The 72089-nt window shown below is 31.3% G+C and overlaps 2 protein-coding genes across 4 annotated transcripts; both read left to right on the forward strand.

Moving 5' to 3' along the window:
• The first annotated feature begins 7463 nt into the window (after nucleotides 1-7463).
• Nucleotides 7464-35486, forward strand: LOC127073075 (uncharacterized). Of its 3 annotated transcripts, none has more exons than XM_051014118.1 (20): nucleotides 7464-8034; nucleotides 8330-8643; nucleotides 17684-17748; nucleotides 20782-20899; nucleotides 21197-21741; nucleotides 22972-23271; nucleotides 23356-23726; nucleotides 23858-23985; nucleotides 24771-24891; nucleotides 25646-25806; nucleotides 27704-27902; nucleotides 28430-28582; nucleotides 31489-31782; nucleotides 31961-32102; nucleotides 32578-32756; nucleotides 32849-33038; nucleotides 33117-33285; nucleotides 33385-33508; nucleotides 33751-33899; nucleotides 34133-35486. In XM_051014118.1, exons 3-20 carry the CDS (start codon nucleotides 17696-17698, stop codon nucleotides 34319-34321), a joined length of 3585 nt encoding a protein of 1194 aa, XP_050870075.1. In that variant the 5' UTR covers nucleotides 7464-8034; nucleotides 8330-8643; nucleotides 17684-17695; the 3' UTR covers nucleotides 34322-35486. The 3 variants fall into 3 exon arrangements, with proteins under 3 accessions (XP_050870075.1, XP_050870077.1, XP_050870076.1); XM_051014120.1 differs by having other exon boundaries at nucleotides 33132-33285; XM_051014119.1 differs by lacking the exons at nucleotides 7464-8034; nucleotides 8330-8643 and adding an exon at nucleotides 17224-17362.
• Nucleotides 35487-42209: 6723 nt separating this feature from the next.
• LOC127072551 (puff-specific protein Bx42) lies at nucleotides 42210-45591 on the forward strand. Its single transcript, XM_051013035.1, has 7 exons — nucleotides 42210-42350; nucleotides 42540-42693; nucleotides 42778-43253; nucleotides 43332-43467; nucleotides 43534-43792; nucleotides 43911-44292; nucleotides 44365-45591. The coding sequence occupies exons 1-7, from the start codon at nucleotides 42337-42339 to the stop codon at nucleotides 44573-44575; spliced, it is 1632 nt and encodes a 543-aa protein (XP_050868992.1). The 5' UTR covers nucleotides 42210-42336; the 3' UTR covers nucleotides 44576-45591.
• The last annotated feature ends 26498 nt before the right edge of the window (nucleotides 45592-72089 follow it).

Genomic DNA, 72089 nt, shown 5'->3' on the forward strand with positions numbered 1-72089 from the left:
TCAATAACACGAATAGCAGGTACTAATGAACTGGCTCGCACGTGCACAAATATACGAGCTGTCTATCTACCGACGATATACTGCTGCCACAGATTAAAGATAAAACTGATTCCTAGGTTTTATATTAAATCCCTAATGATTCGTTAGATGTTCAAGTAGTAGACACTAGTATATCGACGTTTCTTTTCTTTTCATTTTTCTTTTTTTTTTTTTCATATTTTCGTATGATATTTAATTTAAATGACTTATTTCATAGTTTAATCATGAAAATGATTGAAGCAATCGTGAAAGTGAATCATCGAAATAAATTAACCAAAAAAAAAAAAAAAAGATTGTAAAAAGTGATTAAAAAAGTGATCTAACGTGAATGAAAACAAATTCGACAAAATTAATTCATTGTAATTCCGTGCAATTATGTTACATTGCCATATTAAGCGATAAATTAATTTTTTTTCTTTCTTTTTTTGCCAATTTTTACTCGTAATTGCCGTCTTCATATTATCGTGATCGATAATTTCACACTAAATTAATCTTTTAGGAACGTGTTTGGTTTAAAATGCTCCATCCCTCTGTCAAAAAAAGCAGAATATACGAAAGAAGAAAAAATATGTGAGAAATCTTATCTTAACGACGTAGGTTGTCCGGTTCTAGTTGGATAAATACGAAACTGGTCCCAGTTTTCCCTGTTAGGGATTGTATTTTATATCCACCAGTACAAACGTTCCCGTCGTTCGCCTTTTTCTCTTAACCGACCGACCAAGCAAGTTTTTCTTCTTTTTTTTTTCTTTTGCTTTTTTTCTCTCTTTTTTCCTTCCCATGAGAAAAGAAGAAACGAGAGAAAATCGAGGACAGAGCTGCACGCGGGCTAGGGAAAGAAAGAGTTGGATATATATATATATATATATATATATATATATATATATATTTGTATCGTTAGAGGAGAAGGAAATACGACCTAAATTAAGCTGAGGTTTGTGCGCGAGCGATGTCCCTTTTGCAGTTCGACCCTTCATCGTCTTGAAGACGGAAACTGCACGTGTTAAAGGGACACTTTGCTTGTAGAATACGCTACGTATACTCTGGCTCTCTAGCTCTCTGTTACATCTTCTAATGTATATATGCACTTACACACCCCTATATATACACACAAATATATATATATATATATACACGTGTGTGTAGCGTAAACGTGATCGTGTGAGTAAAGCTTTCGATTGTTTTCCGATATCATCGCTAACCGACCTCAAACTCATCCCCCTGATCGTACAAAGCGAAAAATAACGAGTAGCCAATTAACGTTTTTCTCGTATATACCAGTTCGTATAAAAAGTATTCGTTACGCTCTTTCAAATCGAATAAGTTTTTATTACAGCAAACAAAGTGTTCTGAAATTGTTGAAAATTTACAACAACAACAATAACAAAAAAAGGAGAAAAAACAAGAAAAATAAAGTTGGAAATTAGCGTATCGTGTCTAAATCGTTACGTTTGATTGGATAAGTATTTGTTCAATCACTATCATTGAGATTAGATTAGATGATATGTAAGAACGATAATTATTAGATTAATTAATTCGTTTAATCTTCTCTCAAGTTACATGCAAACGTACTTACTTCATTTCGATAGTCGAAAGACCGAAGGAACGTTCATTGTAGTCGTAAAACGTTTGCCTACAACATAACTCTGAGCTTGTTATATATTGCAGAGTTGCAAGCAAGCAAGCAGACTCTCTCGAAGTCGTCCACGCAGTCTGTGTTGATCCCATCGAGCGTGCTATCCACTTAAATTTACATCTCAAGTCGGAGACTCCTTATCCCAAGTACCAGACTGCAACCTGATGAAATGAATGGCTGTTCTACAGCTACTGTACCACTGTACATAACACCTTCGTACTTCTGAATCCAGTCTGTGTGTCTGCATCTAACATGATATCACCACGTGTTCACGAAGGTATGCGAATTACGATATGGAAGATGGACGATACTGAAATTACAGTTATTCAATTATAATACATAACATTCCGTTTGTTATCTATTAATAGATATTTCAAGCGATATGATTCAATGCTTTAAAAAAAAAAAACGCTTCGAACGTATTAAAAGAAAATTAATCTCTTCGTTAAGAGAATTTTTATTAACACGACTTCGATAAAACTTTTTTTTTTTTTTGGGAAAAGATTCGAAGAAATCTATGGATACGTGAGAAAGATAAAAGTAACTTTCTAATATATTGATTTAAGAAACTTTTTATTTTTAGGGATAGGATTTTTTGTTTTTTTTTTGTGTTTTTTTTGTTTGGTGAGAATTAAATTATAATGTGAACGTGTCAGGAAAGATATACAATAATGTATTTTCAAATAGCTGATACCACGACAAAAGAAATAGCATTAAAAATAAAACGTGAACCATTAAACATGATATTTTATATGAAATGTTACATATCAAGTTTTTTTCATATACTCACAGAAATGTGGAATTTCTATTTTCTTTTATTTTCTTTTCTTTTCTTTTATTTTAATGATATTAAAATATAGAAGAGAAAAATAGTCGAAGGATTATTTTTCTTATAGGACTTTGCAGGAATGCAAAATGTTATTTTTAGATCGATACAAACGATAGTCATTAGAGAAAAATGTAAATGTTATCAGCTTTCGCTATGCAAATAAAAACGTGAATATCTAAACCGATAAAATTACATTTAAATATAACATAGAGAGTAACGACAAAAGCTATTTGCCGAGGTGAAGGTTATATCCTTAAGACGTTCTTCTTTTTTTTTACTATTTTTCTATTTTTCTATTTTTAACAATTATTATTATTATTATTATTTCCTTTTCTTCTTTTTTTTTTCATTTAGAATATAAACGAGATTAGAGATCGGGATCAATTAAATTTTCGTTTACCGGATTTATAAAGGAGAAAGAATAGCATGTTATCGATATTGACCATCGTAGTTTAATATCAATAGAATTCTATTCTAGAGAGTTTGGGGATCCTAGACACATAGATAACAAACAATGACGGACATACATGGAACGAGTAGGACAATAGAGAGTGGAAATTAGAAGAAAAAGGAGAATTTTTGAGCGTACTTTCTCTCTTTCTCTCTCTTTTTCTCTCTGTCTATCTGTCTATCTTTCTTTCCTCCTTCTTCTCTCTTTTGTCATTTCACCAAAACGAATTTCCAGAATTCAGTCTAGCGGAATGAGGAGGACGCGCTTTCCGATAGGATATCTCAATTTATAGCTATTCCGCGAGGACAAAAGCATCCTACCCGAATTATCTCCTTTATTAGGATTGTCCTTAAACTTGCTATGGAATCCGTTTTATCAATATATCTACTCCATTCGTTGATATTTTCTTTAGATCATTGATAGAATATACATAGAGATTTGTGATAAATCTTATGCCTGAAAATTGTTTTATTACTTTGATATGATTAATTTATTTATAATTCTCTCTCTCTCTCTCTATCTCTCTATCTATCTATTTCTCTATTTCTCTCTATCTCTCTATCTCCATTTCTCTCTCATATAGATGTTTATACCTGCAATACCTAAATAAGTCCTCGTAAACGTTTGAAGGGTTTTACTATGGAAGTCGCACGTGATGTCTCTGATGTTTCTTACTAGGCATACAATTTCTGCAAGATGATGTGCGTGCATTGCTGTTACCTGCCGAGTTCTAGACACGTCACATCTGTCAAGGCACTTTATTACTTTCTACGTATCTCATCGTATGAATAGATACATATATATGTATGTACGTACGTACATACATATTATATACATACTTAGGTATATATTATGTACAATGCACAGGAGCAATATATATATACTATACTACTTACATACATTAATAATTTCGATTAAATCTTTCCTCAAATGTATTTCAGGTAAACTAGAATTCTATTCCGTAGAAACTCTATGGACGATGATCATTAGCGTGGCAGATACATTTGGGTAAACGGAAACTTTATCACCAAGAGTGAATAATTCTATCGTCCTAGGATGCAATTCACGACGGCTCATTCCTGTTATGCAACGTAACGAGATACAATCGATAGATATGGACATGAAATGGGTCCATGTATCTATTTGCGACGGTAGCAAGGATTTGAATGGATCGATATCTCCTTCGTCTCTCTCTCTCTCTCTTTCTTTCTCATGTGTACACACATTTTGCTTCTCTTTTGCACTTTCTCTATCTCTATCATTCTCTCTCCACTCCCTCTTTCTCTTTCTCTATCTCTCTCTCTCTCTCTCTCTCTCTCTCTCTCTCTCTCTCTTTGTCTCTCTCTCTCTCTCTCTCTCTCTCTTTGTCTCTCTCTCTCTCTCTTTCTCTCTTTCTCTCTTTCTCTCTTTCTCTCTCGCTTTCGTTTTGCCCTAACACACAAGAGCGATTCATCCTCCTCTTCTCTTCTCAGTGTATCTCCCTTTCACAGTAATGGCCAGATTATCGGAGCCGAGGCGCCATCCAGTCTAGCCAAATAAAAGTTGGTAGTCGTCTCGTCGACATGAATTACGTGGTCGTTCGCGTTTCTGTTTTGAGGGAGAAGAGGATAGGATGAAGAGAGAAGAGGAGAGAGAAGAGAGAGAGAGAGAGAGAGAGAGAGAGATGTTGAAAATGGCTGACAATGAGATCATTCTCTTTCTTTGTTACTCTCCCCAAAGGTCTGTGACATGAAACTTGGACGTTCACAATTGAGGCATTTTCCTTCCCGAACTTTACGACTCCTTACGGGACATCTACCGCTTGAGTATCATTAATGTTAAATCGTGGAGGAAAGCTGAGGGATTCGAAAAACGACGATAAGAAGATACGTTCCTTTTGTAAGTCCCTTAAATGACGATCTTACTTTCTTATTGTTTCTTTTTTTTATTGTATTTTATTTTATTTTTTTTTTAAATTCTTTTATTTACTTCTTTTACGGCCTTCATTCGAACCCTCTGTAGAAACGGATTTTTGTTTCGTGTTTAGAAGTATAAAATAACGTGAAAGTTTTAATATATTTTTTATTATTAATAATATTAGTATGGTATGATTATATCTATCAAGTAATTGTTATAATAAATTATACTGAAAGTAATAATATAGTTATATTTAGTAATTTTCATATTATAATATACTAATAATGATTATACCGTACTAATAACACTTATACTATTTAAATAACATGACACACACACACATACAAATTTATAGATATATAAATGTGTATAATTTCAAAGTTATGTTATAGAGAGTAAAGAGGCGTATACGTCCTTGTCTGTAGTTTACTACAAGTAATCTTTATTTAGTAGATAAACTGTAGAGAAGAATGAATAGATCAAAGAAAATTTAGTTAGAAGATTTAATTATCCATTGATAATTACGCTCCTTTCGTATAAAACAACTTTTATTAACGAGCTCTGTTTACTCTCTCTCTCTCTCTCTCTCTATTTCTCTCTACTTCACCTTCTCTCTCTCTCTCTCTCTCTCTCTCTCTCTCTTAAAGATGTAAAGTGACGACAAGAAAGATATATATCTCTTGCTAAACCACGTACTACGACTACTCGTCGTTCTCTCGCCGTCGCGACGCGTGCGAACCGTAAATTTCGTCTACGAATTCGCACGAACAAGATCGCGGACGAGAACGACACGAAGTGTCGTGCGAAACGTTTATTTTCTTTCTCGGCTTTGTAAATCTCACTCGAGTAAAGTAGACGGTTGCTTTTAGTACTTTCTCTCTCTCTCTCTCTCTCTCTTTCTTTCTTTCTTTCCCTCTCCCCTCTTCCTTCCTTCTTTCCTTTCCTTAACCATTTATCTTGACAATTTTTTCTCAACTTTCCCATACTATAAGATATACGCACTCAACGGGATTTATTACTCGTAATAAGTTATGTGCAATGAGATAGCATACTCCCTTTCCAACTCCCACCCTCACCTCATAGATTCAATTACGAGCGAGTTATTCGCATATGCAATTTGCTTTTATCGGTCCTTGAGAGAACCTAAAAGAGCTTTGGTTCAATTACAACGATTTATTACTACTGCTACAAGAGAGAGAGAGAGAGAGAGAGAGAGGGGAGGGGAGGGTAGGAGGGTGAGATACGAGATATTTTATTTATACTTATTATGTTTAATGATTACAACGTTCCGACTAAACATACAGATACATATTCTTTACTTTCTCGTGTTAGTATTATACACAATATACACAATAACAATTTATTTCTTTTATGAGACTATGGAAAAATGTAAGAGGAATCTTTTTCTAACGTTATAACGATCAACTTGGTATATCGTTTATAAGATTAGAAGAGAGAAATGTTTTCTATAGTAATAGAAAATAGAGAGAGAGAGAGAGAGAGAGAGAGAGAGAGAGAGAGAGAGAGAGAGAGAGAGAGAGAGAGAGAGAGAGAGATCTAAAGTATAAATACAATGATTTAATAGATCTATCTATCAGCTAGCCACAAATCCCTTTTGTTACATTCGTGTCTGAGTAAATCTTACCGCAGCTTGGACTTTACAAACGTGTTGCGGTCTAGATAAGTATGTGTGTGTGTGAAAATTCTCTTATAATCCTAGACATTTGTCACGACCTTACTACTCCGTAGTATCTATAACTATCATAAAACGAATCACCCCGTTAGCTATATTACAATTCTATTATATTACACTGATTGTAGAAAAAAAACGAATGACGTTTTAAATAAGAAAAAGATTAGAGGTAAACAAAAATTTGTAACAAGTGATATTTTCTTTTCTTTTCTTTTCTTTTCTTTGTAAATACAGAGTTTTACGTTACCAGTTTAAATGAGTAGAAGAAAACGAAAGAAGAAGAGTCGTTTGGAAGTTCTTAGAGGAAAGTAGAGAGGTGTCCCTTCAATCCCTGGAGGATTATTGCTTCTTGTCGGCGAGAGTCCGTAAGTGGCCCGTCTATCAAGTACGTCAGGATACCTCGATGAAAGATTCGTTGTGATTTTTCTTTCTCTGAGGCTACCGAGAAGAGTAACGCACAACTTCTACACACGATATTCTACTAGATGATATAATCGATCGTTCGACGATGGATCGGATTTCTTAAGAAATGGGAGATAAATTTCCTTGTGAAAAATTTATCTGGCAAGTACTTGTATCGATTACGAAAAATAATGTTTAGCTTTAATTTTCTATATGTATATATATATATATATATATATATATATATATATATATGTAGTTTTAGATTTGAGTATGTTTATATTCGGTCGTAGTATACACGTCGTATGTAACTAAATGTATACATGTTTAACTTAAAATTGTATACAAAATTAATGTTGTTATATAACCTTTATATAACCTTACAGTATCGCATTTAACATTATAACATTATATATATTATATATATATATATTGATTTATTATAATATAATAATAAAATATAAAGATAAAATATAGATGTGTCTCCTCGATCTAACCGAAATAATATTTCGTTTCAGAAAATGAATAGACGAATAAACGAAAAGAATGAGATATCGAGTAAGCTTGTCGTTCGGCTATCAAGGAGAGAAAGAAACAGAACGGCGTTCGAGGACGAAGTACGAACTTTGGCAGGGGCGCAAACTCGTTTTGAGGAGAGGACTCGCAGAGGGCGGCGGAGTTGTTGGGAGGGAGAAAGAAGCAGAGCCGGCTGGAAGGGCAGGCAGAGATACGGTGGGGTGGGGAGATCGTCAGGATTGGCTTTTCAGGAACGTGAAACTCAGTAGTACGCTACCACCCACGCACGTAGTACGCACGTAGTTCGTTCCACGTGTTTCTCTTCCATCGAAAGATCATAGTCATAGGTGTATCGACGTGTTGTCGATCCGTTGACATTGTGTATTCTCGACAGTGTCAAGGACACGTGAAAGAAAGACAAAAAGAGAAAGAGAGAGAGAGAGAGAGAGAGAGAGAGAGAGAGAGAGAGAGAGAGAGAGAGATATCACAGAGAGAAGAGGGAGAAATCAGTCGGAGAAACATCGATCTACGAAGAAGAAGGAATAGGAAGCTCTGATCTTAATAGAAAAATCAAAGTAAGATTAACAATTAAATAAGAAAGATCGTTCGAATTGAAAATAGTAGATTCGATTAGTTTAATAAATTGTTACTTGGGATGTATTAATGGGATTAGATTTATGAATGTCTTAGATATTTATTTTATCTGTAAATATTCATTATTAATGTCGGTCGATAATTCAGTGACTTAACGAAAGAAAGATAAGACAATTCGATTTGGTCAATCGCGTAAATGTCTTTGATAAGAGATCGAGGGAACTTGCGAAAATAGTTTTTCTTTTCCTTTTTTCTTTCTTTCTTTCTTTTTAATAGAGATTGTGTCGAGGAACGGGGGAAAAAGGTACACACTAGGAAAGCCGGCGGTATGTATCTTAAATCGTTCGGAGATGGTGCGTCTCGATAGGATCGAGATAAAGGAGATGAATCGGGGTACTTCTGGATCCCGATACGAGTCCGAAGTATTCGTTTGTCATGCCGAAGTTTAAGATGAAGATACTACGTTGGATTGTTGACTTGAAGAACGGCAGCTACGATCGTCGACCTAAAAGAAAAAACGTTTGTCGATCTTAGAAGATCTTTCGAGGACATCGTGGGAACGAACTTCATACGTGTTGCTATTATCGATCGTGAGTATTTAAGAAAATGAAATATAACTCATTCTTTTTTTAATATATTTTTATATTTAATTCATATTGTTGTATATACGCATATATGTGTTCGAACATTTTCTAACATTTACATAGGATATAATTAATCAATATTTTTAATATAAATAATTCATATTTTTAATAATATATAATTTCTAACGTTATAATCATTTCTAATATTATACGTACGTAATAATAATTTCTAATTATTATACGTACAATATCTAGCTATATGAAATTATAAATATTTTCGATCGTTTCAAAAGTATATAACTATTATATAGCTAAACGTTATAGATCACAATGACGCGTTTAACTCGTAAGGTTTCGAGTTTGATAGCAATTGGGTAGTTGAAACAATAGGAAGCTTTCTAAGCGTTACTCACGATTTATGGAATGAATCGTTTAACCATTGAGTACGTAGAAAAGTTGTTACTCGAAGAGTAGATATTATAAACGACGGAACGTATAATCGTAGTATATTCTAAAAATATTGTCAACATTTTTAATACGGACTGGCCGAATAGTCTCTAGGTAATTTTGAAAATTAATTGCACACTTCTTCGATATTTTTTTTAGGCTAATTTTTTTTTACACCCTGTGAAAAAGTTCCAAGGCTCGTAGTTTTACGTTTCGAAAAAAAAGAGAGAAAAAATGAAAAAAAAAAAAAAAAGAAATTAGTCCGAAGAGTCTCGATAAAGAGTAATTGATTTTTAAAAATCACCTAGGGACTTTTGGACCAACGTATATTATAAAACTTTTGATGGTTCTGACGTATTAAACGCCAAGAAACTTTTAGACGTTAAAATACTTCAGACGTTTGTTCATGAATGTTAAAAATACTTGGCTTTTGACATTTTGTTTATAACATTAAAAATATTTTATCGAAACATTCACATGCATTCAGTTTTTATTGCACGATTGAAAACGATTATTTATTTATTTATTTTTTTTTTTTCATTGCGATATTATCTAATAATAAAATTAACGGAAAATAAGAGTATCGGTGAAATGATATTCTTCCTCGCTCTCTCCCTCTTTATCTCTGTATATTTCTCTCTCGTCAGATCGATTTTCACTTATTCATAATACGATTAACGCTATTTATTAATTTGCTAAAGTACGAGATTTAATTAAATTATTTGATGGTTGTGTGTGTATGTGTGTGTATATGTGCAAGCGAATTGGAGAATAAAATCGAAAGAATTTAAAATCGAAAGAATTTAAGAACGTGCAACTTGAAGAAGAAAAAAAAGAAGAAAAAGAAGAGACAAGTAAGTTCGTTAAAAACTTATAAACGGAAATTTATCGATAAATAAAAAGAAAGAAAGAGAGAGAGAGAGAGAGAGAGAAACTTATTTTTTCTTTTTTACAATAAAAACCTCTGACTACGATAATGAATAACAAAATTAAACTAGGAAAGTTAATCCCGACGAAAACACGTTTTCTTCAGTTGCATTTATACAGTTAAATAGTAAACGGACTTTGTAGAAAGAGAATCAACTATCCTCGACTAGAATTTACAAATACATAGAGAGAAAGACAGAGAGAGAGAGAGAGAGAGAAAGAGAATAGATAGATGGATAGATAGATAGATAGATAGATAGATAGATAGAGTGAGAAAGAAAAAGAGATAGAGAAGGTTCTTCGTATTTTATTTCCTTTTACGGACTATGTCGATCGCATTCTCAAGCATGCTTGCAATTTCTATGCGTTTGTGGTTGTTCGGTATCCACGAATATTACCCGAAGGTTTTTCGTCGTCTAAGAACTCCGAAGAGAGTGAAGAAAATGAAGGAAAGAAAGAACGAAAGAAAAAGAGACAGAGAAAGAGAAATAGAGGGAGAGAAAAAGAAAAAGAGAGAGAGAGAGAGAAAGAGAAAGAGAAAGATAGAGATAGAGATAGAGATAGGGGTGGGTTGCTCTTTCTCGCACTTTAGAGAAACGATTCTTTGGTATGGAACGAGGAGAATGTCAGGAGCAGAATTCAATCGCGGCGAACGACGCGGACGCGACGGCACAAATTTGTGAAGATGACGAGCCGATTTTCCCGTTCGACATTCTTTCCCAATGTTCACCCTTCAAATAGAGGAGAAGAATCTCTGAACGATAATGGCGGGATAAAAGGAAGTCTGTGCTAGCTTTTTGGATATGGGTGTTTGTGTAAGAAAGAGAAAGAGAGAGGAAGAAAGAAAGAGAAAAAGAGAGAAAGATAGAAAGAGTACGACGTTCCATCTTCCTTTTTCCTTTTATTCTTTCTTCTTTTTTTTTTCCTGTTAGGGAGAGCTTTAGTGGAAAAATATACAAACGCCCTAATAAAAATTCCATGGGGCTAGCTTTCTTCCTTTTTTCTTATTTTTTAAAGCTATATCGATGATATGGCAGCTCTTCGATTACGCGATAATCATAAAAAAAAAGAAAAAAAAAAAGAAAGAAAAGGAAAGAAGGAAGAATGTGTCGTTGGTATTCGTTGAAAGTCATGTTAACTATATATATATGTGTGTGCGTGTATATGTATGTGTTCTTTTTTATATCAGAGAAAAGGAACAGGTCGAATATAAAGAAGAACGATTTTCTGTGGTAGTGAAATAGCGATTGGGTTATGAGAAAAGTGCGAAAAAGGAGAATGTTGTGTGAGGTCTTGGAGGATGGGATGAGTATGGACCTTTTTCCTACGACCTCCGTACAACATATTATATATATATGTGTATATACTTATTATATATATATATATATATGTATATATATATGCATGTATATCGAAAGGTCGTGTTCGACAGATTTTCGTCGTCGAAGATGCGCGGGAGGATCGTTAAACACAGAACATAAACTGTCTTTGGCCAAACTGTATCTTTTCTCTTGAATGAACTTCTTCTATGGGGTAAAAAGAAAGAATGGGGAAAAAAAGAAGAGAGAGAGAGAGAGAGAAGATAAAAAAAGAAGGAAAATAACGCTTTAGCTTATCTCTTTGCTATCAAGAATTTTCTTTGATGTTCAAAATGATCTTCTTCACAATTGATTTTCTTGATAATCGTTCTCCGTTTACTTTAAATCATGCTTATGACGATTAATTCGTTCTTCTTATTCCTTCTTTATATTTTCTCTCTTTTTTTTTCTTTTTCTTTTTTTCCCTCTTTTCCTTTTCTCTTTCCAGTTTGCTTTTGCTTTTACTTTTTTACAGATCAGCATTTCTTAGCTTCTATTTTATTCGCATTGATATTCAACGAAGATGTAGTATTTTTCTTTATCCTCTATCTTTTCTTATTCTCTTTACTCTTCTCTATTTTCTCTTTTCTTTTTTCTTTCCTTTCCTTTCCTTAGAATAAAATGCGAGATCGAGGAACTAGACTCTGTCGTCCTGCTTTTAGAAAATCAATGTTGTCGGAGGACGTGGACCGTAGGAGTTTGTCGATGGAGCATCGTTTTTGGGATGAAACAATACCACTGGAATGACGGATATGTGTAAAAAAAATATTCGTGTGTGCGTACATGCGTTCGCTTATATGTAGTTGTATTTGTATCATCATGAAGATTCATCGTTCTCTCGAATGCTTGTCAAATCGATATTGTCCCTTTCGATAGTTTATAATAACGATCGAAGTCTTTTCTTATATATAAGTTGAATCAATTGCCAAGTAAAATATCGTCTCGTTCATAGATTTAATTCAAAATTTTTAATGAAATTGTTTTTAGGAATTTTTTTTATTATATAACAATTGACATGTGTACATGTGTATGTTTCAGGAAATGTTGAAAAAGAAGTAAATATTTTGAACAAATCTTCATATGATAGAAATATTCGATCCGTAAATAAATAAATCGTTATCAATGATATTAATCTTTATATATATATATATATATATATATATATATATATATATATATATATATATATACACATATTGGAAACAATTCGAATAGATTTAGAATAAGATTGATCCAGATTTTATAGTTTGGTTTCATCGCACGCGTAGGATCTTTTCTGAAGTTTTTCCGAATTGGAATAGAGAGATTTGTTGTGTATGTAAAGATGTGTGGCGAAGGGCGTTCTTTATATACACGTCAAAAGTATATCCACACATGACGGATGGCGAAACGCTCAATCGTACATAGAAGAAACAAACACTGATTTATAGCTACAAAATTCTTCTTTGATTTATAGCTATATATGTATCAGTAGCATCAGCAGCAACAGCAATAACAACAACAACAACAACAACAACGATGAGACCAACTTACGTATTCTCATACTACATATCTATCCCGTAGCTAACTTTATATTTTGTAAAACTTTGCAAAACTTTTTATTCGTTCTTTCTTTTCTGATAACGTGTCAATCATTGAATGTCGTTTGCATTCATATTCGATTCGAACTCGATATTCACAGGGACCTTTGCCAGCCATATAAATTTTTCCATGCCCTTCGAACTTATATCATGTATCTTCCAATCGAGTGATATATCCTATCATAAATTTATCTTATTTTATTTTATTTTATTTTATTTTATTCTATTCTATTTTATTTTGTTTTATTTTACTTTTTCATATTTCTCTTCTCTTCTTTTTCTTTTTTTTTCTTCCTTTTCATTTATTCTAACGCGTTACAGTTCATATAGAGATCGCTAGGATATACTTTTGATGTACATAAGTAGGTCATCAATTTATGTATCGTGGATAGTATCGTATCGATAAAAGTATAGTCTTTTATACCAAAGATCTTTTGATGTCTCTTGTTAGTGTAGAGGAAACGTAAGGGATCTACTAACGTTCGTATTTTTTACTTGACTGCTCCTTTGAGAAATCGAACCTAACACGATACGTATTTTCCTTTTTTCTTTTTCTTTTTATTTTTCTTTCTCTCTCTTTCTGTCGAAGTACGATTAATTTATGGATATAATATATATATATTATATATCTTTTATCAAGAGATTTTTGTTCGAACGTTATAATATTATTATAAAAAGTAATAAATCTCAAAATTGACCTACTTATACGTATGTACTGATTCTATGTATGAAACACTTTTTTTTTTCTTTTTTCTAATTTTATAAAAAGTTACATTCGCGACAGGTTGCGCGTAATCTTTTTAACGTATCGCGATCGAACATTCAACGACCATTTACGAGGCTCAATTTGAGAGAGTATCAAGACCATTAGCCGTATTTTACGTGTACGACGATTTAATATAGTCTCTTTATTCTCTCGTACAATCGATAGGGTTATAGTCATTAAAAAATTTTTTTTTCTTCTCTCTCTGTTCTCCTCTTCGACTGTGCTCTAGATTTTTTCCTTGGGACGATAAAATAGGAGAAAACTTGTGTTATTGAAGGAGAATTGAAAAATAAGAATAATTAAAGCATATACAATTTATGCATTATGCCTTGTATGTTTGTGTTTGTGTGCGTGTCATTCAAGAAACTCTAAAAGAAAATATATTTCATTATGTAAAATATAATTATTATTTTTTATTAGAAAAATATTTGCCAATAGTGTTTCGAAACATTTTTTTTTTTCAAAAGGATGAGAGGTAGTGGAAATATTAAAAAAAAAAAAAATTGACAGGTGTATGTTTCAGGAAATGTTGAAAAAGAAGTAAATATTTTGAAAAAATCTTCATATGATAAAAATATTCGTTAATCAAAATTAATTTTTTTACGACATTTTTTTAAGACAAGAACAAAATATTTGAATGTTATTATATTTATAGGACACGTAATTATAGATTTGGATTTATCTAAAAGAATCATTATCATTTTATTTGTTAAAATTTCAGATATCAAATTTAATGATCGATAAATTTAGCGTATCGAGAATACGTCTCTGTTCGAAATTTTGGAAATTCGTAAAAAATTCTTTGGTTCAATAGAAATGAATTATTAGAATTTAATATCATCGGTATCATAATCGTTTTCACGATTCGAAAGAATACATTTGCATTTTCCATTCTTCAAAAGGGTTGCTTTGAAAAATAGAACGTTGAGTAAGAGCTTTAAGAATAAGAATAAGAATAATAAGGAAAAGAAGGAGTAGAAGAAGAAGAAGAAGAAGAAGATGAAGAAGAGCAAATTAAATCAGATTTGAGAAAATCTAAAGAAGATTCCAATTAGGTAGAGTTTCTCATTAAAAATCAAAATTAAAGATCTATTATTTATATCCACCTGAATATTATAATTATATTACACATTTTATCATTTATTTATATTCATTTATTTATATATAATTTAAAAAATTAATTATTCTTTTTTTTTTTTTTAAATACTTTGTAGGCTCATTCTTGTTTAATTACTATATACCATAATTCTAGAAACTTTTGGCCTACCCTGTATAATTATATATATGTATATAACACCCTAATGAAAGAATTGTTGAAAATGGACGTTTTTTTACGTCGTCAGGTTATCGCGACGCGTTATCGATTTCGTTGAAGGTCATTTTACGAATGCATGTGGTCTTATAAAGAGTATACTTAAATCGTAGTCATATAAAAAAAAAAGAAGAAAAAAAGGTTTTTAATATTTCTTAAATGAAACTTCTTTTAAAAACGGCTATTTTATCTAGGATATTATTATATAGTATAGTAACATTTTAGTTCTATTAGCGATATTAAATAGTTAGGTTTGAAAAATAGAAAGAAGCTGCGTTGAAATATCAGTCTTGTAATTAGCGCAATTAGAGCAGTTTCAACAGTTTCTATCGAAAATGTATAATTAGTCTCTAAAAGATATACATTCTGTATTATATATATATGTGTGTGTGTGTGTGTGTGTGTGTGTATGTATATATATTACTAATACTATTGCTGTTACTATTACTGTTAGTATATATGTTAATCGGCTCTAATATATAGGAATTAATCGCATTTACTTCTAGATACAATGAATGTTTTAATGTACTTTCTAATAATTATTCACGTGAATATTTTGATTGAATTTGGTAAAAGAGAATTTTTATTATAATTAGTATATATATATCTTTATTTATTTATTTAATATAATAGATGCATTCAACAACGAACATTCTTTTCCGATTGCAATTAAAAAGGATAAAAGTGTTGTTATTTATAATTTGTTTTTAATTTGATTTCTTTTATTAAAAGGAATGTTGTTTTTTTTTTCTTCTTAAGAAATACTCTCTAAAAACATTTGTTAATGTAAATGGATTAAAAAGTCGTCGTAGTGATAAAAAGTAACTAGTTGTTGAAAACATTTGATTCATTAAATAGAGTATACCAAGCACGGAGAACTGTTTTGACGGTTTAAAGTACTTTGTCGGGATTCTTTTGTTCGGAAAATAAAGGAACAAATACAAAAGCTGGAAGCAAGAGGAAAGAATAAAGAAACGAAGACCTGACGGATAACGGGTGAGGGAAAGAGAAATTTAAAAGGGAAACTACTTGTAATCATCAGACCGAAGAATAATATAATGAAATAATCAAAAATGTAGAAACAATTTTTGCGCTTTACGATGATATATTTTTATTTATACATACATACATAGGATTAGCTAAAAGTTTTAAAAGAGGTGATTTGAAAAATCAATTATAATTTTTTCCAACTTCTTTTTAAGCTTCAAGTTGAACATGTAGTCTTACAAGTCAAATCTGTAATTTTATAATTCGAAAAAACAAAAAATGTTAATCCAAAACATTTCAAAGAAGAGCAATTGATTTTTAAAATCACTTTTTGGATTAGTCTCTCTTTGACAAAGAAAGCATTCTTAAGAACAATCGTTATTCTCTCTTTACGTTTAAAGCGTTTTACAATGAATTTTCAAGAGTAAACTATGTGCAAAGTTTAGATTGGACTAAAAGAAGAAGTAGTAATAGTGTTTACTCGTCGTGAAAGGATTTTTAAATCTTTTGGATTAGGCTAAAACGATTACGTTAAGGCTATCGTTTAGAACAGAAAATTGTATTCTCTCTCTCTCTCTCTCTCTCTCTCTCTCTCTCTCTCTCTCTGTCTCTCTCTTTCATTATTCTACTTAAAGTGTACAAATTCTATTAGTGATCGTAATAAAATAATAATAAGAATAATAATAATTACAAAAAATGAACATTATACAGATAAAAGTGACAAGAAAAATAATATTGATAATTTTTCAAATATACATAAAAAAAAAAAAATAAAGAAAAAGAAAAAAGAAATCAAGTATAAAATTTACAAAACAGAACGTTCATTAAAAAATTCCAAAATTAATTCTAAACCTTTTTTCTTATACTTAAATAAATTTTCCTTTTTATGTAAACCTTTTTTTTTTTTTTTTCTTATCATCGACAACGAAGTGCGAAAATTCGTTCGAAGATCTGGAATAAAATGAGAACTTAGGATTGTTAAATATGTACATATGTATGTATGTATGTATGTATGTATGTATGTATGTATGTATGTATGTATGTATGTATATATGTGCATTCTCACGAGTAGAGCCGTACGAAAGCAGCATCTCATCTCGTTGCTGCTGATGCTGCTACTACTACTGCTACTACTGCTGCTGCTGCTGCTACTGCTGCTGCTGCTGCTGCTGCTGCTGCTGCTTGTTGGTGATGATGGTCGTAGTGGTGGCAATAGTAGTGGTAGTAGTGTTCGCGGATACGAATGGAGAGGAAGCACATCGATCCCGAAGAACGAAATGTTAGAACGGACCTTCCATACTGTCTGCTGCTAGTAGTAGACGATGCGGAAGCGGTTGGAAATTGAATAGTATGTTCCTATTTCGTGGAGAGTTGCAAAACCATTGTGCATAAAGTATTATCCTCACAGATATGATATATATGCATATCATATAAATATGTGTGTGTATGTATGTATATATATATATTCTTTGACAAATGAAACAAACGAATGACGTCCTGAAAATTATTCAATTATTATAAATAGTAATTTTATCGAAAGAGAATATGTTCGAACATTTAAAGATACGAACAATTTCAAGATACATTTAAGATTTTGTTAATTAATCGTTCTTATTAGATATTCATGAAAGAATATTAAAAGATAAAAAATATGATTGATATGTTACAGCACACAACAACCATGTCTATGACGAACACTCATGGTGGCGAATTGAGTCCAACTCGACAGCCGAGGTATGTAAATCAAAATTGATTGACGTCCATTTATTTCTACGAATAGATGTAGAAATGTATAAGTAAGAAATATGAAAGATGTTTAATCTTAACGTAAGTTTAAAAAGGACGCGAAAATAATTGTATACTTGAGCTCTTTTATGGTTGCATTTACGGTGATTCGTTCGTAAAATATTTTTTATTATTTCATCTCTCTTTCTCTCTCTCTTTTTTTTTAATTATTGATAAGAAAGTTCGTTAATGACGTTTTATAGTTAAAATGTTAAGTTATTAAAGGGAACGTGATATGTTTGCCGACTCAAAGATAACTATCAAGCTTGTTTCGAAGAATGATGACACGAGTGTACATCGTAAAACGATCAAGAAATCGACGAATTGTATTAACTTTGTACTTAATTTTCAAACGGAGGATTTATTTTTATTTGTTGAGTATTTAATTTTCAAGTTTTAATAAACATAGGATTGAATTTAATTCGTTACAATGTTATATAAGCGAGGATATTTCATTTCGTCGAAGTAATCTCATCTCTTCGTAAGGAAAAAATATTATCTCTCCAAGTTTGATATCAATATAAGGATCATTATTTTTTAACGAATTTGTTCTCCATTGTGAACAGTAAAACATTTTTTATTATATTTCTTATGATCATCCTTATGGCGAATGTTATGATAGTTCAAATCGAATTTACTTCATCCAGCAGCATCTGTTTCTTTCGTTTGTTATGCACCTGAGTCACCCGTTATATTACCGTTTTAATCGTTTTAAGTTTGAGAAATTTAGAAAAGGTGTTTTGGATTTTTTTCGAAGACGAATAAATAAGGAATATATTTTAAGAAAAAATTGAACTTCTTTAAATTTACGTTATAATAAATGAATACAATATATTTCGATTATATGACTCATTATAAAATTGTTGAACTTGTCAGTACTTTTTTTATTACGATTTTTTGTTGAATACAATGTTAGAATTTCTTTGTCTAATTGTATTTTTCGATTCGTATTATTATTCGTATCATAGATAATTCGACGTTCTCGTTCTTAACAATATCTACTCTTGCTAATGAAGGAAAATGAGCAATTTAGAACAATAGACTGGTTCTGTTTCTATTAACTCTGTAGCATGATATATACCATAGATCAAACTCAATGATTCACGAACAATATGTTACATTTTTTCGAAAATAACAAACAAAAGTTGAACGATTTTTTATTGAAATTATATCTTTAAAATATATAAACGAAATCTTTATATTTACGTGTTAGATATTAAAAAGAAATTTTATTATTAAATTTATAAATATATCTAGTTTAAATATTTATAAATTTAATAAGAAAAAGATATATATATATATGTATATATTAAATTTTATTATCTAATTTATAATTAGATATTTTTTTTTAGATATACATAAATCTTTATTTTTGCAATTTATAATAATTAAATTTTCAAATCGATCCTTTTCCAGTCATGGAATAGAATAACGAATGAATTTCGATTACCTTGCAAAGCATTCATGGGCTTCCAAGAGTTGAAGTTTGTCGGTTGAGTAAACACTCTTCGAATTAAGATGCAACGAACAGTAAGGCGAGCAAGAAGGAAAGACGATGCTGATGCATATGAAATAGATATTCAGAATATGTAGACTCTATTCGCATGAATTTACGCATCGTTTTAAGTGCGCTTGTGTGTTCTCTTAATCTAAGCTTATTCATCCATCAAAATGTGCAAATATTTACTAATTTTGATTATTATTCTTTTCTTTTCCTTTCTTTTTATCTTTGTTTTACTTTTTCGTTAAAATACAACAAACATTATCGGACATTTTATATTGGACATTATGATTTTTGTTTTGTCATGCTAGACACGAAATAAAGTGCTGCGTCAAATTTTGACTCCTTTTCTTTTTTTTTTTTTTAATCATGTAAATATTACACTAATTGCAAGTAAAATATTACTTCGTTGATAATTTTCCAAATTATAAGGATTTTAATTATTTCAATTGGATCTCGTTTACGTTTCATGTGCATTTGTCTGTTCTCTTCAATCTAAACTTATTCGATCATTAAAATGTACGAATGTAATTTTCTTATTATAGTTTCCATTTTCTTTTTTCCATTGAATCATTTTTTCTTTTGTTTTATTGAGATATATTAAAAACGAGCGTACATTACATTAAACGTAATTTTCATTTAATGCTAGTAACATAGGTATTATACTAAGCGGTCGTGTTCAATAATTTGTCAATTACAAGGATTTCAATTATTTTCATTGGACTTGGTCTGCTTCTTCTTCTCAATTTCAACGATTCTCCCGATTCTTAATGTCGATACCAGCAGTTCTCGAAACTTTGGTCTGCTTCTAACACTTTTGCTGAATCTTGAACAAATCCGACGTTAATACGAACTCTTTAGCTTTTGCAGATCCTACAGCGGCATTACGTTATAAGCCTTGAGATAAGGAAAGTAAGTAAAATTAGCAAGAAGCTTGTTAAGAAGCTTAAGGTTATAACTACGAAAAGTAGAAAAGGGGTCAAATTGATGAAAAAAAGTAGGGAAAAAAGAAGAAAAAATAAATAAATAATTTTTTGCATTCGTTCGCGAAAAAGAAATCGTAAATATGTATTTGATTTACTGTTAGATGGATTGCATGTTTGATGTCATCATTTTTAGAGGATCATAGAAGCTAAAAGAAAAGACAACCAAGCAAAGGCTCGTTTATGTTAATTTTTTTTACACATGCACGTTATAAAACTACAGATCTTAGTTTATTAAACTATATAATGTCAAGTTTAAATTACAAGCTTAAAGAATCTTGAAAAGAAATAATTCCTTTTTAGAATCGTTTTGAAATTTTTGGTCCATCCAATATAAAGAATTTGTATATACATATATATCTAATATACGTAATTATATATCAGTAAATGATAACTATATTTTTTCATTCGTACAACTGATTTATTTATGTAATAGCGTACTAATGGAATGGAAAGGATGAACCATTTGTAAAGAGGAGATCTTTTCTTCTGTTGCAGACAGAGTAGAATTCATAGCGTCGGATTACCAACACGAGCATCTCTACTTCCGGAGCCACCACCCAACGAAAATAATGTGCCACCACCTATTCCACGTCGCCATTCAGCCACACCGACGGTAAATATATTTCTTTGAAGGATATCGAAAAATGGAAGAATATTTTTAAATTTCGATTGAAAATAAGTCAAACGTGAGACTTAATCATTTTATATATATATTTTTTTTTCGATAAAAATGATCTTTACGAGATCATTATTATTACATATATAATTACAAGCATACACATATTATACTCTTCAATGTACAATCAACAAGTATACGATTGAACTGTCATTTATTTTAAGATTATTTTTTTTTACGTTCGGTTTTTTTTTTTAATGTTAACAAAATATGTTTATTATTTATGTAATATAGGTAGCACCACCACCAATACCATTACGTCCACCAGCAATACCAAAAAGATCCAAAAATGAGAAACCTATCCCAATTAAAAAAAATAATAGTAACAGGCAACAAGAGGATTCATCAACGAATCAACGTATGAATAATGATCCAACATCCTCGTCATCTTTATCATCGTCACCAACAGCGGCTTGTCATCTTACCACTTCTACTTGGAATCAGACTGTGTCGATCGATGAGAAATTGATAAACCTTGGACCATTTAGAACCCATAGACAACCGTCCACCGAGGATTTCTCTTTGGCTTTTGAATCGAAGGACGTGGTCAGCACCAACGAGAACGGCTTCATTGCGAACTTCGGCAAAGTCAATTTCCCGGATGAGGAAAAGCTCGAGAATCGAAAATCAAGCCTTGATGAACTTCGAAAGGCTTCGCGAGATCTTGAGAAGAACCTTCACGAAAGGACTCTCAAGAATAACGAAACTAAGTTCGATGATATATTAGGAGGTAGAGGAGAGAATAGACAACGACAAAATATCGCTTCTCAAAATGCCAGGTAAATACGTGCGAGTGTTATTATATCTATTTAAAAATCGTTTCTTAGAAGGATTAAAAAATTTATATATATATATATATATATATATATATATATATTATATACATATATTTTGTTTTAAATATAATTTTCATAATCGAAAGTTTAAATTATCCTCTTAAAATTGTTGAAATTAATTCTAATTATTTCACAAATTATTTCGATATTTTCTAAAGAAATTAAATTAGTTCATTAAATGAGACTTGAAAGTTATTACGAAATTAACATTATAAGATGAATCTAGTCAAGTTCGTCAAGTTGATAATACTCGCGAAGTTTGAAAATTTTTTAAATAGAACTATCTCAATTTTTTAAATGTACAAGTAATGACTTATCTCAACAACGTCGAGTTCACTCGATTCAACAGTAAATACGCTTTTCATGGAAGATACTACGTTCGAATTTGACCTAAATGATTCAGACGGTTGCACGTAGAAGAGGTTCGTCAAACTAAGCGTAAATTCGAAGCTTCATATTAGTAAAGTATTTGATTATCTTGCCATACGAGTGGAACTCAACGTTAACAGTTTTAATCACCAATTAGTCTGCTTATACAACTTATCTCGTTTCAGCTCGACCAGCTATATTTACTTAATGATAGGAAATTGTTTTTTAATCCTTTAATTAGATATCATGCGTTACTATAATGACTTCCTTCGATTCGATATATTCTTTTTTTTTTAACAAAGAACCAATATATTCATTCACTTTTTTTCTATTAAAAAAAAAAAAAAAAGAATTAACGCTATGCAGTAATTTTTTAATAAAAACATTTTAATATATCATACGTTTATCAAATAACGTTATAGATTATTTTGTATTGCAAACTTTTAGCATTTTATATCGTAATAAATAACCGTAGGTTATTTTTCTTTTCTTTTTTAGATCACAAATATTGACATTTCTTGTTGGTCATATTCGATATTATAACTTAAACCAATATTAATTTATATCAATCCATGATATATCAATTCATGATTATATCAATTCAGATCTGTGCTAAATACATATTTTGAAAGCAATGTAACGCGTTTACATGCATTTCGCGAAAGAGTAATTCGTACAAACGATATAGCTATACGGTCAGTTTGTTTCATCATAGTTGAAGGGTGAAAATATACCATGAGAATATATATATATATATAAAATTCTTTTATATCAGTTTAAAACCATTGAACATTTCTCACTCAGACAACACCCAGGAGGAAAGTTCAGAAAAGACGAGAAAAGCATTGAGGGTAGCGTTGAGGAGGAAGCATTGGAGGAAATATCCGAAGAAGAAATGTCTGAGTCTCCTAGAGACACTTTTCAGGAGGAACGAAAGTTCGTCGGACTGGTTAGATCGTATAGAGAAGAAGAGAAAAGATCTAAGTTTGAGGAACTTCAAGCAGCTTCGAAGAATCTCGAACGACGTCTTCAGAGTAAAAACGAAGAGGATGATCAGCGTCGTTATAGGGACATGGAGAGACGTTTGAACAAATCAATATCTAGGTAAAATTTTTTTATTTTGTTTTTCTTTTTTATTTAAACAAACACGTGAGTTTTTTCAATATCAAAAATGAAATGGTCCAATAGATACGAAGATCTTCCAAGGGTACCACAAGAATTAGAAAGACGAATATTGTCTGATCAAAGATCCATCATCGATCAATCGACACGTGTCAAATATGAGACCGATATGGAAAAGGCTAGGAACATGTTGCAACATAATTCGAGAAAGGAAAGATCTGGTATCGAGAAATTAGAAAAATTACCTAAGGCTACGCAAACGAATCTACCTCCGCCACTTAGTAGTACGATTTGTCAAAGTTACGTGCCAAAACCAATCAGTGTCAGACAGGATAGCAATGTTTCATCCGATAGTTTTAGTCAAACCAGTTCACCCAGTTACACCAACAAAACTATGGAAGCACCCTTGCTTCCACATAAATATGGAAAATTGCCAGGTAATGTATCTCAAGTGAACATTATACGATTATAACATAACAGACGTATCGATCAATTTTTTAATGATAACAATTAATTTTGTTTATATATTTGTTTTTATAATTAGTGATATATTAGAACTATTTTATAGATAGAGCTTTGGTCCATGAACCAGAAAATTCATCGGGTAGGCCAATAACAAAATCAACAAGCACACCAGCAAGTTTACAAACGATCGTTAGAACTCATGGTAGCAACAGTACATCTTTGCATCATAAAGTAAGTTTGAGAAAAATCTAATTTAAAAAAACTTATCATAAGAATCAAGAAAAGCATCAAGTTTTCACGTTTCAGTGAAAATTCACTGCAGGAGGGAGATGTAATCCTTTTCTACGGGAGGAAATGATCTTTATATCTTTATAAGTTATTATCTCATTTTAAATCGTATCTTTTTTATTTCGAAATTTCAATTACAAATTTATGTTTTATTATTATTTAATATAGATGAAAATTATGGAGAAATTAATTTTTTGGTACTAATATATTTATTGCATGTAATACATCTTATTCATTGCGTTTATTATCTTTTTGAGAGGAAATAAATTAATTAATAGATTTACAAAAATTACAAATTATCATGAGATGTAGTTATATCTTCTCATGAGAACAAAGCAAACGTTCGTGACATTTAACACTCATTTGTCTCCTTTCTATCTCTCACTGTCTCATTCTATTTAGAATTTTGAATAAAAGCTTGGCATTGTGATTCGCGTGGACACTTGTGTGGCTTAGTTAATGCTCATCGTTAAATACTTGATACCATTGTGAGCTATTCAACGTATTATCACGAACAGAAGCTTGAAATATTTGAACGCAACACTGTTAACCGTCGATGTTACAACGATGTCCGTCTCGTTAATGCAACCGCAATCGTTGTTAACGTTGCTTAAACAGTTTGAATTATAGTATCGAGTATCACGCGTGAGATTTGCATTATAGTGATATATTACAGACATTTATCACGTTTACTTATGTCTTTCTTTTCATTCTATTTTTTGTTTTAGATAATCAAGGATATGGCTAATCGTCATTACGTAACAAGAGGAAGATTCAAATACGTGCAATTATTGGCCAACATTGTTGCTCTTTTAGCTATTGTTGCTGGATTGAATGCGTATTATAAAAGTAAGCTTAATAATCTCAAACATAGAAAAGAAAATATCATATAAATTTGATTTTTATTTTATGACATTTAATACTTTGTTTTATATATATATATATATATATATATATATATGTATGTATGTGTATATATGTATATGTATATATAAACAAAGGAATGGTTAACGATATATCAAGAATTTTTATCTCTTATTTCTCTTATAAGATAACAGAAGAAATTTCTTGTATTAGTACAATCGATCGAGCAATGTCAATGTAGGACGTATGATCTGCTTTGTGGTACTAAAAGATCAATAATACTCTCTCTCTCTCTCTCTCTCTCTCTCTCTCCCTCCCTCTTCTTCTTCCTCTTCCTCTCTTTCTCCCTCCCTGTCTCCTCTCCGTGTTCGTTTCTCTCCTATCTCTCACGTGCTTATTTCAAATACGAGTATCAAGTTTACAGCAAACATAGGATTGCACACGATGTGTCTACAGTAAAATAGAGAATTCTCTTATGTCACGATCCGAACTTGTTATTACAATAATAATAATAATTTAATCCTATAATGAAAGAAAAATTATATACCTCGATCTACCCAAATGTATTTGGATTATTTAAAAAAATCTTAATTTTACACTTTTTCATGTTACATTTTTTTTAGATTGTAAAATTGCATAATCCAATTCAGATTATAAAATTGTATAATCCATAACTTTTCGTTCAATCCTCGTATAATTAATACAATTAATTTTGATTTAATCTGTTCATTTAACACAGCGTATCCTGAAACTGCCATAAGATTCGAGAATAGAACGGAATATACGAGAGCCATTACAGTGACCGAACCAACGCGTTCGATAATACCGCAAGACGAAGAGAAAAATCCTGCACCGGGTGTCTGTTTACCAGTGATAGTCCACTTTTGTCAATATCACAAGGTAATTAAGAAATATTGGTGTGTTATCTACAGGATTAACTTAGTTAAATAGTAATCATTTTAAATAAATATCCGTCTTATTCGTTGCTATATTTAAAAGAATTTGTTTTTCCATTTTTTTTCTTCCTTTTTTTCTTTCCTTTTTTCAAACTCGAATCGTCTTGATCTTCATCTTGATCCTGAAATCCCGTAATAAATGATCATAAGAAGAAAAAAAAAAAACAAAAAGCAAAGCTCTTTGCCCCGTTACACGTGCTCTCTTGAAATAATTCAATTTTGTTCTTGGAGCAAAATTGAAATTTGCTTCCGTTTCTTTTTTGCTTTTTTGGTCATTTAACTAACAATAAAATAAGACAGATACTTCCGAGAGGATTATTGCTATTTAGCTTGATGTCCATTATGTATAAGAAGAAATTCGTATTTCGTTTTACTATGGTACGACGTGCATTCGCATAATCAAGGATGACGTGGAGGAAGAAAGAGAGAGAGAGAGACGTGTAAGAACTTTCAACAACTAATTCCTTGGATTATCTCGGTACCGTGAAAGGAAATTAATTGACGTTGGCTAAACGAGGGAAAAACGGCTCACGTGACGGCCCTTTTTTCTCTCTCCTTTTCCTTTCTTTTTTTTTCGTGTTTTTTTTTCTTTTTTTCGTTTCTTCCATCCTTCTTAAGACGAAATAAAATGGTCTTAATTAAGACACGAAGAAACAGCAATGGTGGAAAGCAATTCGAGGTTGATCTTAAACGTAATTATACGAAAATAATCTTTTATCGAGCGTAATTTAAAGTGGCCGATGTGTCGAGTTCTAAACGGAACCGTGTAGCCATCCTCTTTAATCGATCGCAAGCAACGTCTTCCGACGGAATTCATTCGCGAGATTCCAGGGTTTCACGCGACGTGGCGACGATATTACACACCAAATTAAATACGCCTCGAGAGAAATATGTTTCGGAATATTCGAAACTTCTTTATATAATGTAGATAAATTTATTTTTACGTATTATGGCAATTCCTCGATTAATTGTTTTACAAATTGTTTTTTTTTTTTTTCGTTTATAACATTATTCTCTTTCTCTTTCTCTCTTTTTATTAAAAAAAAAAATTTTTTTTTTAAATCGTTTTCAAAATATAGATTTGTGTGTGTGCACGTGTGCGCGTGTGACGTCTTGAACGATATTCTTCAACGATAATTTCACATTTCCGTTGTTGAAATAAAATTTTCATGTTCCTCTATCCTCTTTTTTCTCCTCCTCCTCCTCCTCCTCCTCCTCCTCCTCTTTTTCTTCCTCCTTCTTTCTCTTTTTTCTTTTTTCTTTTTTTGTCGACCCTTTTTCAAGTGTCACCTTTTGCCTAGTCCTCTCTCTCTTCTCTCTCTCTCTCTCTCTCTCTCTCTCTCTTTCGCGAAAAGCCTTCCCATTAAAAATTCATAAAACGACTCTCGCGTCATCCCTGTGCTACGTGAACGAGCAACTCAGCCGAATAATCGGCGTACTCGGCGAAAAAAACGACTGGTTTTAGGAACGATATTTACGCGGTACGTTTCGAAAGAGCTGGGAATTACAACGGAATGTATGAGTATATATATATATATACGTTATCTATACATATGTATGTATGTATGTATGTCGATTGTGTAGGATCGAATAAATCCCTGCTAGTGTAGTACTCTTTATTTTTTTTTTTAAATATTATTTTATTTTCTTTTTCTTTTTTTTTATTACTTTCTTTTTGTTACTTTTTTGTTTATTTATTTATTGTTTGATTTTTATCTTTTCCGTTTATTTGATTCGAACATGAATGATCAAACGAATCAACGAACAATTATTTGCTCTTTGTAAACTTTGTCATTGATAAACTACAAGAGAATTTCACATTGGGATTTTATATTTTACAGATACCTTACAACTTCACGATCTTTCCAAATTACATGGGAAATTTCGGCCAACGAGACGCTCAGCAAGAATTGCAATTATACAAATCTGTCGTAGACGTTAGATGTTACGAATTGGCAGCTCTATTTTTATGCAGCATCTTTGTACCGAAATGTGGATCTCGTGGCCACTTGGTTCGACCTTGTCGTAGTCTCTGTTCTGGTAAGTTTATTTTTGTTTTATTTATTTATTTATTTTTTCACATTGATGTTAAATCGAATGTAGAATTTCAAAAGAAAAAAAAAACGTTTGGAATTATTTTGATCGATTGATTTATTTTTTTGTTCATACGTGTATACAAATTGAATAAATCCGATTTCAAAAATATTAAAAAATAAATTTCATTGGAATAATTTTTGAATTATTTTTCACATGAAATACGTATATGATATTTTTGAAAGATATATTGCAAGATTGATATCGATGGATTTTTTTTATAAGTAAACAAATAAATTATCTCCTATGTATGTTTGTTTGTTTTTTTTTTCTTCATACGAATTAGATAAATAAATTTCAAAACGAAGAAGCAAATAAATTTAATTCAAATAATTTTTAATTACTTTTCATATGTCCATGTGAAATTAATATATGAATGAAAAATAATACAAATGATTTATTTAGATCGATGAACTTTTTTAAACGAATAAATTATTCCCTACGTATTTATTTTGTTTTCTTTTATTTTACAGAAACTAAAAGGCGGTGTGGTTTCTTTCTCGAAGTCTTTAGCTTGTCACTTCCCGATTATCTCGAATGTGATCTATTTCCGGAAAACGATAATCCAGATGTATGCGTGGGCCATTTTGAAGTGATAGAAACAAACGCGAGAGCTATGAAACCGGGTAAGTGTTACGATAAATCTAATAAGCTTGATCGAAGTTCGAAAGAGGACAATCGTTTCGATCAAACGATCAAAATTGTACAATTTTTCTTTATCGGTCATTAAATCTTTGCTTTTATAATATTTGGATTTTCCATTCTTTCGAAAAATTTTGTGCGAAAATATTTGAACCTTACGCTCTCGATAAGATTAGTTTGGAGAAAGAGCAAAGAATCCTCGATTAAGAGTTGGATAAGCGGAGGATTAAAATAATCTTGACGGAGCAGTCAGTCAGCATACGAGATTATAACAGCTCCGAGTTTAAGGGCTTTAATAAAATGGAGGAGTATCATCTCTGGCAATTAGATTTCCCTAGAAGAGAATTTCACGATGACAATGGCGTGAAAATTGAGTTTTTCAAAATAAATACAAACATTCTTAAAATCTCTGACAATCAAATTTGATTATTTACAAAAGGAAGTTTAACGATCCGTGAAAATTACATAGCATGAATCTATGAAAATTACAAATTGTTATACATTTTTGCAATGTTAACAATTATATAAATCTGATGAATGAAACGTGATTACATTCACATTTATTTTTCAACTTAACAATTGTTAAACGTGTCTGTAGTAATCTCAAAAATGACAAAATTTTTGACATTTGTATCGTTAAAAATCCTATGAATGTAATCACTTGTATTAAAGATTAGATTCGTTAGAACGAATAATATTCGATTTGTTGAATCAATTGAAAGTAATCGAAAATTCATATATCTTTTTGAATTAACGTATCTATATTTCTCTATAAAAAGATAACGTATAGAATTCGTACGCATACTTAACGTAGTTAATGCAACAGGTGTGCCGAACGAGATCAATAACGCTTATACAACGTTTTCATCTTAAAACCACGGCTTGTAACTGTTTAATGAATTCTACTTGGTAACGCTTTCGCAGGGACCAAAATTGCTTCGCTATAGCGTGTACTTGCTCACCACAAACAAAACCGATACCAACTGAGATTACACTTTCCTTAATATAAATGGACAACGGTAACGTTTCGTAATTACTTTCCAGAGAACCTCTGAGCTTCTAAAGAGAATTTACATTGAAATATATTATGCATCCAATATACATTAATTTTACTTAAAAAAATAAATAGATATATATATTTTTTTATATATATTTTACATGATCAATAGATATATGTATTTATACATATATAAATTTAAATACATTATTATAGACATTATTATGCACACTTACGCATAAAACAATATTCTATATATTTAAATTACAATATATATGTATGGAATTTATTTGTTTATATAAATTAACAATACATGAAGTAGTAGATAATAAAAAGTACCTATTTGAAAATCGTTTAAAAATACGCTGGCCTCACTCTATTACGGGAGAAAATAGGTAGAAAATATGAAACGGTGGAGAACGTTCGAGTAGTGCTGCACGAGTTGCAATTGCTAAAGCAAACATTGCCGGGATTGAGAGGGTAGGTATTGATCGAGAATAGCAGGATGGTCTTTCGCGTCGAATAATCGGCCGATCGGTGTTCTAGATCGACTCGCAACGATAAATCGAGTCATTTGCGTCTACGCTTAATTAAGGCTTTAAAGTGTGCAGGGACTATCGAAGGTTTGCCTATCAGAGAGTTTCAGTAATTTCAATGTCTACTCTCTCTCTCTCTCTCTCTCTCTTTCTCTTCCTTTCCCTCTTTGCAATTAATCCTTGCCTTCTCTTTCTTCGTTTATCTCCTTTTCACCATCGTTTGATCAACATTTTCTCTCTCTCTCTCTCTTTCTTTTATTAATTCTCAACGCAATCTAGATCCTTCCGTTTTTTACTTTTTACTTTTTTATTTATTTATTAATTTTTTTTTAAGAGCATGAAAACCACGACGGCTTTTGGGGAAGAAAAAAAATCCAAAAAAAAAAAAGAAAAAAGAAAAACAATAATTATAAGCGACTTCATTAAAAATTTATCTTTGTAAGAAAAAAATATCTACGTAGAGGATATTTTTAGTAAGCTTCTCATAGCTGTGTTTACAAAAATATATGCACGTATACATACATACATACATACATATATATATGTATATATATGTACATAGATAAGTATATGGACGATGGCTTTTGCAAACACATGTTGTTTCCTTGCACACAAATATATAGAGAAATACATTGCTGTTAGAGTATAGCTAGTATAGCATGAGAAGGTAGATTTTAAATTCATATTAAACTATCGCACAGTGGATTATATTCGCTAGGCAACGTTACCGCAGTTAGAAGTGGTGGTTTTGCTATGTTTCCACTCTTCCTCCTAACCCTCCTTTCGTGAATATGCAAATCGACTCACGGCAACATTTCAACTAATTACATCGTTATGATTTGCGAAACATAAGTCTATTTGATATCATTTTACTAATTTTTTTTGTTCGCTGTTTTTTCAGGATATTTTTTTTTTCTTTTTTTTTATATTATCAAATAAAGTGAAACGAAATGAAATATAATAAAGAGGAAAAATAGAGAGAGAGAGAGAGAGAAAGAAAAAAAGAGAAGTGAATCAAACAAAATTGTTAAAAGAATTTCAAAGATTAGTGGAATGTTTTGTGTGAATGTGGTCGAGATTAAAATCGATAAATACTATTATACATACATATACTCTCTCTCTCTCTCTCTCTCTCTCTCTCTTTTTTCTTTTAATATTTTTCAAAATGATACTCATCGTATTTTATTTTATTTTTTTTTACAAAGCATAGAAAATCTATGCTTTAAAGAATTATTGAGTGTCTGCTTTTTTTTTCTTGTTGTTGTTTTTATTTTTATATTGGTTCGTTTTTTGTTCGCTTTTTTCTATTTTCTCTTTTTTTTCCCTTTTTTTTAGAATTGCACTTGTGTGTTTACAGTATGCACCAGTGGTTTTCAATGCGACAACAACCGATGTATCCCGGTTGATTGGCTCTGCGACGGTCATTTAGATTGCGCCGATCACAGCGACGAGATCGGATGTGGCGAGTGTGGCTCGATCTTTCTGCCAAAGTTTAATAATAGCAACAAAGGAGATAAAAGGAAATTTACTTTGTCGAAGAATACTCAAACAAAGGCTACTTTACATTGCGGCGAAAGGAGATGCATGTCGGCTAGTCATATTTGCGACGGAGTTATGGATTGTCCTTGGGGACAGGACGAACGTTATTGTCGTAAGATCATTTTGAAGATCTCTTGTTTATTTATTTATTCTTATTTTTTCGTATTTTTAATCTTAAAATTTAAGATGAAATAAAGAAGATTTCGAACATCTACGTACATTATTTTAAAAATTAACATTCAAATACCATAGGGGTTTTTTTTTCTATATAAATATTTTTTGTTGTTCAGTGAAATTGAGCCAAAAAAATGGCGACATCGGTAAAGGACTTCTCGAAGTTTACCACGCAGAAATGGGCAAATTTATGCCAGCTTGTATACCACCAAAGGCGCACGTCACCGCCCAAGCTATTTGTTCCCTTCTAGGCTACACGTAAGACTTATCGACCTTCCATCCTCTCTATATCAACGTTTTTCCACACCTTCTCGCTCTTCTCTCGTTCTATTATAAGAAATATTTTTACATTACTATACGTCGTGGAAGAGACGATGCGGTTGAATTATTTACTTGTTTATTTTTTCTTTCTTTCTTTCTTCTTCTCTTTTTTTTTTTTTTTATTTTTTTATCACGTAAACCAGATCAATTAGGCTTTAACTTACTTGTTAATTATCAATTTTTATTATATAAATGATATTTTTATAAATATGATTTATTATATTACACCAACTTTTACTATACTTCATGAAAATAATGTTTATTTACTTTTTTCTTTTGTTATCGTTGAAAACGTATTGATTAGACTTTAACGAATTAGCCAAAGCTAGACTTTTATTAAATAATACTTTTATAATTATAGTTTGTCGTTATTTACAATCCATTGTATATATCAGTATTTGATATTTTTTAGTGTCGCACTTTCATCGACTTTTTCTACCAAAGATGGTAACCTAACAACGATTCAAGCCTTCAATGAATCGAACCAGTATCGGAGATTAACACCAAAGCGAAGTTTACTGAAAAAATTTCAAGCGTGCGTAAAGGAGGATGGGGATTATCCGACAGTAAAACTCACTTGTTCCGAATACGGTGAATTTCAAAATATTTATTGTAACATTTTATTTCAATGATCGGATATATGTGTAAAATAATGGTTTGCCTTGTAAAAATTCTGTTTTTAGCATGTGGCAGGAGATATCCGCTTTATGGTAATTCAAACGTTAAAACTAGAATCGTTGGTGGCGTAGAATCCTCCCCAGGTGATTGGCCCTTTTTAGCAGCACTTTTGGGTGGACCCGAACAAATTTTTTACTGTGCTGGCGTACTCATTTCCGATCAATGGGTTTTAACGGCATCGCATTGCGTTGGAAAGTAAGAGACCCCTTTTCTAATACAATTGTTATATCTCGTCCGACGAATTGACTTGTAATTAAAAATTTGTGAAAAAAGAAAAAATATTTACAGTCTCTCGGATGTATCTGGTTGGACTATTCAATTAGGTATTACCAGAAGACACAGTCACACTTATCTTGGTCAAAAATTAAAGATCAAGAGAGTTATTCGTCATCCTGATTACAGTTTAGGTGTCGTTCATGATAACGACGTTGCCTTGTGTCAGGTATATCTCGAATCGTCGTTTATTAAATTTACATTTTTTAATTATTATTGAATGTTTAAAAATTAAAATGATCAAAACGATATTTTTGTCTATTATCAGCTCGAAAAACGTGTTCAATTTCATGAACATTTGAGACCAGTATGTCTACCAAACGCTACAACCAATCTTGCTCCTGCGACACTGTGCACAGTAATTGGTTGGGGTAAGAAGAACGACACACAGGGTAAGTACTCTAACAAATCAACTTGCAGCGTTCTAGAAAAAGTAAATCGATTGAGAGTCGGCTTTAAAAATGCAAAGTGTTTCTCGTAGCGAATAATCGAGTAAATAAGATTGAATGCTTCGGTAAATATACAAATTGAATCGAATCGATATACATCTTTCGTTATATATCTGTATAAAGCGATGTTAAAAAAAATTTCTATTTTTGGATCAACTTCGGAATGATAAGACGATTAATTATAGAAGCTGAATACGAACCGGCTGTAAATGAGGTACAAGTTCCTGTTTTAAACAGAGATGTTTGTAATATGTGGTTGGCTTACAAGGAATTGAATGTAACAGACGGTATGATATGCGCTGGTTATCCAAATGGTGGGAAGGATGCTTGTCAGGTAAATTTAAAAAAAAAGGCAAACACAAAACATAAACAAAGACAAATAAAAAAATGAATTCTTTTTTTCTTTTTTGTTTCTTTCTTTTTCTTCTTTTCGCATAAGCCATCGATTATTTCAAACAAGCGCTTTTTATTGTGCTATTCATTACATGTATATACAATCTAAAGAGTATATTTTATATGCGATTGAAATATAATTAAAACAGTAAAACAGTGTATATTTGATTGAAGGGCGATTCTGGAGGGCCTCTGTTATGTCAAGACAAAGATGACAAAGAGAAATGGTTCGTGGGTGGCATTGTAAGTTGGGGTATAGATTGTGCCCGGCCAAAATTACCCGGTGTTTATGCCTATGTACCGAAATACGTCCCATGGATTCGTAATGAAATGGCCAAGTATTCTGAAAAGGACGAGTCATAATGAAAGCGTTTCTTTCAAACGTAATTGTAGTATTATTCAAAGGGAACAATTCCCTTTGAAGAATATATCTTACAATTGATTCTTAAAACAACAGAAAAAAAACAATTGGCGAAAGATGAGATATATATCTTGGAGTAGAAAAATGACAATGAGACAATAATCGTGAAAATATAATATATATAACGAGATTAAATTCTAGACAAATATTTTTTGCAAATTTTAACGACATTCTAATTAATACATGCTCGTTAATTAATTTTAACGTTAATTAATTCTGGATAAAATTACGGGACGTTTTTTTTTCTTTTTTTTTTTTTTTATTAAAAGTACGCCTAAAAAGATTTTCAGAAATCCAAAATGAATATATTTTACATGTTATATCAAGATTAGAATACTCTTTTTTTTTTTTCTATGTTTCCAAGCATTATAAACCTATACGACAATCGTTTTCGAGCTTCTTTCCTACAGGATATTTTCATAAACTATATTAAAGGAACTGTGGACTATGTTTTAATAGAAAATCCTGTTCAATTTGTAGATTTCTCTCTTTTTGGAGTCACAGTGTATCCATTTTTTACAGACGTTTTAAGATTGTTATACGAGATATTGTCCGTAATTTAAGGGGGGTATGAAAGTTATGGGAAATAGAAATTAGAATCGTGTAAATGAATATGTTCGATTCAACTGGATGCTGGTGATGATGATGATGATGATGATGATGATGATGACGACGACGATGATGACGATGAGAAGACTATGATTATTGAAAATTGAAGAATGTTCATCGAAACGAGAATGTCCTTTAAGAGAGAAAAAAAAAAGGAAAAAATGACAATTTTAGATTACAGAAAGAAAAAAGAAAAAAAAAACAGAAAAAAGAGAAAAAAGAAAAAAAAATCAAACGTTTCAATTAGAACGAAGAAAAATGAAATAATTGGAAACATAGTAGTGTTTATAGATTTTCTTGTATAGTGAAACATATTAAGCTTAATGCGTGAATGCGATTGACCCTTCTCCTATAAAGTTAAAGTTCAGATAATGAGAGTAAAACGTGTTGCCATTTTTTTAGAAAAAAAAAAAAAAAAGATCAACTTGATATATAAAAGTTTAATCGATGCGTAACAACGTAATTTTTGGTATCGAGAAATGAAATTAGTAAAATTAATGAAGAAAATGAAAATATATTCGCGCATCTAATGCGCATAAAAACATTTTTTAACGCTACCATCAATTTCTAACGTGCCAGGTGTATCGACCACCAAGTGGTCAAAATCAATCCTTTATAGAATGCATATGTCTCGAAAAGGACATCGATATTTATTTGATATTTTTTCTATTTTTTTTTCTTTTTTATTATTATATAGGTATACATATATTTTTTTGTTATTAAGTCATTACCAATGCTCATTCTTTCCAACGAAGATTGACAAACGTAATCGATTATTAAAGAAGAACGATTGGAAAAAATTGATAATGACTACCTGTGTGTTACCATGCATTAACATAAAAGAGAAAAAGAAAAAAAAACTGTACTTTTATATAAAGGTATTTTTAATGGCTAACACAATGCAAGTAGAGTATCTATCGTATAATTGCATAAAATGCAGCATAGTATTATAAAAAAAAAAAGAAAAAAAAAGAAAGCATAATATTAAATAATGAATTTAGGATTTAATTGGCACGAATGGACGTTCTGTGTAAAAATAAGAAATCAACGAGGAATGTATGAAAGCATATATATGTACATACTCATAGATATTTATTAAGTGTGCAGTAATATCATATATAATATAGATTTCTTGATAAGGAAGATATTTCCAAAATTTCTATTTGTTCTATTCGACATGTATAAGAGATACGAAAGCAAAAATTTCATTTGAATTTATATATTAAGAATTTTTTTTAGATATTTATACAAATACTCACAACATCGAAACTTGCATCACATTTTTATTCATACATTTATTGATCATATATTTATTTCTCTGAAATATATTAAGGAGAGAGGGAGGTGGAGAGAGAGAGAGAGACAGAGTTTTTCTTATAATTGTTTAAAGAAACGAATTTTGAAAACAATAGGTATTTGCTATAAATTTTATTCCAAAGTTTTCTTGCAAGTTAGAGTCACATTATATGTATGATACATTAACAATACTAATAACATTATACATATATATTTCTATAATGTTGTGTACAACACAACAATTGAAATATCCTTCTGAAAAAATGGATTAGTCGATAATAATTAGGAAATAATAGTTAAATATATATTACTCAACTTTTCAAATCGTACAATACGTTATATGTAGTTATTTAGTATAGGATAAGAATAATGTTGACTGAATTCTAGGGACAATAATGTGCACCCAGCACTTTTTTGATCTGCACCATAAAGAAAATAGTTTCTAAACGAATATACTTTATAATATATTGCTTATTGAAAGTAGAGCATAATGGATTATGAGACTTAGGTTTTTTCTAAGTATATAAAAAACAAAGAAAAATAATAGTATTGTTGGTTGCCATATAATGATTGTTATTTTATAACACTTTATTATAATTCGTATTTTTTTTTTAATTTACATATTACTTACAATTGTTGACAAATTTTGAATAATGTTATTACAATAAAATTTTTATAGCAACAGAAGCTTTCTCTTTTATAATATTTTTCATTCGATACTAATTTGAATGAAAGAATTTGCTGACAATAATAGAAAACATTTGACAATAATGATCTTCCTTAGTATCCAGACAACGCTTAGTGTTAACATAAGAAATGAATATAATAATAATAACCGACAATACTGTGTGAACAGACAATAAATACAATTAGGGATGTTCTTATATGGACAATAAATTATTAATTAAGATTAATATATAATGTTAAATATAAGATTTGCATGTGATCAGTAAGTAGTCATTGTCATTACTGCTATAATAGGTATATTCGTTAAAACTATTAGTATAAAAGCATTCTTTAAGTGCATCAGATAAACTTAATGTCTGTTATTGAATAAGCTTTAGCTTGTTATTAAATATAGGGAAAAAAATTCTTTTTCTAATGTCACGTTAATTAAAAGAAATATTTTTCCATACTTTTGTGTGGATTAAGTTATATTTTTAAATTTTATTTGCTTTAGAGTTATCATACATAGAATTTATTTAAAAAATTTTTGTATTAACAGTTGTTCATTAATATTAGTAAATATTTAATTTCGATTAGATGCGGTATTACTTTTGCATATAGGCTGATAAATGAATATGGTAGACTATATATTTAAAAAATAATAATAAGATATTGGATAATTTATATAGATATGCTTAATCGAATATAATATAAAATGATAATAATTATATTACAATATTACGGTAAATGTTACTGCAAACATGTATTATATCATAAAAAAAATGTAAATTATTTATATAAAAAAATTTTATTTCTTTTATATTTCCAAATTGGAATAGACGAGACATGCAATTATAAAATTTTTGTTAATCTTTTTGTAATTAGACTCGATATATTTTTTTACATAATGCCTTGAAAGAAAAAAGATGATTCTAGTGACATTAAAAAAAAAAAAAAAGACATTATAGTGCCATGAATAGAAATTGTCAAAGATACTGAAAAATTTTAAAGTAAACATCATTATAACCAAGGCAAATTACTAAAAGAAACTTTATCGCATATTTAATTAAACAATAATATATTTTTGCAAAAGGGATAGGTCAAATAATATTCAAATTAACAATATTATTCCTTATAATCCACTTTATATTATTGAAATGATTTTGAGAAAACAATTTTTCTACTCCAAAAATACAGAAGTCAATGCCTGTAGTCAATATACTATTTAAAAAAGCTACAGCTGTGAATAAGTAAATTCTAATAGTAGTAAATATAATATTAACAGATATAGCTTATATAAGTTGGATAAATAAATTTTGGACTCAACATTGCACTTAATTAATAAATGTAGAGTATTTTTCTCTACTTTCTTTTTTTTTTAATATCTTTAGAAAGTATCAAAAGATATATATATATATATATATATATATATATATATATATATATATATATATGTTTATATATATATGTTTATATGTCATATATATCTTTATATATATATATATATATATATATATATATATATATATATATGATCTTGCTAACTGTCATATAATATGCACATCCTTGTTATTGTATTAGAAGATAATAATTATAAATATGTATAAGAGTTTATATAAGTGTTACAAAAAATTACTTTAAAGAATGTGAAACAATGGCGCGCACAAAAGTACAGGTATTTCTATAGGAAGAAGTTCTTCTCAAAGAATACAATTAAAAATGCGTAACTACTCCTGTGAAGTCAATGTTAAATAGAATTATATACATACATACATACATACATATATGCATACATACATACATACATACATACATATATATATATATATATTATATATACATATATATATATTTAATTGTATCTTAATTATAGATTAAAACATATAAATAAGATATAATCTATATACCTATATTTTACCTTTAGAAATGTTCTCAGATAAAAGCTGATGTCTTTACAGAATCCACTTTTACAAAGAGATTTAATCATATCTTTCTTTTTTTTGGAATGCTTTTAATGCTTCCAAAACTTATACTACATTTTTCAAAAAAACAATTCTTATATCCCTTTCTTGTTAGATTATTGGTGGATAAATACTTGTATTTGTGTAAAACTATACAGAGCCATTGAAGTATATATTTACCTAAAAAAAATTCTGCGGTATTACTATAAATGCATATAACATTATTGCAGAGCTTTGACTGTACTGAACTCTAGTAAATTATTAATATTTCATTATAATTATAAAAAAATGATCTAATTTAACAATGAATCATTTTAGTTTCTAAGAACATACTTGGAAAGAATTATATGCAAAATTAAATAATATTTGATTTTGAAATATTTAAGTAAATATATGTTTAATTTTATTTCTGTTCAAAAGATATTTCACAAGTTAACAATATGTACTTGATAATAATCAATGTTAAGTATCTATATAATATAATAGTTTAATATGGTATTAAGAAGGATAATTTTATAAAATTGAATCTTGATAAAATTTTATAAAATTATCTTTTGATCTTTGCACTCGAAAGAAAAAAAAAAAAAGAAATTCTATCCTCAATTCGACAAATGATATTATAATGATATAAGTTAATCTTGAAAGTAAGATGAAAACTTCGCTTTCGTAGAATAGTTTTTAAGAAACGTAGCTCGGATATTGTGAATGTGATTGCTTTTGTGCTTTGCACAAGTCCTAACTGTACGATTAGTGGTCGATATAAAAAAAAAAAAAAAAAACAGCATATTAAATATATACATAATGACATAACGCTACAAAGTAGAACTATAATATTACCGATCGGAATATTATCTGTATTGAAGAATAGAATACGTAACAATGATGAAAAAATAATGTTTGAATGTTGAATATATAACTCTAATTATAATGTAGATAGGTACATATATACATACATGTACACATACATACATACATACATACATACATACATACATACATACATACATACATACATAGATATAACATACACATTCACATGTATGTGTCGCTGTGATTAATACATAGTCTTACAATTAGATAATGTTGTATCGTTAGATCGTCATTAATATTAAATGAAGTACGAGCAGTCGCAGATGTCAATCGTCTTTAATGAATGTTATATATGTAATAAGTCGTTGTATTCAACGATAGCAAACACTCAAACATATATATATATTTTTTTTTCTACATCACCAATAGATTTTTTAGTAATTTTGTTACTATCCCATTCACTCGTTCTATTAATAATGCTACTGTTGTTCATTTATTTATTAACTTTACATATCATTAAAAAAAAAAAACTTATTTTTGATTGATTTTTATCGATGAATATAGAATTATTCAGTCGTGATAATTATCATTACTCATTTTCTTTAATGCTCTTGTTTAAACAATACAGAAAAAGAAAAAAAAAAAAGAAAAACAAGATCTGAAAACAATGATGTATCTGCGCTTTATACGTGGTTTATCTCTGCTGGCAGAAAAATTTCTTTCACGAGTTTGTAAAGTAATTAAACTCGAAGTTGACTTCGCGGTAATTACCGTAGTATTCAACGCTTGCACTGCCTTCTCCCTTTTCATTAGTGTAATGTCACAGGAAAAAAAGATAAAGAAAAAAACGTAAAAAAAAAGAAATTATAATTATAATAATAAATAAAAAAGCGACTGTATCTGATCCTTTAGTAAAAAAAAAAAAAGAAAAGAAAAGAAAAGAAAGAAAGAAAAAAAGAAAGGAAAAAGCCACGAACTGCTGTTGCATATTTATACGCATGTTGCTCTTATAATCTACTAAAAAAAAAAAAAAAGAAAAAAAGGAGAAAGAAAATAAATGAATAAACAAAGATCTAACGGAAATAGTCTAAAAAATGCAAACACATAAAACAAAAGAGAATGATCTCGCTCTTGCTGGTCGAGAGTCGTAGGTATTATTTAAAAAAAAAAAAAAAAGAAGAACAGACATACGTATATATAGGTATATATAGTGGCATACATATGTATTTACAGAAAATGTCTTAGTCGATTTACACACACACATACGTATATATATATATGTATATATATATGCATATATATATATAATGGTATTGCAAGCGAAACATATAATACGAGAAATGCGTTTAAAAACAGATCTCAATATGAATGATTATGCGCTTATGAATTAGAATTCTAAGTTAGAAAACAGGATAATTCATTTTTTAATTTGGAAATTACGTTTCATAGGTTTTGCAAAATTTTAAGTTATATGATTTTATGGCAATGCGTTGTCTAATATTTTTTATTAATAATATTCATTACATAAATGAACATCGTTGTATCGCTTATATATAGATATATGTATATATGTATATCTATATACATATATTCTAATTCGTAGATCTATTTTTGCAGATTATCTTTTATTAAAAATACATCGTATATTTACCATTTTGTTTAACCTCGTTAATCTGTACAATATAAAAATTGTATTGTTCTGATAAATAACGAATAAACGTTCCAGAAACATATCCGTACATATCAACAACTACGGATTTATTTTGATCGATGTGTAATTTTTTTATTTTATTGTCCTTTTTTTCTTTTTTTTTTATACAAGTACGACCTCGATATAAACAATACAATATTTGTATGAAAACCTGTGAAATGTAGACAATCTGCAAAAATAAATGAAGTTAAAGGAAAGAGAGAGATAGAGATAGAGAGAGAGAGAGAAAGAGGGAAAGAGGGAAAGAGAAAGAGAATTTATTACGAAAGCGCATTGTGAGTTCATAAACGCAACTCAAATTGGTACAAAAAATACTATATCGAAAAGTATATGGAGATTATATATATACACACACTCTCATACATTAACAGTGTACTGTAAGATTATATTATATGTAGGAAAAAAAAAGAATATATATATATATATATAATGAATATTGATATATGATATATTTATGGAAAATACGTGTTGACAAATAAATTATGTACTAATGGAACAATAACTTTATTAAAATTTTCCCTTTAAGAAATAATTTTGTTGCTTTTTCGTTCAATAAAAAAAAATGATAATTAATATTTTATTTGACGTCATAAAAGTTGCGCGAAATTTGGAACGGTCATATTTTGTTTTTATAACGTATTCTGTTCTTAAAATGAATCTAATTCGTTAATGATAATTTGATACGAAATACAATATAATTTGATTAGATTTTAATAATAATTTCGTATATATTATTATATCTAATATTCAATATAGTTTTTATTCTTTTATAGGTTTATTAGTTCCTGCTTTTGACACGTTGGCGCTGGCAGCGTTGATCATTCGATACATAAATTGTAGTCGAATTGTTCCGTAAATTATTTTCGATTTGTTCTGTATTATTTCCTGGTAATTAGTTAGCAAAATGTCTTTGACAAGGTAAATTTATAATATTAAATAATAATGTATTTGTATTAATTATATAAGTTTTAGAAGAATAGATAATTGCAATTATTTATGTGATCATGACGCTTAACCTTATCAAAATTTGTATTGACGATAGTTTTAGAGAGATTAATTTTAGAAAGCGTTTATTTAAGCGTAATAAATTAATATATTTTTATTCAGTTTATTGCCAACACCCAGTCAGGTTGTTTGGGATAGAGAAGATGAAGCTCGTGAACAAAAATTACGCCAAAGACCAGTCTCTGCTTTGGTTAAGGCTGTTATTACAGCACCACCTTATGGACAACGAAAAGGATGGGTTCCACGCAATGCAGAGGTTGAATTAATGTTAATTTTTCTATAACGAAATATAGTCTTTATATCGTTTATATTATATAAACTTTTTACATAATTTCTACAGGATTTTGGAGATGGAGGTTCCTTTCCAGAAATTCACGTTGCTCAATATCCGTTGGGAATGGGAATGAAAGGCAAAGAAACGACTAGTAATGCACTTGCAGTTCAATTAGATGCGCAAGGAAAAGTTAAATATGATGTTATAGCTAGACAGGGTCATTCTAAAGATAAAATAGTCTATAGTAAACTCAGTGATTTATTACCATCTGAAATAACAAGCGAGGAAGATCCTACCTTACAACGCCCAGCTGACGATGAAATTGATGAGATTACAGAAAAAACTAAAAAAGCTTTAGAAAAGATTACTAGGTCAAAAATCGCTGCTGCAATGCCTGTCAGATGTGCGGAAAAACAAGCACCAGCTCAATATATTCGATATACTCCTTCTCAGCAAGGACAATCATTTAATTCAGGTGCCAAACAAAGAGTTATTAGAATGGTAGAAGCTCAGATAGATCCATTGGAGCCACCAAAATTCAAGTAATTAGCATTTATATTTTCTTATATTATATATCTACTTTATATTACTAATTGCATATATATATTTTTTTAATACAGAATTAATAAGAAAATTCCACGAGGACCTCCTTCTCCCCCAGCGCCTGTCATGCATTCTCCAACAAGAAAAGTTACAGTGAAAGAACAGAAGGAATGGAAAATACCACCTTGTATCAGTAACTGGAAAAATGCTAAGGTGTCAAATTATTCCACAGTATATATTGTTTTAATAATTATTAAATATAATGATATTCTGTGTTAGGGTTATACAATTCCTCTCGATAAACGTCTCGCTGCAGATGGTCGTGGGTTGCAACAAGTTCACTTGAATGAAAATTTTGCGAAATTAGCAGAAGCTTTGTATATTGCTGATAGGAAAGCTCGAGAAGCAGTTGAAATGAGAGCTCAGTTGGAGAAGAAGTTGGCGCAGAAGGAAAAAGAGAAGAAGGAGGATCACTTGAGACAGCTCGCACAGAAAGCTAGAGAAGAACGTGCTGGATTGAAGTCCAGTGCGGCATTAGGTTTGTTCTTTATTTATTATGCAGAACATAGTTGTTATAAAAAAGAAGAAAAAAGAAAGTTATAAATATTTGAAATATATTTCTATGGGAAATAAATATTATTTTTTTTATATTAAAGATAAGGCCGAAGAGTCACGTGAAAGAGATCAGTTAAGACAAGAACGACATAAGGATCGTGCACGAGACCGAAATTTAGCACGTGCTGCACCAGACAAGAGATCTCGTTTACAACGCGAACGTGAACGTGATATCAGCGAACAAATTGCACTTGGTCTACCAGCAAAAAGCATTCCCACTTCTGGAGAAGCACAATTTGATCAGCGTTTGTTCAATACTAGTAAAGGGATGGACAGTGGTTATGGTCACGATGATGAATACAATATTTATGATAAGCCATGGAAAGATACAAATTCTATTGCGTCTCATATCTATCGGCCAAGTAAAAATATTGATAAAGATAACTACGGAGATGATTTGGAAAAACTTGTTAAAACAAATAGGTTAGTTTGTTCATTATATATCATATATTTGTGAATATTTTATTTATTCAAAATAATTTGTTGTTGTTGTAGATTCGTACCGGATAAAGAGTTCAGTGGTACTGATCGATCGACTACACGATCTGGACCAGTGCAATTTGAAAAAGATGAGGAAGATCCTTTCGGTTTGGATCAGTTCTTGAAACAAGCTAAACATGCTACAAGTTCGACAAATACAACGACGAAACGTAAAGAAGACAGAGATCAACGTCGTGACGATCGTGACAAACGTAGGAAACATTAACTTTTCTTTTTATTTTGGATTGTATCTTATACTGATAAAATACATACTATTGCGTGTGTATATATATGTATATACCATTCAGACAATTTAATGAATGCGTCCGATGGTAAATATAATTATATTATAATCAAAGCAATAGAAAAGCGAGATATTTCATATTAAGTATTTTAATATGTTTATAGTTAAGTATATAATATATATATATATATAAAAATCTAGAATTAATATCACAAATTACATTATATCGCCGTATGTAAGTACTTATGAGTGTGTGGTACGTGTGCCTGTGCGTGTGTAAACACGTACACATTAATAATCAATACAAATTCATAACGATTGATAATAATGATGATGTTATTAAAGGTCGTTAATTACGTCTAAGATATAAATAATAAAAATGGTGTCAGATCAAGGTCGATCACTTTCGACGAGATGGTCTTTCACAAAGTTTTGTAGAATATATGTACGTCGTATCTTCCTTAGAAATTATTTATAAGTTTAATTATTTTATTATATTTCTTTTATTAACTATTAACACAATTATAATCTATTACACATTCTTCATAATTAATAATAAGATTCAATCGTTGTCATTTGTAATTAATTTACTTCAGGATATATAATAAACATTGTAATTTTTTAATAATATCATATATTTTAAATACAATTTACGAGCTCTTCGCAATTTCTTTTTAGAAGGATGTATTATGCTTCAGTCGTATATATATTTATAATTATTTTATATATATATAGTTTGTTGTATTAGACTGTTCTTTATCCCTGTTTTTATAATGGTTTATGGCAACGATGAGTACAAACATAATTTTTGATCGATTTTGATGAACGAGGTCTCCTCTCAAAGATAAAGATTTAAGTGGGGACATGACTTTTTTTTAGAATTTTTAAAAAAGCTTTATCTTCTTTGGAAAAAATCGCGTTGAAAAATTGTATTCGTTTGGAGAATAATTTGTGCATGAAAATAAAGGTCACTCTTTTTGAGCGAAATTAAAACGAAATTAATACTTTTAATGATGTTATAATTGTTTAAACAATATATAGGATAGAAGGAGTCCAATTAAAAAAAGTTTTAACAATGATAAATTCGCTTAAATATTACATACCTCGAAACGAGCATTAAATATAAAATAATTTCACTTTAATGTTCCAATACGATTAAAATTTGTACTCGGTATTATTGTCTACATTTAATATCAACAAAAACGGACTCTTATTACGGACGGATATCAATACTAATCTTGTTTAGTTTCCTTTCGTCCTCCGAGGAGTGAACGTCGAAGAACTCTGTTACCGAACGTCTAAGATTAAAATATTAATACTTTCGTGAATTTGATAATTATTTAAACAATATATCATATACACGGAGTACAATAAATTAATATTTAAACAATAGTACATTCGTTTAAATATTACATCGACTCGTAACACGCGTTAAACTTAAAAATAACTTTGATTTAAAAATTCAATACTTAGAAGTTTCGAAGTCTCGAGGTCGTTGGTTGTATGGAGTGTCAACAAAAACGGACTTTTGAATGACTTTGACGATTATAGGATCAGTTTTCTTTCACGTGTCGACCAGTAAACATGGAAGCTCTCTTCGAAGAAAATTTTAAGTAAGTATATTTTTATATCGAACATTTTTCAATATTTTCGATTCTTTCTTATTATAACAACGATACTAATTATTTAGTTTCTATTTTTCTGTTTCAGAATTTCATTGTAACGCGCGCGAGATTGCAATGAAAGTAATCGAGTGTTTGTATCGTTAAAATAAAAATCAAAAAATCCGTGAAATAGAAGCAGTGTTTGTTCGTTCGCGTTTCGCGATTTAAACAATAAGTGTTTTTTGTATCGACTGCGTGCAATGCAGTCGTTAGTAGAGTCAGTGTTTGTTCGCAAGATATTTTGCTTTTTTAACAGTCGTACAGACTGTAATTATAAAAGACAATAGAGTTACGCGAAATAAATTCAGTGATCGTTCGTTATTAAATAATTAACGCGTATTAGAGTCAGTGCATCACTGAAGAGGATTTCGACCAACGTCGATGTCAACCTACCTCATTTTCAACCAACTACGAATCATCCACCCTCAATTTCGACCTAAATCGCGGACGAGTGTTTTGGAGCCGTCGCAGAACTTCTTAAGTAGTAAGTAAATTTTTAAGTTCCTTCAATCACTCAATCATGTCGAGGACGAAAGATCTGAATCGCAGGAGTGATCGTAATTAATTAGTAGAGCATTGAGTCATCACGAATAAATTTCTTTTGAGATTTATTCATGAATGATTTCTTATTTTTCGATTTATTTATTAGACAGGGTCTTCTTGTTTTATACGCTTTTATAATTATTTCCGATTCGAATATTCCAATATATCTTCAAACGGATTATGTTTATTTTTAAATAAATCTCGTGCAAGTAAGCAAAGAATCGGAATTAGCGAGTTTTACTAAAGAATAAGTAAAAAAATATTCGCGATGGACGATTTATGGATTACAAGCGAAATTTGCATGATTTTCTTGTAATGATTAGAGTAATCGCTTGTTAAAAAAGATGCGTCCAAGGATTCTTTATTATATTTTTTTAAATACAAATTAATTAATTCGAATAAAAAATTAATGTAAATAAAAATCAAATAATATTAGTCATTAAATTAGGGCTTTTTAAAATCACGAGACAAGTAGGAAATGGCAAATTCGAAAAAACAACATGAACATGGGTTTCTTCGTTTTTATTGCATTATAGGAAGATTAAAGATTAAGAATTTTTCATATTCGATATAATTAATTCAATATAGATTTCGGAATATGTTAGAAGTTAGGAATCTTTTCTTTTTCTCTTTTTTCTTTTTTTTCTTCTCTTCTTCTAAATCATCGAGAGATCGATCATCGAGGGTTCGATCATAGTGGGATTTTTACACGGAAGCTAATAGAACCTTTTTGCATATTATTCGTATTATATACAGAGGGGTTATATTTTCTTTTATACATAAGGAGAACAATTGCATCTTTGTCGGCTGCAGAGGCGTCGGTTCAAAATTAGTTCTACCAAGAATTACGTTTTGATGTTTGAAATATGAGTTGAAATATATATACGATCGATCGTGTCTCGAGGTATCTGAATTGTGAATTTTAAAATAGAGTCATCGTTAGTTGGTGGGTCTCCAGATGCAGCAACCTCCACGTGGTGAGACCTGGGTCGGTAGTGCTTGCTATTTTTTTGTAATCCGATCTGATGCAAGTAATACCGGGCGGATGGCTGCATATTTCAATGAGTTTCCCATAATCTTTAGTGCTTACTTAAAATATTTATATTTTTCATTGCTAATAATATTTTACATAGATTAGATGTAGCAGAATAAAATGAAATAATTTCTTAAGGAAACGCATTGAAACATTCTAATTTCTTTATTATTTTTATTTATTAATGATAATGTCAAATTATTAAGAAATATTTAGAAAAGCATTAGGCTTTCATAAGAGAAGACTAGTTTCTTTCCTCTATCATTAAAAACTTAGATTTTCTTTTGATTTTCCTTTGAATTTTAAATAATAGTAATAATAATAACATAAAAAAATAAAATTGACATCAACCGTAACATGATTCTAGTATTTTTTATATTTTATATATTTTATATAATTATGGATTTCATCGGAATTAATATCGAACTAATGGCAGCTTAAATACGTTTTAGCTATTTCTATAATTTTATTTAGAAACAAAAATTTTAACTCAGATGCAGTTATTTTTATTACGTAAAAAAATTATCAAACACAAACTCGATTGTTAGATTACCCGTAGGTATAACCTACATAAGCTTATATACCGATCCAATAATGTTTTCTTATTTCGTTCGTTCTTCATAGCTGTCGGTTAGATCGCATACGCTGCAAATGGAAGCTGACGAACAATTTAATTTTTCATGCTGATCTATTATAGATAAAACAGTTTAGTGCGGTCGGTAAAAATCTGTAATCTGCATTATCGATTAGAACATCAGTACAGCGACATCTGGTCTCCAAATATATCATCCGGAGGACGACATTTATATTATGCTGCATTCAGGAGAGGACACTGCTAGAAGAGGAATAAACATCGTTGCATCAAACATTCAGGTTTGTCCATCGATTTAGTATAAAATATAATAGAATATAATTTAATAAAAATTCGAATTATTCTTCCTGGTTATATATTTTCATAACGTTTGCGATTTTAAACGTTATTTATGATTTTAAAATAATTTGATAAGATTGGAATAGAATCGATATCATTTTATTGTCTCGTAAAATAAATTTTGTTAAATTACTTATGCACTTTACATATGTATGTATGTTTAATCTATATTTATTCTTTTTTCTTTCTTTTTTTTTTTGTTTAAATAAGAAACAAATTTTTCAAGCTTTTGAAAGCTTTATTAGCGTAATCCTTAGACGTCGATGATTCTATTATCAAGCGTGTCGGCTGAGATAACGTAATGTATGCGCAGGGCTGTAATAAAAATCGACTTACATGTTAGTTATCCCGAAAGCATACATATATAGACACGTAAAGGCGTATCTATCGGGTAGCACCCTTTTAGGTGTCGCTAAAAGTTTAATCAAAGTCAGATTAGCAGGGCTCGCTTCTGCGTCGAGGGTGCAGAACCGACCACCCTGCTTTTATTAAACGGGACTTGATTAGGGGGTTGCCAAACGAATCTTTCGGAGTTTGTTTTTAGCTGGTTTTGTACGACATCGCTTTCATTACGTGCCTTTCGCATAATTGACTCGATTATTTACGACGAAAGTTTCCTTAACGTTACGACGAATATTTAAGTTTTGGTTGAATGTTGATCAGCATTTTCTCAAATGAATTTTTTTCGAAGTTAAAAATTATAACGTAAAATTTATTCCATATATATATATATATATTTATTTGTTAATATTTTAATAGATAAAACATCCGAAAAATATAAATGTAAAAGTTTGTTAATTTTCTGTCGTCCAAACGAAAATATCTGGAGTGAATTTGTGTTAAAAGCGAAAAATAAACATAGAATTTGTTACAATAATTCTTTTATTTGTACTTTTTTTTTTTTTTTTAATATTTCACTAAGCAAAGTACGCAAGTAACATAAATTTATAAATTTGTTAACTTGTTTTGTTTGGAGATCGATCATATTTTTTCGAATGAATGAATTTTTCTTAAAGAGCGTAAAAACTTATCCGAACAATATTTCAAAGATTTTGTTAGATAATATCAATATAAGAAAGTATATAAATTTTCGTCTTGCGTAAAAAATTTCGACTTGTCGACAAAATTATTTTTCACGAAATATTTTATATCGCTTAAAATTCTTGGGTTAATATTAATGAAAAAGAAATGAAAAAAGTAAAAAGGAGAAAAGAAAAGAAAAAGGAAAGAAATTATTAAAGGAAAACGAAAAGATGTAATTTGAATTTTTTTTCTAAAAAGGATTGATATTTAGTTTGATAGGGATTTCTCTTTTAAATAGTTAACGGTACATCGAATTTCGAAGGATAATTTCGAATCGGAAACGCGATAACGACCTCTGCTAAAGACACGATGATTAAGGGACAGCTTGGCGGAGACACGTTTAGGCATCGTCACGGGAGTGGGTGGGAAATGATTCAATCTCCGTGTAATCCCTGTAATCCCAAGGGGTATATCTTCGCGCTCTCATACTCGAACCCTAGGGAAAAGCTACGCCTCTTTGTCGAAATGTTTGTCTCACCCTCTCATTTTATCGAATGTCATTTCTTGATATTCGTTGATCATTTTCAATCGTTCCGTTTTATTTCTTTGTAAGATCGTTATCAGATATTTATTTGAATTTATTTATAGTAAAGACGCTTAATGATTTGTATCGTCCAAATATTAATTCGTCAGAATATTTTCGATAAATATTTGTATACGTTTTATATAATTTATTAAGTATTTTTTATTATATGATGTACTTATATATTTATGTATATATTTATTTATATATTACTAAATTATATGTAAATATGATTATAGATACATATAATGTAATATACATTATATATATATAATATATATATATATATATATATATATATATATATATATAAATGAGTATAATAATAAAAAAAAGAGAACTATTGCCAATATCATCAGAAAATATTTCGGAACATTCTGAGAGTAATATAATTCAAATACTGAATCATGTTAGATTCAAAATGTCAGGATCGTCAGCATCGTCAGGACAAAGTGCAAATGCATTTAGGAAAGAGACGAGTGTCATGAGGGGTTGGTGTAACCGCGCAATAACTACCCTCGCAAATACCAAACGGAATACGACGACGTATCCCTCGAGAACGTGTGTGTGTATGTGTGTTTACGCGGTGAGATCACATTACCGAGCACGTTTTCCATCCCCATCCAGCTTAACGCTAATGAATCTGATTTGCATCTGATCCTGCAAACGATCTTCGATTCTCCCTGAGTTAGTTGAATGAATTATTTAAAGACTTATATATGTCTCTCTCTTTTTCTCTTTCTGTTTCTCTCTTTGTCTCTCTTTCTCTATCACCCTCCTCCTCTGTTTTTCGAATGATTGATAACGTAATATAAAATCATGTATTTTCAATTTATTAGAACATGGATTCCTAATAGCAGACGACAGACTGATATTTGAAAGTTTTAAAATACGTGATAGAAATATTTTAAGAATATATAATATTAGATTTTAAATGTTCCATTGAAAATTTGATAAAAGTTTCTTTAATTTCATTTGTAATATTAGTTTAATTTTCTTAACGTCGATCTTTGGTTTAGTTTCAATTTTAGATTAACTTTTTTTTCCTTTTTGTTGGAATTGAGATTAAAAACTATATACATTTTTTTAATACATACATATATATATATATATATATATATATATATATATATATATATATATATACATATATGTATAATATTGAAGATTGATAATTTTCTACAGAATTAATCCGCCGATCTTGAAAAAAAAGAAAACTATTTAACGTTAAAAATGTTAACTTATTTGTCTTAAATAATTAATAATTATGTAGGTCTTAAATAATTATGTGTCCTTGATAATTTGTCCTAATCTTTAAAAGAAAAAGAAAAGAAAAGAAAAGAGAGAAAGAACCTGATATTAAAAACACTTTCTCACGATGAATATTTCAACGTTAACAAATCAACAAATTAAATTATCAAAGAAATAAATCGTAGATCGAATGGGGAGTGTAAACAATATTTTGACTAAAAGAAAAATCATTGTTCGACCCGATCGATTAGAATCGATCAGGATTTGTCGGGAAAAGGACTAAGTTATTTGACGTTTTGAACGAATACGATACACTTTATAAGGATTTCTCGTTGGAATTGATAAAAATCGGTGGCTTACGGTTTGCTTTGCGTATACGTATGAGTGTATGTATATGCATCTACGTATGAGTGTGTGCGTGTGTTAGATGTTAGACGTTAGACGTTATATAGATAAATATTCGAAAAAACACCGATAAATATTAATAACGAGGGAAGACAATTTTCGTTGAGATGGTTTTAAAAGAGGGGATCGCAAAGGAGGATTTTCTTGGAGAGTAAAATTTACGTCGGACTGAAAGAGAGAGAGAGAGAGAGAGGGAGAGAAAGGGAGATCGTAGATCTCTTACGATCTTCTTCCTTTTTACCTCTTTTGCTCGGACAAGTTCGTGTTTGGATGGGCGGAGTGCCCTTAGGATAGTTTTCTCAGTGCTCCGCCCTCATAGGGCTCGTATTATTTACTCGACGGACAAAAATTTTCGTTTCGTTCCTTATCCATCTCATTTTCCTTTCGAGAAGAAGTGCTTGGTGCATTCTCTAAAACTAGTTTTATTTTAAATATTTAAAGTAGGTATATATATGAACGTATGTATGTATGAACGTACGCGTGCGCCAAATTTTCGTATTCACATAGATGTTATTTGTATCAATGACGTTTATTATTTTATCTACTTTTTCTCCGGCGTTTCTCTTTTTTTTTTTGTAATAAATAAGTATCGTAAAAAGTGAGTTACGTTAAAGGTTAACATTTTATTACGGTATTACTATTATTGTTATTATTATTATAATTTGTATTTTAGAAATGTAATTAAACGTTTTCGTTATTCTTCATCATGACGAGAATTAGTTTCTATAATTTGGTTTATTATTTATATATGTAGTTTTTGTATGTTTTTGAGGACGACGAAAGGTTAAGAGAGCATCTTGTTAAAAAATGAAAATATACAGCTTTGACATCATAGAATTAAATTATAAAAAATCTTTGTAATTGTACTCATTGAATTAGAAATGAATTTAGGTATTGCGATCAATTCATTAACGTGATCTATTAGACGAACTTGAATGAATAATACGATCAATATAAGATCATAGATCATATAATAAAGGATCGAGAAGAAGCCATCATAAATCGTTCAGTGATCTAATTAAAAAGATATTCCCCTGTGGTGTTAGAGGCACGCGCATAATATTTTACTCTTCCCCTTTTTAGATACGTATTTACATCATATAGTGTATATATATATATATATATATATATATATATATATTTATATGTCCTATATATTCGATATTATATATTAAAGTTAGTATACGAACACGTGCGACGTCACTTATGCTGGTGGTAAAGAGTAGGAGAGGGAGAAGGAGGATATCACGAACGTCAACTTTAATCTCCGTTTCGTTTACATTGGGACACGCGTGAAAAAAAAAAAGAAAAGAAAAAGGATCAAAAAAAGAAAAAGAATTTTTTTATAATCCGAATCATTAATCACGCTCTGACACTCGTTCGTTACGTCGATAATAAGAGAAGGGTTTGTAAATGCGAAAATGAGAACGTTTACAACGTTTTTACGCATACTTATGTAAAATATTTCTTCAATTTTAGATAAGTTATTCATAATAATAATAATATAATAATAATAATAATAATAATTATTATTATTATTATAGTAATAATTTAAAAAAAAAAAATAATCACAATAAGAAAGAAAAATTCTGATTTAGATTATTAATTTATTTCAAATCGAAGTCAAACATGCAATTAATTATTATTAGCCGATTAATACGATATAATTGATAAATTTTTTAACGATCGATTAATTAATGAAAAATATATAATTAATCTATATGCATTTTGTATGTGTATATATATATATATATATATATATATATATATATATATATATATATATATATCTTTTGTAATTAATTAGAATCTTTGAAATGAAATTTCAATAATATTAATAAAATAAATAACGTTACAATTAGATAATCGTCGATCTATTGCAGTATTCTTTTTTAAGAACAAATAATAACATTATCATGATATTATTCGCTATAATAAATAAAATTATGTAAAAAATGTTGACGTGCATTGTTCGTTGATACTTTATGACTGTCATTAATATAGATCGATTCGATACACGAGATCAAACGACTTATCGAATTTTCATATATACATATATACTTATGTATATAAATATGTACACATATAATCATACATTCACACATACATTATTTACATACATACACACACACATATATATTTACTTAGGATACTTGAACGTGTTGAATGTGAGAAGATGGTTGAACCATGATTCGTTGCAAGCTTTGGATGGAAGGTCGTTACATGGGATCGTCTCGTGTATAATACGTTGATCTCTCTTCTGAAAGAGAGATAGAGATAGAGACAGAGAGAGAAAGAGAGAGAAAGAGAAAGAGAGAGAGAGAGAGAGAGAGAGAGAGAGAGAGAGAGAGAGAGAGAGAGTAGAAGAAGAAGAAGAGAAGGGAGGATTTCGAGAGCACGTGGCCTCGGTTGGTAGATTAAAATTGCGGTGGGTCAGTTATATATAAACTACGACGTCTATTTTTTTTTATCGTGTCACTGTAAAACTTCTTATCCAACATTTTCTTTTTTTTCTCATTCAAATAAGTAAGATTAAAAAATTAAAAAAGAATAAATAAATAAGTAAATGAAAAGAGAAAAAACTCGGGAATATATGAATGAAATTTATTCGTGTTTAGATCTTGATTGGCGAGAATTTCTCTTTCTCTCTCTCTCTCTCTCTCTCTCTCTCTCTCTCTCTCTCTCTCTCTCTCTCTCTCTCTGTCTGTCTCTGTATCTTTCTTCAGTATTATAGTAAGAATTAGATTCGAATAAATATTGGAATAAGATGCGTGTGCACGTATTTAGGCTGACGTTAGGATTCCTCTTTATTGCACTAATCTTCTTTGAAGTATTGCAGCGAATGCAAACGAGCCTAGCGGTTATACAGAAGTCTTGTGTATATATTTATTTTTACTTATGTAGAGGGAATGAGATGTATATATGTATAGAGAGAGTAGAGAGAGAAAGAAATAGAGATAGACAAGAATCGTGTTTTTCGTCCGAAAAGAAGGAATTTACCGGGGCTCGTATAACGATCAAGTTGTCATGGACGCGATCATTCGTTTCCAGTTCATAAACTTTCAGTGGGCACAATGCTGGCTAACTAGGCGTGGTTCGTTTTTGAAGAGGGTCACCCGGTATTATGCGGTACGCGTTGTAGATTCTCTCTCTCTCTTTCTAGATATTGGTGTATATATATGTGTGTGTGTGTTCATGTATATGTATATGTATATAGGTAGGCAGTATACCTTTACTTGGTAGGATTTCTCTCGCAGCCAGAAACATCCTCTGACAGGTTGATACCCCTATATTCGAGCATACGCACGCTACGCGTCGAAAGTGTCAAGATTTCCTGTCAGGAAACGATAGTAGTCCCTTCGAAAAGTATCAAACCGAAAAAGACCCTGTAACCAAATACACGGATCAATGTGCAGACTGTTTTCTAGAATCCTTGTACTATATATTGTATATACATATATACGTCCAATGTAACAGATCAAACAGTTCTTTCCACTTAGAAGTTTCTCCTTTTTCTTTCTTTTTTTTTCTTTCTTTTTTTTTCTTTCTTCCTTTCCTTTTTATTTTATTTTCTTTTTTTATTTTTTTTATTTTTTCATATCTTTTCCTCCTACTCCTTCTCTAGAGTTTTCCCAAAGTGATTTTTTCTTTTTTTTTTATTGTTTGCTTTTTCTTATTTCTTTTTTCTCTTCTATTTGAAGTTTGTTTATCGCTCAATCCTATCAATAAAATGGAAACAATTCGTACTGTAAATGCGAGTAGATATTATTTGGGAGAACGTAATATTTTATTGGACACTCTTATACCGTCATTTGGATAATTGATCTAATTTTTATTAGTATAAACTTTTTTATTAATAATTATAGATATAATATAATTATAGATAAAAAGGTTTGATCAATCGAATTCATTGTATCGTTCTTAATTAATTAAAACACCGATAAAATAAGATTAAACAAATTAATTGTCAAGAAAAGTCCTTCTACGTTACATTAGTTATCGTATGAATCAAATTCATTCGGGACAAAAGAACAAGAAACTAAAAGAAAAGACAAATTTTTGAGCACGAAATTTAGATTAAAAAAAAAAAATAATAAAAATTCATTCGAGAATAAAAACAATTTCGATAGTATTTATAATATCGGGTGTAGATTGTACTCGAAAAAATCGATCGATCAATATTATAATGATAAAAATAGTAAGAAGAAGAAGAAGAAAAATAATCAAATATAGTCTACCGATTTTCTTAATCAAAGAGACAAGAGAAAAATAATATTTTATCCAATCTTCTCATCTTTGCTATTCCGCGTTTCCTGACGCGAGTAGGTACAGCATATACCGACAAAGTGACAAGCCTTATCTCAACCGCGGGATCTCGATAGCAAGAAGGGGTGATGTATATGCGTAGGCGTGGCACCTTCAAGGACCAAATTATAGTCTCGATGGATATGCACAAGCTCGCTTGGGATGCCATCGGTGTTAGGACGTCAAATGAAATCCTTGGACCTGACTACTCTCTGTCGTTTCTTCACGATCTTTGCCCTCTTTCTATTTTCTCTCTCTCTTTCTCTCTCTCTCTCTCTTTTTCTCTGTCTATTCTCATCTGATTCCTCTTCCCTCGACCATCTTGCGTTTTTATTCTTTTTTTTTTTTTTAATTCTTTTTCTCTTGATTTCTTTTACTTTTTTTTCTTTTTTCTTTTCTTTCTTTTTCTTTTCTTTTTTTTTTCTTAATTCTGTTTCATATTCACCACTGTTTGCCCGATGACAGCTGGACCTCTTTCTTTCTTCTGAATTTTGTTCCCCTCTTTTCTTTTTTCTTTAATTTTCTTTTCTTTTTGTTTCTTTTTGTTTTTCTTTTTTTGTTTTTTTTTTGTTTCATCTCTTCGTCCTCGCCGGAGTTGTTTCGTCCAACAAGAAATCTTTCCTTTTTGCGTTTCGTTCGATTTATATCTCGTTTTAATTATCTCTTTTTTTATCGGATCAGATTTATTGAGATTCTTATTCTTAACGACATGTGTTTAATCGTTATTTTTTAATTAGGAAATTATTTTTATTTTTCATTCGATGCTCTTCGCTAAGGATAACTTGAATTCCGTGTTAATTTGAAACGATCATTTCTAATCAAGTTTAATCGTGAAATTTAAAAAAAAGAAATTTTATTGAGTGCGTGTGTAACGATAATTTTTTAATCATCACGTTTAATCGTGAATTTTAAAAAGAAAGAAATTTTATTCAGTGCTTCTTTGTTAAAGGTTAAACTTGAACTTTGAACATTTTTAAAGGATACTTCTTGAGAAATCTGTTAAGGAGCAGTCGATTGGCAGAAGTTTGGTGAAACCTTTCTAAGAAGATTACCAATAACACCGAGCTGCTTTTGAGTTAGCAACGCGTATTACTTGCACCTCGATTCTTTCATCCGTAACTGATTTCATATTATTCTGTCTTGGATTAGACCGATCTCTCACTCTCTTTTCTTTTTCTTTTTTTTTTTCTTTTTTAAGTATCCATGAAAAGGCTTTTCGAACGAAGAAATCTATGATCCTTCTTTACCATAGACCTACCTTTTTCTTTACCAAAAGCTTTTCGAGATTTCTTGTTTGTTGCTCCTAAAGCTTAGCTCGACTACTCTCTCTCTCTCTCTCTCTCTCTCTCTCTTTCTCTCTCTCTCACTCTCTTATTTTCTCTGAAATTTTTCAAACTTAACAATAAAACGACTTCGTCATTATCAAAATGGATATTTTTGTTACAAAGTGAGAATTATATTGAGCTATCTGGAAAATTTATATCGATTGTTTTTTCATCTTCAGTGACATAAAACTGAAGTGAATCATTAAATTAAAAATAAAAAAAAGAAATTTACGAAGATCAGGTAAAATGACTATTTTCAATATATACGAAAGTTAATACTTTTTTTATTATACTTACGCATATATGCGATTTTATATATACGTTTTAATTAATCAGGCATGAATTTTCCTGATAAACATAATAAATTATAAATTATTTCTTCGACATCAATTTTTTTTTTTTTTGAAAAGGGATAAATTGTCCCTCCAACAAACATTTTTTCTTTTTTTTTTTTTGCAATAAATCCGTAAAAATTTATTAAGAATATTAAATAGATTTCTTGAAAAGTCTTTAAATAGATCTTAAATCGACAGAGCTATAGGATCCTATCGAGAAAGAGATCAAACCAACTTGAAATTTATTTAGGATAGCTAAAATTCGTGTGAAAGGACCACCCTTGTTTTCTTGCGGTAGCCAGGTTATTCTCTTTCTTTCTCTTTTTCTCTTTTCTTTTTTTTTTCTTTGCATTTTTCTCTTTCTCCAAATCTCTATCGGTATCTTCACAGGATCACTGTGTTTTACAAGGCAGCTGCATAGGATCCTCCCTATATTGTTTGTGTCCTTTACGCATCGTCTACGTAGCATTTGTTCTCGTCTCGATCGGTTTGACTCTCTCCACGCTGTTTCTTTTCTTAAATCGAAAAGAAAGAAAATAGTTCTTAAGCAAAAGGATCATCCTTGGCTTCTCCTCTCGTCCTTGTCGGCTTAGCTTTTTAGGATTACAAGGATTTCTTTATTCCTTCTTCGTACTTTCGAAATAACTATCTTATTTTTTCTCTCTTCTTTTTCTTGATTCGATCTTCGATGATAACTCGACTGTAATATTTCTTACTTTTTTATCCTACTTATAATACCTCATTCAAAACTTTTTTTTAATAATAATAAAAAAAAAAGAAAAAAGGAAGAAGAAGTTGGGTTAAAAAAGAAACTTATAATTCCTCGTTAATGCAATATTTCTTTTTTTATAAACGATCAATTTGAAATTTGGAAAACAAAGACGATACGTTCCCTCTTTTTTTTTCTTTTTTTTTCCTTTTTTTTTTTTAAATTTATGAAACGTGCGAACGAATCGAGCTAGTTCTCATGTGGAGTTAGAAGTCGGGCCGTGAGACGAAGGAAAACGAGAAACGTGCAACAGGCGCGAATGAAACAATGGCGGGCCACGTGTCGACCAATCACGGCCAGACTCGAGAATCCTACTCGACGAGTGCACGTATACGGGTCCTCTTCGAGCGATGTGGAACCTCCTCTCTACTGTGGATCCTCATGGATTCATCTTCTTTCCTTTTCTTTTCTTTCCTTCCTTCCTTCCTTCCTTCCTTCCTTCCTTCTTTTCTTCCTTCCTTCCTTCTTTTACTCATTCTTTTTCTCTTTTCCTATCGATCTTTCGACTTATTATACTTTTTTCTTCTCTCTGTGTGTGTGTGTGTGTGTATGTGTGTGTACGTGAGAAAGAAGGAGAGAAAAAGAGAGGAAAAGATATGCTTTGTTGTATTTCTCGACCACATTTTTCTGATCGAGAGAGGAGATCCTACTTCTTTTTTATTTTGTTTATTTACTTGTTTTTGTTTCTTTTTTCCTAAAAAGATGCAACATCGATTTGCCTGATCGTATTGGTCGTTCGAAGCCATTAGATATCTTATCACTCTTTATGGCGATACTCTGCGAAGGAAACTTAAGAACGAGATTTTTATACCGATTCTTTTTCTTTTTCTTTTTTCCTTTTTGTAAGCGTTTTATAAGTGGTAAAAGATATAAAAGAATTTTACTCGTTTATTATCATTATTAATTAAAAATTTTTCCTCGCGATTGTACTATTTTTCGTTCTTCCTTTTCCCGTCTTTTTTCTTTTTTCTTTCTTTTCTTTCTTCTTCGACTTCACTTATATTTTCGCAAAAATGCAATTTTATCGAGAATGTCAGCTCTCTCGATGTCGGAGTAGATAAGGGAAGAATACTCGTAACTTGTATGGCGTATCTACTCGTTTCAAGGGGGTACATCACCGGCAGATGTTCGAGCGTGCCCTCGCACATCCATCTGTCTCTTTCATAAAGTCTTGCCGCTTCTGTTTAGCGCGCTGTGAGTGCATACATCTATATGTGTGTTTGTATGTGTGTATACATATGTATATATATATATATACCTTTTCTCTACCCACGTATACCACTCATTACACACTGAGTAATACTTGTTTCGTGACATAATTATGAATCATGCATACCATCGAGAAAGAAAATGATCTATGAAAATTGATTTTCATCTTCAGATAGTTATCTTGTATGGGTATATATATACGTATGTAAGTGCTTTAGTTTATTTCTCGTTTTTCTCCTCGTTTCTTCTTTCCATGTTTTTTTTTTATTATTATAATATTTTCTTGCTCGGAACATTGATCATATAGGAATAACTTTTGTTTGTCTCAATTTGATTAATATTTATCGATCTATATTGAGTCTCGTTTTTAAAAAGTACAATTTTGTTAGAAGAAAATTTTTACAGATTTAATTAATCTTTTTGTCTAAATTTTGTTTTCCCATTTGCATAACCTATATACAATTAATCACGCCGATTGTGTAGAAACTCGAACAATTTCTCTTTTTTTATTTTCACCTTCTACAAATTAAATTAATCCCTTTATTAAAATAAAATTACGTAACGAGTTACGGTATTTAATCGTACAAAAGGATATATTAAATTTCATCAAATTTCTTTCATCGAATTCACATAGATACAGAAACACAGATACCCACCAATACACATAGATACGTACGTATTTGTCAAACGACAATCTCCAACTTTATTTATACTTCTTCCTATCGCAACATGTTCACGTAAGTAGTACTCGAACACATTTCAAATGTCGTTTCACATAGATTTCAAGGTACTCGAACTTTTTCATGTTCGACCACATTTCAAATGCCGTTCCATAGATCTCTCACACACGGTCTCTCATACACAAACGAAAATACCAAGATAACAGACGTAGTAGACTCGAGAATATAATCGGCACGTCTTGTAACTTTGTTCGAAGGGTAGTCGGAGAGGAGAAGGGGTGGACGAATGAAGGATAGAAGGGAGTAACGGAGGAGGAAGAGTCCAGACAGTATTAGTATTAGTATTAGTATTAGTATTAGTAGTAGTAGTAGTAGTAGTAGTAGTAGTAGTAGTAGTAGATACGGCTAATAGGCACCTTTATACCAGAAGATTCAAGATCGCGATGGGTGGTGTGCCGCGAAAATTGCGTCATTTTTCACGCTCTCGAACGGTGCGCTTGCGCTTGGTTCAAAAATTCGCGTGGCACCTCCTTAGGAAGGTGGAAAGAATGAAACAGGGGAGCGTATAAAGAAGGAGGAAGGGTGGGAGAGAAGGAGGAACGATGGGTGGGAGGGGGAAATGGGAGGCAGGGGGGAGATGAAAGAGGAAGGAGTGTCCATGGAACATAACACACACTCTATCTCTCTCTCTCTCTCTCTCTGTCTCTTTCTTTTTTCTCTCTCTTTATTTCTCTTTCTCTTTCTATCTCTCTTTCTTTCAGTTACTCATTCTCTGTCTCTCTTTACTACGAAGTAGAGAGAGGATGTGTGTCTTGTTGCGTTCACAACGGATAAGATCGCGAGTTTATTAATTAAGCGTGGCCGACCAACTCGGATAAGAATTTTCGATTCATTGTTAAAAAGGTAACGTAGAGTAGTAGACTGCCGTGTGCCAACGTTATCGTGCCCCTTTTCTTCTGCTACCTTTTGAATGGACTACTGTAGAGAAGGAATAAGAGGGACGATTTTGGAGAGAATTTGTCCTCGGTAATGCGATTGAAATATTTTTCTTTCTTTTCCTTTTTTCTTGTCTGATCCGTCTATATCATAATCCTAATATATTATAATATATCTAATGATAATGATAATTGCCTTGAAGATTTTTAAAGATTTTTACTTGCAGTCTAAGCAGTACAAATCGTTGACAAATTTTTCTAGATGGTCGTTTTTGATTTCTAATATATGATTAGATTTTAGAGAGGAAAATAAAAAAAATATCTATATATATATGTATTAGAATATGAACGATTTAATTAGGATTTTTTCTTTCTTTTTTTTTCTTACAATTTCGATTAATCGCAAACATAGAATACTCACGTTCATATTTTTGATTTTAAGTGTAAAGATTATAATTATAATAACGTTTAAATCGATCGTTCTAGATCATCTTCGAGAGAAACGATGAAAGGAGAGAAAGACATACGCCACACGTAGAAAACAGACACAGATACAGAGAAATATTTTTTCGAAGCGTAGGAGAATAAAAAGGTCAAGCTTACTTATAGATCTTTCTTTCTCTCTTACACTCTTTCATTCTCTCTCATACACTCATTCTCTCTCTCTCTCTCTCTCTCTCTCTCTCTCTCTCGCTCTAACTCTCTTGTTTCTCTACAAGCCCTGATCATTATGAATTTCGTAGCGCTTTTTTCGGCGTAATAAATTAGTCAAAGACGCTCATCAATTTTATGACGTACGTCCATAGAAAGAGAGAGAGAGAGAGAGAGAGAGAGAGAGAGAGAACGAACCGATGTCTAAAACATCGGCCGTCCACCGGCAGTTCCCGTGGATGGCCTCGAACGTGATGGATGATTTTTCTTTCCCATATACACCGTTCTATAAGAGAAAGAAAGAAAGAAAGAAAGAAAGAAAGAAAGAAAGAAAGAAAGAGAGAAAGAAAAAAATGAAGAAAGAAAGAAAGTGGAAAGGGTGAGTAGGTAGGTAGGTAGATAGATAGATAGAGAGAGAGAAAGAGAGTGAGAGAGAGAGAGAGAGAGAGAGAGAGAAAGAGAGAGGAAGAAGAGTCGAACGAGTATCTCTACTCGGGTCTCATTTGCGCACATACTCTTATACCACCCACGTGTGCATGTGTAATACGTTATAGTTGCCGTTGCCACATGCACTTATCTTAGCATAGATCGTTCATGTGTAAGTAAGTACACGAAGCAACCCCATATCCGCATATAGTCTATAGTTACACGTGTGTGGGCGTGCGCATGCACGGTGCACCAGACGCATTAACCTGCACGCGGGACCTACGATTCATGAATAATAAGTGGCGCGAATGAACTGTTTTGATCGTCTTCTTCTTGCCTGTTACCTAGGTGGTACTGTAACGAGATCTTCTTCGTTATTCATTCTTTATCCTTCTTTTTTTTTTTTTTTAATCTTTTTTTTTCTCTTTTCCTTTTTCCATAATTAAGAAAAAAAAAAGAAAAAAAAAGAAGAAGAAAGTTCTTTCCTTTCTTTTAAAAAAAATTTTTTTTTGTTACTTTAATTAGTTCATCTCTTAAAGAGAGAGAGAGAGAGAGAGAGAGAGAAACAGATTAATCGTTCATTCTCGCACGTATCCTGTTAATACTTATCATTTTTGGGATATACTATTACATATGTATATATCTAACCAATCTATACAACCTATCTATCGCTTTGAGAAGACTATAATAATACCTGCAGTTTGTATCTATATCGATCGGCTTTCAATCTTTGACCGGTCGTTAAACGATAATCTTGTTTCTAGGTGTTAACGATCGTTCGTTCCTCTATACCGATCGACGAACGATTTATCTCTTGAAAAGGTTTACGTGTCTGACTCTGAACATATGTATGCGAGAAAGAAACAGAGAAAGAGAAAGAGAGATAGAGAGAGAAAGAGAGATAGAGAGAGAAAGAGAGAAAGAGAAGGAAAGATCGTACGAATTGGTCGCCATGAATAATTCAGAAGTCGACGAAAGGGAATTCGCGAATCGAGCCGATCGCGATTATTCTCGAGAAATAAGTTGATCGTCGATTTCGAAAGAAAAAGAAGAACATGGAGGAAGAAGGGAGGTAGAAGTGGAGGTGGAAAGAAAATTATGACACCAGGTGTATCTGTATATAATATACCAAATGTAAATGACAAAGCTATGCATACAACATATACATACGTATATGTGTATATATGTATATGTATATATCTGTATATATATATATAATATATGTATAATATGTATTCGTAGGGCAGTCACAATATCGTTCGCACGATCTCTATGATGATTGTTTTCTGTTATGTATTATGGTATCTACCACGTGTCTTTAACACCATCTTTCTGTTTTCAATTTTCTCTCTCTCTCTCTCTCTCTCTTTGTATTTTTTGTTCTTTCTTCTTATTTCATTCTTCTTCTCATAGACAAAGCTTCGTATTACACGTATGCGGGTGTGTACGAAGGGACGAGTAGAAATCGAAGGGGAAAAAAAAGAAAAATAAGAAATGGAAAAAAGGGACGTCTCGTGGGGACGGCTAACACTGGCCCAGAAATTTGTACACAAGTTACAAGAAGAGTAGATATCGATATATATATATATATATATATATATATATATATATGCGCATATGTGTATATATATCTATGTATGTACGTCGCGATCTATGTATTATATACCAAAGCCGTGAAATGATAAATGACCGTGTCGAGAGATGCGCGGATAACATAATGAGACGTATTGTGTTCGTGACGGACCCACGAAAAAGAGAGAGAGAGAGAGAGAGAGAGAGAGAGAGAGAGAGAGAGAGAGAGAGAGAGAGAGAGGACCCAGCCAAAATTCTCTTCCCGTAGGCATCGTTTGGGGCCCCAACGAGAAAATTTTCAGCGAGACGGTGTAAAACTGGCTCTTCTTTCTTCTCTCTTTATATGTATGTATATATGTCTATATATATGTCTCTCTCTCTCTCTCTCTCTTTTTCTCTCCTCTTTTTTCTTTCTCTCTCTCTTTCAATCTTTTTCTAGTTACGACCGCGACTTTCCAAGAATCGCATTTTCCAAGAGGAAATCGTCTTTCCACAACGTAACCTTCTCGCTCATCTAACAGCCTGTTGCTCATAGTAAAAGGAGATCTGATTTTCAAAAGAGAATAATATAGGATTATTTATTTTCTACGAGTCATTCCAATAAGAAATGATTTAGAGTTTTCGATGCATCGAAAAATATCGTCTAAAATTTATCAGTATCGCTTCATTGAAGAAACTGATATCTAAGTAAGAAATCAAATTTGTTGATCGTATTAACTCCCTTCACATTATCATTTGTTTCAATCATTTCTATCGGATTCTTTTTACTTTAGACGATTTTATTTATATTTACATGTATAATGGCCTATAAATATATGGATATAAATTTTCTTTTTTCCTTTTCTTTCTTCAAAGCTATTTTTTTATTCTCTATCATATAACCAATCAAATAATTTATATCTAACGATTTGTTAGATCAACCCTTCTCCAAACAATAATATTTATTTTCTCATCAAACGATTCAACTTTTTCTAATTTTATTATCTCATACAGATACACATACACATACACTTATATACCCTCGAAAACAATTTTTATATACCATCTTTTCCTTCCAATTATATACCGATACTTATATTTATAGAAAAAAAAAAAAAAATTATTCAATTTGTAATTATTTTAAAACATAAACGAATTGACTCGCCTGAAAGATAACTTCATATTCTAAAAGATTTCATATATTATATATGCATATATATATATATATATACACATATTTTTTTTTCTTTGAAAATTCGATAAGATGCATACGAGATCGTAAAAAATGTGGTCAATCATCGATATAAAAAAAGATTTGAGAATCACTGGAAGGTTCACGTGCAAGGTCGTGTCAGAACTGTCGGCCTGTCATCCAACTGCCAGCAGGACCTTTCGCATTATTGGTTTACTCTTCTCTCTCTCTCTCTCTCTCTTTCTCTCTCTCTCTTTCTCTCTATCTCTCTATCTCTCTATCTCTCTATCTCTCTCCCTTTTTCCGTCTTTTTCTCATGTGACTTCTCGTTTCTCATGGAATCCTCGGAGTAAGGGCATCTCCGGGGAATCTAAGAATGCGTTTGCGAAGCTGAGCTGGATCAATGTAAACGCAAATTGGATGTGTCGCGTAAGGGCAACATACACGGGGTTGAATACAAGTTTTCCTAGTCCGTTTTATCTCTGTCCTCTTCTCTTTCTTCCTTCTCTTCTCCTTTTCTTCCTTCTCCTCCTCCTCTTCGTCCTCCTCTTCCTCCTACTTCTCTTATTCCGCCTCCTCACTATGACTATGAATATGAAATCGAGACTATAATAGAATCTTCGTACATAAACGTGAAACTGTTTACGGGATAAGGTCGTGACAGGTCGCTTATTGTCCAGCCGATGACAGGAACCTTGCTCATCGACGCTTCATCTTCCGAGATTCTACATTGGCTAGTTTCTATAAGATTTGTAATTTGATAATATTGATCCGTACTATTGTTCCACTTACATAATTGAAACGTGACTGATTATTCTATAAATTTTGCTACAGACATTTTAATCCTATATGATTAATTCATTAACAACGTCATTTTTGTATTTTTGCAATATATATGAAAAAAGAAATATCTATTCAATAAGTGTGTTGTGTATAATAGATCGAAGAAGATACGTAGTTTAGGTGTTGTGTTACAACCCACAGTAGAGAGTTCTTGGTAAGAAAGTGGCAATTTACAAGAAGGTCGTGACGGGTCAAGTCTTGGTCGATGACAGGGACTTCCTTTTGCACGGTCACCATAAACTCGGGATAGAGAAGGATACTATCATCGTCATCTCTCTTTCTCTCATTCTCTTTCAGATCGTCGTCGTCGTCGTCTTCGTCGTCGTCGTTGTTGTTGTTATTGTTGTTGTTGTTGTTGTTGTTGTGTTGTTGTTGTCCATATCTTTTTGGAGAGTTCTCTCTTTCTCTTTCTTAGAAGTAAGATGACGAAGAAAGAGGAAATTTGGTAGGTGAGGGAAGCACAGGGTTGAAACGTAGAAGTTGGATGTTAGGCTAGGGGTAGATAGGATAGGGTGTGTCGTCATGGCTACGCAGCAGGGGGCGGGGCAATCGATACACCCTCGCCTCACGCACTAAGCGCACGCAATGCGTTTATAACACAATGAAACAATGACGGCCACCGCAGGAAGAGAAGAAGCGAAGTAAAAGAGAGATAGAAATAGAAAAAGAGAGAAAGAGATGGATAAATAGAGAGAGAAAGAGAGAAAGAAAGAAAGAAAGAGAAAAAGAGAGGATAGGTAGGTCCTAAGGGCGAAGGGTAAAGCATCGCGCCTTCTACTTCCGAATGTATATCCTTGTCACCAGTTTATGTCAGCCACGCGTCTCGAACGCCATTATAACAGGGTCGTCACTGGTAATTAAATTCTTTTAAATACATTTTATTAAGTCTTCGGCGGTAGGTATATTACTTTTTTTTTTCCCAAGTATACGTCTTCCTGAATTTTTTTTTCTTCCTTTTTTTCCATCCATCTATTAATACTTTTCTTTTTCCGGGTTTTATTACCGTTTTACGAGCTATATTAGAAGATTTAGTAACGATAATGATCGAGAATTTTTGCTCTTGCGTAAGAATGATACTTAATGGGTGCCCATTCTTACGGTACAATGTAGGGAGATTGTATATAAATTAGTATCGATATATATGTGTATAGATATATTTGTATATATACACACACATATACATATATATATCTTTTCTCTTTCTTGTTCTAAAATATCTAAATTGATGTCTTCTATACGATAAAAAATGTTTATATATACTCTGTTTCTCTTTTTAATATATATATATATATATATATATATATATATATATATATATACATATGTATCTTTCTTTTTCTTTCTAACATTAAGTATTTATAAATCGATGTCGACAGACAGGTATATCTATTTCATATGTTTTCACTGTGTAAAATTATTTTTTTATCATATATCTATATACATACATAGATAATTAACTAATCATTAGAAAATCCTAAGATTGGATTGAAAAGTATCGTTTAACACTATACTTAACCTTTTCCTTTTTCTTCAATCTATAATGAATATATATTCCATAATCTAAAATTTTTCGATCGATTCCATTGTGTTTCTCTGACAACAATATCAATAGCAACAGCCACAACAATAACAACAACAACAACAACAATAAGTACTACAGCAATGACAATAACCACAACTATGAGAATGAACCATCGACATGGTTACCACAATGGACAGGAATCCACCTGAAAATTTCGGTTCGGACAATGAGCTCTCGAGTGTATCATTCGGTCGTTTATGAGAGTACGAGCTCGTTTATCATTCGACCGTAGAACATTTTTCATCGTTTCGTTCTAACTGCACGAGCCTTTTCAGTTTCTCCTACTGAGAATCCGTTTTTGTTCCAGGATTCGCGAAAAAATTTTTCGGGTATTTTATGATCAATGGCATACGTATGTATGTATATATGTATGCATGTATATGTATATATATATTTTAGGTCTTCTCGCACGATTATCGTTCGTTCCGCGATTATCGCGAACAACTCGTGTCATTATCTATTCTTTCGTTTACAATTCTTTTTTTTTATCCAAAACGTTTTCGTTTCGTTTCGTTTCTTTCTTTCGTTCCTTCCTTCTTTTTTTTCCCTTTTTCTTTGTGTTTCCTCTTTTTCATTATTCTTGAAAAATTCGTCGAACGATCAACGAACAAAATTAATTTCGAATCGACGTCCCAAGTGTTATTACTTATTATCTCATTTCGAACGATTTTTCGTTAGATGATCTTTTCGTTGCCACTTTTACATATCTTACTTTTTATTATTTCATGTTTATTTCTTCGCCGATAAATCAATGAAAAATTTATGGAATCGTTATAAATAAAACTCATCGTCAATCTCTCGACAAGAAAAGGAATAAGACTTGGGTTGGAATCGATAGTAAACGAAATGCAACCGGTAGATATTTCCATGCCGATAAGATCGTTCTCCAAAGTGATGTAGTAGGGATAAAAGGTGGAAAAGCGTAAAAAGTGAAACGTTTTGTGGTCGATGATGGTACCAAAGAGGGATTCGTTCGTGGAAAGGCGAGTTACGCGAGTTGACGATCTTTAGTGAGCTCGTATAAGAAAGAAAGAAAGAGAGATAGATAGATAGATAGATAGATAGATAGAAAGAGAGAGAGAGAGAGAGACAGAGAAAAAAAGGAATCATTAAGCTCTCTCGACTACCACGTTGGAAGAAGTCGAGAAACGCAATAACTCAGAGGATACGTTCCTGACACCCAAAGCGAGTTTTCGTTTTTCTCTTTCTCTCTCTCTCTCTTTCTCTCTTTCTTTCTGTCTCTCTGTCTCCTTCTTTTTCAAGCTTAGGGCAGAAAGCCGCGCACCTGTCCAGGTAGGCGGAGTCGCATAGGACTTCACTCTTCCAGGAATCTGGGCCGAGGAAGGCTCCAGCCTGTCTGCTGGGATCAGGATCATCAGGATCGTCAGTTTTGTCTAGGAAAGGACTCTGCAGGGGTCGCCTTAATGAGTTTTTGCTGAAACACCGCGTTTCTCTCTGTATCTCTCTCTTTTTCTCTCTTTCTCTCTCTTTCTCACTCTCTCACGCTCTATCTCTATCTTTCTCCTTGCATGGCTAAGGCCAACGTCAAAGTGGAATTTTGACGTTTAGATACGAGTCGCTATTATCTTCTTCTCTTCTTGCATATATGCGTGACAGGCTCTCTCTCTCTCTTTCTCTTTCTCTCTCTCTCTCTCTCTCTCTCTCTCTCTGTCTCTATTTCTTTCTTTCTTTCTTTTTTTCTTTCCTTCTTTCTATCTATCTGTCTCTCTTATTCTCTTCTTAAAAACGAAACGTATTTAATATTTCAGATACCTTCTCTTTCATTTTCTTTTTCATCATCTTCATCATCTCGATCATCTTCATCATCTTCTCCTTCTACTTCTTCATTTCTTTCATGCTTTGCTAGAAATGTCTCTCGTGATTTTTTCCTTGACACCGACGAATCGCGAATTTTCAAGGTCACTCAGTCAACGTCAACGAACGAATTCAGGGAATCACGAAGATTCGATAAAGACTACGCGACTGCTTTGCCGCACATATCTGTTTCTATCTACGTATGTATATATGTGTCTATGTATGTATGCCTATCTATCTATCTACCTACTCACCTAACTATCTTCCTACCTACCTACCTACCTACCTACCGTTCCACGCTTGGTTTTACGACTTCTAAAGCTGATCCAATCCGTGCTCGTTTCGTTTCTCGAATTAAGCGAAGGAGGCATTAAAAGTGATATTACTCCTCTCGCTTGCTCTCTAACTTTCTCTCTCTCTCTCTCTCTCTCTCTCTCTCTCTCGTTTCTTTTTCCTTCTCTTTATTTTTTCTTTCTCTTTCTCTCTCATCGTGTGCGGTCAGATCGCGTTACCGAGGCCGTGCTCGAAAACATTCATTTAAAGCATCGGCCACGTTTAACGCTCCATAAATCATACGCTCGGTAAGTGCGATCTCTTACGAGCGAACGTTATCCCATCGTTCGATCGAAGCTCCGACTTTATATCGATTTTTCGATCCATTTAATTGGATCTCCATAACGGTAGGATCTCTTCGATAGTTTTTCTCTTCTTTTACTTTTTCTTTTTCTTTTCTTTCTTTCTTTTTTTTCCAATCTCCGATAATATTCATTCTTGTAAGTATCAAGGTAAATATTTTTTAATATTTATGAAAGAAATGTGCGTGTATGTATGTGCGTGTATGTACGCATGTATCTCGTAATTGATTGTAATCATCCAGATAGATATTGTTAAATTTTTATATAAATAATCTGTTTCTCTCTTTCTCTCTCTCTCTCTATGTACGTGCGTTAAAAGAAAACAAGAGAAAGGAAATGAAAAGTAGAATAGTAACTACACAAATCGTCTTTTAATCTCTAACATAAAACTTCTGATGGATGTGTCGATCGCATATTAAAATTTTTATTAAAAGAAATATCTCGTATTTGGTCATTGCTAAAGAAACAAAAAAAAAAAACAATCGGAATTCATACAAATGACGCCAACCAACGTTAAATAAAAGAAAATTTTGGCAAACAACGCGATCGATCGTTACTTCATTATTAATCATTGATTAAACTTAATGAAAGATAAAAAAAGGAATTAATAAATAATCTCACGAAATTGATTGCTTCCTCTCATCGAAACTTTCATAACTTTAATACACACACACACACAGATATACACATAAATATAATTAGACAATCCTTCTGTTAAATAAATGAATAAAAAAGGAAAAAAGAGCCAAGAAAAAAAAAAGAGAGAGAAAGAAAAGACGTTATATCGAAAAGTAGTCTCGAAAGGATCTTGTGAAGGGTTTGCAGCAAAGATGCAAAGAAGATTGGGAGGATAGAAGGGAGGGTGGGATATGGGATGGGATGGGATGGGGTGGGATAGGGTGGCAGGGGAACCACCTGTGCACTCAACACGAGCAACCAAGCAACCAACCAACCAACCAACCAACCATTCAAGCAAGCAACCAACCAACCAGCCGGTCAGACACATGCACGAACCTGGTTGTGGACATGTGGGCCGCGAGAGTGACGGATGGCCACATCGCATTTCGTGGCTCCATATCTCTCCGATTTCGCGGGTGTAATTCCCGTAAAGTCGTTTCGAGGCCCTGTTTCGTTGCGGCAACACAGACGAAACTCTTCTTCTTCTTCTTTTTCTTCGACTATTTTATTTTCCCTTGATTTCTCTGCTCCTTTCGTTTCTTCGAGCCACCTCCACCTCCTCCTCCTCCTCCTCCTCCTCCTCCTCCACCTCCTCTTTATTCTTCTTCTTCCTCTTCTTCCTTTTTTTCTTCTGTTCTTTCTTAATTCTTTTTCCTCTCATATTTTATTTTATTTTACATTATTTTATTTTCTTTCATTTTATTTTATTCTTGTTTTGTTTTTCAAATTTCTTTGTTAATTTTTAATTGGTTTTTTCCTCCTTTTTTTTAATTTCTAAATTTTTTTTTCTTTTCCATTTCTTTTTTTATTCGTCGGCTTGTGCATACCATTAGCCGCCGAACGCGTTAACGGCCCTCGACGACCTCCAGACTCCTTCGGTAATTACCGGATCATAGCCGAAAAGCTCCGACTCCCTCGAGGGATCCTCTTTCGCGATGGTCCTCCTTCCTCTCTCTTTCTTTCTTCCTTCCTTCCTTCCTTCCTTTCTTCCTTCCTTTCTTCCTTCCTTCTCTCTCTCTCTCTCTCTCTCTCTCTGTCTTGCCACCTCGTGGGAACACACCATAGCTTGCGAGAACGATCCCTTACTATGATCTTGTCTTTATTGTCTTATTCTTCTCTCTCTCTCTCTTTT

Source organism: Vespula vulgaris, chromosome 2 (genome assembly GCF_905475345.1).
Source record: "Vespula vulgaris chromosome 2, iyVesVulg1.1, whole genome shotgun sequence".
Lineage (NCBI taxonomy): Eukaryota > Metazoa > Arthropoda > Insecta > Hymenoptera > Vespidae > Vespula > Vespula vulgaris.

What these genes read in the sequence shown, in the direction of transcription:
- LOC127072551 (XM_051013035.1), top strand. An exon ending in GAAGTCCAGTGCGGCATTAG is followed by an intron (nt 43,793 to 43,910) that starts GTTTGTTCTTTA and finishes TTTATATTAAAG; the next exon opens with ATAAGGCCGAAGAGTCACGT. An exon ending in AAACTTGTTAAAACAAATAG is followed by an intron (nt 44,293 to 44,364) that starts GTTAGTTTGTTC and finishes TTGTTGTTGTAG; the next exon opens with ATTCGTACCGGATAAAGAGT.
- LOC127073075 (XM_051014118.1), top strand. Translation starts at nt 17,696, where the DNA reads ATGTCTATGACGAACACTCATGGTGGCGAATTGAGTCCAACTCGACAG. An exon ending in ATCGCTTCTCAAAATGCCAG is followed by an intron (nt 21,742 to 22,971) that starts GTAAATACGTGC and finishes TTTCTCACTCAG; the next exon opens with ACAACACCCAGGAGGAAAGT. An exon ending in GCATCGCATTGCGTTGGAAA is followed by an intron (nt 33,039 to 33,116) that starts GTAAGAGACCCC and finishes TTGTGAAAAAAG; the next exon opens with AAAAAATATTTACAGTCTCT.